Raw genomic sequence first — 72089 nt, forward strand, 5'->3', positions numbered from 1 at the left:
GATTTTTTAAAAATCATCAGCTTGCCAGCCGCGATCATTGGCTGGCAAGCTGATGACGCGACCCCCCTTGACGAAATGCCGGCCCGCATTGCGCATGCGCGGGCCGGCTAAGACGCGAGATGACGCGCCAATGCATGATTGTGCGCAGCGCTGCCGCCTCCGGACCGCGGATCTGCGTTAGGCGGTCCGGAGGCGGTTAATAAATTATTTTGAAATGGATAACCGTGTCTTATGTTTATTTTTCTATGTGATAAGGAGCCCAAATAAAAGTATCCTGCTGTTTTCCCCTATGTTTTGCGGATTCACAGTTTTTGGACCACTAAAACGGATATGGCTGTGTGCATGAGCCTATACATAAATATATATATATATATATATATATATATATATAAATATATATGTATATACAGTATATATAAATATAGATTTTTTTTAGATTTTTTTCACAAATCTGTGTTAGTGAGCACTTCTCCTTTGCCGAGATAATCCATCCCACCTCACAGGTGTGGCATATCAAGGTGCTGATTAGACAGCATAAATATTGCACAGGTGTGCCTTAGACAGTTTTGCCTTAGGCCTCTTTCACATGAACGTGTGCGCCCCGTGGCCGTGCTGCGGACGCAAATTGCGGGCCACAATGCATGAACACCAACCGTGAGGCAGCTGCAGTGGATCGTGGACCCATTCACTTTAATGGGTCCGCGATCCGCCCGTTCCCCAAAATAATAGGACATGTTCTATCTTTTTGCGGAATGGAAGTACGTAGTGCTTCCGTAGGGTTCCGTTCCATGCTTCCGTTCCGCACCATTCTGCATCTCCGGATTTGCGGACCCATTCAAGTGAATGGGTCCGCATCCACAATGCGGAATGCTCACGGAACGGCGCCCATGTATTGCGGATCTGCAAATGTGGTCCACAATATGGCCACGGAGCGCACATGTTCGTGTGAAAGAGGGGCGGGGGGTCAAAAAACCAGTCAGTATCTGGTGCGGCCACCATTTGCCTCACGCAGTGCAACACATCTCTGTCGCATAGAGTTGATCAGGTTGTTGATTGTGGCCTGTGGAATGTTGGTCCACTCCTCTTCAATAGTTGTGCGAAATTGCGGAACTGGAACACGCTGTCATATACACCGATCCAGAGCATCCCAAATATGCTCAATGGGTGACATGTCCGGTGAGTATGCTGGCCATGCAAGAACTGGGATGTTTTCAGCTTCCAGGAATTGTGTACAGATCCCTGCAATATGGGGCCATGCATTATCATGCTGCAACATGAGGTGATGGTCATGGATGAATGGCACAACAATGGGCCTCAGGATCTCGGCACGGTATCTCTGTGCATTCAAAATGCCATCAATGAAAAAGCACCTATGTTAGTTGTCCATAACATACGCCTGCCCATACCATAACCCCACCACCACCATGGCCACTCGATCCACAACGTTGACATAAGCAAACCGCCTACCCACACAACGCCACACACGCTGTCTGCCATCTGCCCTGAACAGTGAAAACTGGGACTCATCCGTGAACAGAATGCCTCTCAAACGTGCCAGATGCCATTGAATGTGAGCATTTCCCCACTCAAGTCGGTTACGACGACGAACTGCAGTCAGGTCCAGACCCCGATGAGGACGACGAGCATGCAGATGAGTATCCCTGAGACTGTTTCTGACAATTTGTGCAGAAATTATTTGGTTATGCAAACCGGTTGTTGCTGCAGCTGTCTGGGTGGCTGGTCTCAGACGATCATGGAGGGGAACATGCTGGATGTGGAGGTCCTGGGCTGGTGTGGTTACATGTAAAGGGGGAATATTAATCACCAATATTTATGCAAATATCAGTAATTAATATTCATAAATAGGAGGAGCCGTCTATAGATGACTCCGCCTATTTATACCTTGATATAATACAATACGATACTTTCACTATACTTTGCCTTATGCTAATCACTAAACTAGCTGCATGCGCCTTTCTGAACTAACTATCGCCAATAACCACACGTTACACAGATATTAGAAAATAAGATATTTATTAGCACCTAATACATTAAGCATGCAATACACTAATACAGCACTAAATATTAGCAATACTAAACTACACTACACGTTCCCAGATTCCACCCACAAACTAGCTATACCATACACACACAAATATTAGCAGCCCACCCACCTGGTTCTACTTACTGTCCCTATGGGGTACGACGAGGGTTAACGGTGGTCTTGCAGGGGTATATGCAGACCACTGACACAAATACGGTAATAGGGGTGAGGTACAGTGGGGGTGTGGGGTTACACAGCAATATAAGGGTAATCAGGGGTATCAATGTAAGGGTGATCAGGGACACAACAATGTAAGGGTGACCAATAATGAATCAGGGGCACAACGATGCAAGGATTAATCAGGGACCAGGGTACAGCAATGTAAGGGTTAATCAGGGGAAAAAAGGGAGTAGGGGTCTGGATGTAACAAGGGGAGAGATCGTTGGTGGGATAGTGGTGGGGGATCAGGGGTTACAGGGTTAACAAGGGGAGCAATCGTTGGTGGTATAGCGATAGGGGATCAGGGGTTACAGGGTTAACAGGGGGCTGATACTCCGGTTTAGCTGCTAGTTCGTCCAGGGGTTTGCTCGTTCGTCCAGGGATGGTCTCCTTGTGGGGGGCGGCACAGGTCTTCTCCCAAGTGCTGGGGCCGCCGGATATTTGTCCGGCGGCCCGCACTGCCGCACCGCCCATCAGAGACACGTGGGCCGGCGCAGTGAGATGACGTCACTGCGCCGGCCAGTGCATCTCCTGAACGAGCGCATCGGGGCCGCGCTACATGCCAACAGGCGGGAGAAACCTTTGATCTCCCGCCTGTAGCACTCTGCATTCCAGCCAGCGTGATGTTAATTTCGCTGCCGGAATGCGCATAATAGAAGGAGGGAAGGCTTCTCCCTTCCTTCTATCATGCATAATTATCTCCAGCAGCGTTGGAGATAATTACAACAAAGGACTCAGATTCTGTTGAATCTGAGTTCTTTGTAGTCTTCAGGATGACCGGACCTTAGTCCGGTCATTCTGATGCAATCAACCAGATTGCATCTGTGTGAATGCTTGGGGCACATTCACACCGATGCACCTGGTTTCAGGTATAGGGAGGGAGGAATACATATATATATGTATATATATATCATTATCAGGAGGACATATATTATAAGGGGCACAGAAGGGGGCACAGTTATATATATATTACAGACTGAGGGGGCACAGCTATATATATCTTCTAAGAGGGATTATAGATATATATTATCATAAGGGGCCACAGCCATGTATATATTCTAAGGGGGATTATAGATATATATATATTATCATAAGGGGCCACAGCCACATATTCTAAGGGGGCACAGTGTAAAGGAGGCACATATTTCCCACAGGGGCCACCATGAGCCCCTGTGGGTCACCATGGGCAGACATGCGCAGATGCTGGGCACATCTGCGCACATCATCCCATGATGCGGTGGTCAATGTATGCATATATACCATACATGCATGCACATGTTTGCATCCATGCATGGATATACAGTATATGCATTACACATGGTCTGCGGTTGTGAGGCCGGTTGAATGTACTGCCAAATTCTCTGAAACACCATTGGAGACAGCTTATGGTAGAGAAATGAACATTCATTGCACGGGCAACAGTTCTGGTAGACATCCCTGCAGTCAGCATGCCAATTGCACACTCCCTCAAACATTGCAACATCTGTGTCATTGTGCTGTGTGATCAAACTGCACATTTCCGAGTGGCCTATTATTGTGGGCAGTCTAAGGCACACCTGTGCAATATTCATGCTGTCTAATCAGCACCTTGATATGCCACAATATTTGAGAGTAATGGGTCTTTGTGGATGTAGAAAATGTTCAGCTCATGCAAAGTGTTGCGTTTTATATTTTTGTTCAGTATATATATATATATATATATATATTAGGAAATGGACAGCACTTCCAGTAGAAAAACGTGGTTTATTGACCCATGTGGGACAGTGAGGCAACGTTTCGGCTCGGACACAGCCTTTCTCAAGCATGCAACGTTGCCTCACTGTCCCACGTGGGTCAATAAACCAAGTTTTTCTACTGGAAGTGCTGTCCGTTTCCGACGTACCTTTTGTTAATTGGTGCTGCCATCCTTTCCTTTTGTATGTGTATATATATATATAGTCTGAAAAGTACCAAAGCGTTGGCTCGGCTATTCCTGAGAGTCTCATAGAGGTCATTGGAGAGGTGGTCACTCTTGCACAGCTTGCTCTCCATTCACCGATATGGGACGCTTAAACAGTGCATCCTCCATTTACCGCAGTGGGACTTCATATTTTAGCTGAGCGTGCTCGCTTGGTTATTTTTGGAATTCACCTAGCGATGAATGGAGAGCACGCCACAAACCTGTGGCGTGCTCTCCTTTACTTCAAGGGCCCTGTTCTCTAGATAGGAACAGGTCCCAGCCCCTACCTGACATTGATGGCACATCCTAGCGATATGCCATCAGTGTCCCAGATGGGCCAACCCCATTAAAGACCAAAAAATCACCGTACATATACAGCGGTTGTCACAAAGGGGTTGAAGCACATCTGTCACCAAAATATGGTCCTGTTTAAGGGCAGCATGTAGTAGTGATTGGTCTGCAGGGCTGGTAGACCAAATGTGATAATACAACAGCTTCAAAGTTACGAGAGCAAAATACTCATGAAGACAGCAGTCTCCCCATCTCCCCCACCATTTCTTCATCATTGATTGATGGCCGCTCTGTATCTGCCTGTATGCGCCATCACTGTAATCACTTGCATGGCTGACAGAAAGGAGCAGTAGAGTGACAATATTATGGGCGTATGCAGGGCCGTTTCTAGGGGCGGGCGGGACGGGCGGCCGCCCGGGGCGCTGTCAGCAGCAGGGGGCGCCCGTTGAGGTAAAAAAAAAAAAAAAAAAAAAAAAATTTGTTATGAAGGTAATGGATCGGGCGGCCGGCCGGCGGCGCCCCTCATGCTGAGCCTCCTGAGCGGCCGGCTCAGTGCTGCGCAGCCTGCCTGCGCTGCAGACTGCTGAGTTGTTAGTGTAGCGTGGCCGAGCTCTGTTCGGTCCGGCCCGGGGTACAGGAGCATTTGTTTCTTGTACCCGGCCGGACTGAAAGGAAGTGCACACTAAGTGAGCACTTCCTGTCAGCCGGGTACAGGAAACAAAAGCTCCTGTACCACGGAGCGAACAGAGCTCGGCCACGCTACATTAGAGGTGACATTGACAAGGGGGAGGAAATGAGAGTGAGGGGGGGGGGGGGAGTAGAATGAGAGTGACAAGGGGGGGGGAGTAGTAGAATGAGAGTGACAAGAGGGGGGGGGGAGTAGTAGAATGAGAGTGACAAGGGAGGGGGGGGGAGTAGTAGAATGAGAGTGACAAGGGGGGTGGGGGGAGTAGAATGAGAGTGACAAGGGGGGTGGGGGGAGTAGAATGAGAGTGACAAGGGGGGAGAAGAGAGTGACAAGGGAGGGGGGGGGGAGAAGAGAGTGACAAGGGAGGGGGGGGAGAAGAGAGTGACAAGGGAGGGGGGGGGAGAAGAGAGTGACAAGGGAGGGGGGGGAGAAGAGAGTGACAAGGGAGGGGGGGGAGAAGAGAGTGACAAGGGAGGGGGGGGGGGAGAAGAGAGTGACAAGGGAGGGGGGGGGGGAGAAGAGAGTGACAAGGGAGGGGGGGGAGAAGAGAGTGACAAGGGAGGGGGGGGGAGAAGAGAGTGACAAGGGAGGGGGGGGGAGAAGAGAGTGACAAGGGAGGGGGGGGAGAAGAGAGTGACAAAGGAGGGGGGGGGGGAAGAGTGACAAGGGAGGGGGGGGAGAAGAGAGTGACAAGGGAGTCCGCAGAGCCAGACTGCAGCCAGAGACCAGATCATCTAATTGTCCTGGTGGTAAGCAGACAATGCAATATGTGTATTATTTAATTGTTTAGTTATTAATACTACATTTTGCGGACCGCACATTGCCGGCACTAAGAGAATATGCCTATTCTTGTCCGTTATTGGGGACAAGAATAGGACATGTACTATTTTTTTTCAGGTTCGGAATTGCGGATCCGGGTCCGCAATTCCGGATCTGATAAGGGGGGGGGGGGCGGGGGTGCCAATTTTTATCTTGCCTAGGGCGGCAAAAATCCTTGCACCGGCCCTGGTCAGACTTACTGACGTCACGCGCCTGATCCTCCCACTAGGCGGCGCAGGCGCGTGACATACAGTGACTGAGTGAGCGCCGCACTGCCTGCCTGTTACCGCCCGCCCTGAGCCCCTGAGCAGTGCTGATGCCTGCTGTGAGGCGAGTGATGATCTGGGGGGGGCATTAATTACAATGGGGGGGGGGCATTAATTACAATGGGGGGGAATTAATTACAATGGGGGGAATTAATTACAATGGGGGGAATTAATTACAATGGGGGGGCCACTGTGGGAGACATGAAAATGGGGGCCACTGTCACTGTGGGGGACATTAAGTTTAATAAGGATCACTATGGACATTATTTAGAATGGAGGCTGCTGTTGGTGTCATTACTCATTATAACTGTATAATGTCTGACAGGCCTAGTCCTGAGTTATATTACCCTGCCCTGTATAATAATGTACCCATCCCTGATACCACTTAGTTATATTACCCCGCTGGAGTAATATAACTAAGGGGTATCAGGGTACATTATTATACAGGGCAGGGTAATATAACTCAGGACTAGGCCTGTCAGACATTATACAGTTATAATGACATCCACAGCAGCCTCCATTCTAAATAATGTCCATAGTGATCCTTATTAAAAATAATGTCCCCCCACAGGCAGGCAGTGCGGGCGGTCAGCACCGCCGCCCGCACTGCCTGCCTGTCTGTTACCGGGGGGGGGGGGGGAGTTTTTTTGACACTCACCCTGAGAGAAATTTTACCTAGAAACTGCACTGGGCGTATGTAATGGAATGATGTAAAGCTCTATGCACAACTGCCGGATCTGAAGTATAACAGATGGACTCCGTTGACTTACAGTGGGGTCCATGGAAGTTTCGATGTGGTATGCATCACTAAAATGTGAAAGAACCTTTAGCGGAGACCACGATGGAGCCTCTGAGAGCAGTGTAAACTGATTGTGTTAGAAACAGAAGCTACACATCTACAAATGAACTATTTGTTTTCATTTTTTTGCCAAATAGAACGGATATTCCTCACTCGTTCTCCACTAGAGAGCACTGTCACTCTATTCAGATTCACTGTGATGGCTGTTTCAGCAGAGATCATGCACTATGTATGTGTGTTTCGTGTCTTTTAGGCACTCGATACATCAAGAATAGGAAGAACCTCACTTACAGAAACTTCCTTAAAGTGTAATTTTGCTGACAATTTTCTGTTCACAAAAATGTTAACATTTTTTCCACAGATGAATACTACAAGATGGAAACGCACCGAAACTGGACCTGTTAGGCCTCATGCACACAACCGTTGTTTTGGTCTGCATCCAAGCCGCAGTTTTTGCGGCTTGGATGCGGACCCATTAATTTCAATGGGCCGCAAAAGAAGCTCCGTTCCGTGGTCCGCAAAAAAAATATAACCTGTCCTATTCTTGTCCGTGTTGCGGACAAGAATAGGCAGTTATATCAATGGCTGTCCGTGCCGTTCCGCAAGTGGCGGAACGCACACAGACGCCATCCGTGTTTTGCGGATCCGCAATTTGCGGACTGCAAAACACACAACAGTCGTGTGCATGAGGCCTCATACAAATGTCTTGATACCATAAGGCCTCGTGCACACGACCGTTGTGTGCATCCGCGTCCATTCCGTCATTTTTCACAGTTTAGCGGAGGTCCTATTCATTTCTATGGAGCTGTGAAAAAAAAATGATAGTCCTCCGTTTTTTCTCCGCGTCCGTGATCTGTGATTCCAGTCCGTCAAAAAAATATAACCTGTCCTATTCTTGTCAGTGGAAAACGGAGGACAGACCCATTCAAGTCAATGGGTTCGTCAAAAACAACAGATGCACAACTGGTATGTCGTCCGCTTACGTGTCAGTTTTTTTCTACAACCTTCCTTTTTTTTCCCCCTGTCAGATAAAAAAAAAAGAAGGCACAAGGAAACACAACTGAAGCAAAATCGGACACGGACCACTGAAGCCAAATCACTGACAAAAAAAAAAACACTGTCGTGTGCATGAGGCCTAAATGTGATGACATACGTGGAAATGTTTCCAATAAACAAAAAATCTTTTACACTGCACATGTGGTCTCACGTGACGTAATGTCGAAAGATTTAGGGACTAGGCAGTGCTGCACACATTTATTAATATAGTGCTCACCCTCGACATTTTAGAGGCAAATTCATACTGCTTTTAGTGTGAGCATTGTGTATGCACTGAAAATGCTCCTGATACAAACAGTCTATTCACATTATTATCACAACTTGCTACTTTAGACGTTGGCTCATGAAGGAGGTCACGTGTGGTGAGCTGGCTCGGTGAGTATATAAGGTGTGTGATAGTCTGTCTGCACACATGTTCCTCACTGCTGTCATGGGGAAAAGGGGCGATTTAGCAGTTGCAAAATGGGATGAATATTAGCTTCCAGGCAACGGGTGGCAGTATTTTTGAAACTGCGCAGTTTGTAAACTGTTCTCGCGCCTTTGTGGTAATAAAAGAGTGGACTAATGGCACCATTGCATATAAGCAATGAGGAAACGGCAACAACACGGGACATTGACGTGATAGGTGAACGTCGGCTATGGAAGTGCGCAAAGGGAGGACCGACATGCTACAGTCGAGCAACTCACTGCCAGAATGAACCAGGTGCTACCAGACTTGTGTCTAAAGGAACAGTTCAGTGAACCTGTATTGTAAGGATATTTTTTAAGTACTGATTGGTTCTGTCCCTTTAATTCTGTTCCCTTTTATTATTACCATTCTGTGTAATGATGTGCCTTGTAATGTAGTGGGTTAGAGATAGTACCCATCCCTCGTTATGCTAATAAGAACACATTCCTGAGTGATCTCAGAGACATGCGTGGGGTGTTGTCCATATGCACGAAATGGTGACCGGAGTGCCACCCCATATTGCATGTTGCATATTTATTCTGTATGTGATTTGCTTGTGTTATCTCCTATTTAATTACACTTAGTAAATGTATTTATTTACCTAGCCTGCGTAAGTTTATTCATTCTCAAATCTTTTGAATTCACGTTACCTTACAGAACCCTACTGAGTACAGGGTTCAGAAGCAGATAAATGGTCACTGGACCTCTGTTTATGAAGTTGCTTTGGCAGAAAAGGCTTACATTTTTGCGATAGTATCGGAATTGGACCTCTGCTGAATGGCAAAGGTTTCCAATCAGGTTACTCCCTGTAACCTTTGCTGGAAGAACACATGCTGGTGGTGGCAGCATTATGGTCTGGGAAATGTTTTTGTCCGACAAGTCACACGGCTACAAATGTCTGACACTTGATGAGGATGACCAAGACTTCTAAGTACTACCCTAGCTCCCTAATTCCCCAGACTTAAACCCAATTGAGCATCTCTGTGACCACCTTGATTATTGTGTTCTCTCTTTGGATCCTACACCACCACCCTCCAGCAGTTGTGGGGTATTCTGCAGTCAGCATCATCCTAGGTACCTGTGACTACCTACCAGGACCTTATTGAGTTACTCACAGCCCGTCTAGCTGCTATCTGTGCTGCACACGACTGTTACACTGGATATTAGCAGGTGGTTTTATATATACAGTCTTGATCAAAAGTTTAAGACCACTTGAAAAATGGCAAAAAATCATATTTTACATTGTTGGATCTTAACAAGGTTCCAAGTAGAGCTTCAACATGCAACAAGAAGAAATGGGAGTGAGACAAAACATTTTTTGAGCATTCAATTAATTGAAAATAACGATTAAACTGAAACAGGCTGTTTTTCAGCTGATCCAAATTTTAGGACCACATGACTTTAAAAGGCTAAATCTGTACAAAGATGTGGATTCATTGTCATTTTCTGTCAGGTAGTCACACGTTGTGATGGCAAAGGCAAAAAAACTCTCCCTTTTTGAACGTGGTCGGGTTGTTGAACTATATAAGCAGGGTCTCTCACAGCACGCCATCGCTGCTGAGGTGGGACGCAGTAAGACAGTCATTTGGAATTTCTTAAATGATTCTGAGGGTTATGGAACGAAAAAGTCAAGTGGAAGACCCCAAAAAAATGTAATCAGCACTGAGCCGGAGGATCCAATTGGCTGTCCGTCAAGACACTGGACGATCCTCGACCCAAATTAAGGCCCTTACTGGTGCTGACTGCATCCCCATAACCATCAGACGGCATCTAAGACTGAAGGGCTTCAAAAACAAAAAACTTCTTCAAAGACCTCGTCTCCTTGAACGCCACAGAACTGCTCGTTTGGACTTTGCAAGAGAGCACCAAACATGGCCTTTAAAAGGGGAAGAAAGTTTTATTCTCTGATGAGAAAAAATTTAACCTTGATGGTCCTGATGGTTTCCAACGTTTCTGGCATGACAAGCAGATCCCACCTGAGATGTTTTCTACGCGCCACAGTGGAGGGGGCGCCATAATGGTCTGGGGTGCTTTTTCCTTCAGTGGAACAATGGACCTTTAGGAAGTGCAGGGGCGTCAAACGGCCGCTGGCTATGTCCAGATGTTGCAGAGAGCATTCCTCATGACTGAGGGCCCTCGTCTGTGTGGTAACGACTGGGTTTTTCAACAGGACAACGCTACAGTACACAATGCCCGCAGGACAAGGGACTTCTTCCAGGAGAATAACATCACTCTTTTTTGGCCCATCCTGCGTGTTCCCCTGATCTAAATCCAATTGAGAACCTTTGGGGATGGATGGCAAGGGAAGTTTACAAAAATGGACAACAGTTCCAGGCAGTAGATGGCCTTCGTGCGGCCGTCTTCACCACTTGGAGAAATGTTCCCACTCACCTCATGGAAACGCTTGCATCAAGCATGCCGAAACTTTTTGAAGTGATAAACAATAACGGTGGAGCTACTTATTACTGAGTTCATGTTTGGAAGTTGGATTTCTGTTTTGGGAGGTTTTAGTTTTTTGTTTTTTTTTGGAGGTGTGGTCCTAAACTTTTGATCAGCTAAAAAACAGCCTGTTTCAGTTTACTCGTTGTTTTCATTAAATTGAATGCTCAAAAAATGTTTTGCCTCACTCCCATTTCTTCTTGTTGCATGTTGATGCTCTATTTGGAGCCTTGTTAAGATCCAGCCATGCTAAATATGATTTTTTGTCATTTTTCAAGTGGTCTTAAACTTTTGATCAGGACTGTATGTGTGTGTGTAGAAACATATATATATATATATATATATATACACAGTTGCAAGAAAAAGTATGTGAACCCTTTCGAATGATATGGTTTTCTGCACAAATAGGTCATAAAATGTGATCTGATTTTCAACTAAGTCACAACAATAGACAATCACAGTTTGCTTAAACTAAGCACAAATAATTAAATGTTACCATGTTTTTATTGAACACACCATGTAAACATTCACAGTGCAGGTGGAAAAAGTATGTGAACCCTTGGATTTAATAACTGGTTGAACCTCCTTTGGCAGCAATAACTTCAACCAAACGTTTCCTGTAGTTGCAGATCAGACGTGCACAACAGTCAGGAGTAATTCTTGACCATTCCTCTTTACAGAACTGTTTCAGTTCAGCAATATTCTTGGGATGTCTGGTGTGAATTGCTTTCTTGAGGTCATGCCACACCATCTCAATCGGGTTGAGGTCATTTTCTTCTGTTTATGCCATTCTGTTGTTTATTTACTTCTATGCTTTGGGTCGTTGTCCTGTTGCAACACCCATCTTCTGTTGAGCTTCAGCTAGTGGACAGATGGCCTTAAGTTCTCCTGCAAATGTCTTGATAAACTTGGGAATTCATTTTTCCTTCTATGATAGCAATCAGTCCAGGCCCTGACGCAGCAAAGCAGCCCCAAACCATGATGCCCCCACCACAATACTTCACAGTTTGGATGAGGTTTTGATGTTGGTGTGCTGTGCCTCTTTTTCTCCACACATAGTGTTGTGTGTTTCTTCCAAACAACTCAACTTTGGTTTCATCTGTCCACAGAATATATTGCCAGTACTTCTGTGGAACATCCTGGTGCTCTTGTGCAAACTGCAAACTGTAAACGTGCAGCAATGTTTTTTTTGGACAGCAGTGGCTTCCTCTGTGGTATCCTCCCATGAAATCCATTCTTATTTAGTGTTTTACGTATCGTAGATTCACTAACAGGGATGTTAGCATATGCCAGACTTTTGTAAGTCTTTAGCTGACACTCTAGGACACTTCTTCACCTCATTGAGCAATCTGCGCTGTATTCTTGCAGTCATCTTTACAGGACGGCCACTCCTAGGGAGAGTAGCAGCAGTGCTGAACTTTCTCCATTAATAGACAATTTGTCTTACCGTGGACTGATGAACAGCAAGGCTTTTGGAGATACTTTTATAACCCTTTCCAGCTTTATGCAAGTCAACAATTATTAATCATAGGTCTTTTGAGGGCTCTTTTGTGCAAGGCATCATTCACATCAGGCAATGCTTCTTGTGGAAAGCAAACCCAGAACTGGTGTGTGTTTTTTTTATAGGCCAGGGCAGCTGTAACCAACACCTCCAATCTCATCTCATTGATTGTGGACTCCAGAGGAGATTATTACCTCACTCCAATTAACTTTTGGAGATGTCATTAGTCTAGAGGTTCACATACTTTTTCCACCTGCACTGTGAATGTTTACATGGTGTGTTCAATAAAAACATGGTAACATGTAATTCTTTGTGTGTTATTAGTTTAAGCAGACTGTGATTGTCTATTGTTGTGACTTAGATGAAGATCAGATCACATTTTATGACCAATTTGTGCAGAAATCCATATCATTCCAAAGGGTTCACATACTTTTTCTTGCAACTGTATGTATGTGAAACTCGAAAAATTAGAATATCATGCAAAGTTCATTTATTTCAGTAATTCAACTTAAAAGGTGAAACTATATGAGATAGACTCATTACATGCAAAGCAAGATATTTCAAGCCTTTATTTGTTATAATTTGGATGATTATGGCTTACAGCTTATGAAACCCCAAAGTCTCAATTTGAAGGTACCCTTTGCTCAGGGGGTATGGATTAATTAGCTGACTAGAGTGTGACACTTTGAGCCTAGAATATTGAACCTTTTCACTAAATTTAAATTTTAACCCCTTTAGGACACAGCGTTATTTCACCTTAAGGACCAGGCCATTTTTTGCAAATCTGACCAGTGTCACTTTAAGTGGTGATAACTTTAAAACGCTTTGACTTATCCAGGCCATTCTGAGATAGTTTTTTCATCACATATTGTACTTCATGACACAGGTAAAATGAAGTAAAAAAAAAAAATCATTTTTATTTATAAAAAAATACCAAATCTACAAAAACTTTGTAAAAAATTGTATATTTGTAAATTTCCAAGTTTCAATTTTGCTACTTCTATAATACATAGTAATACCTCCAAAAATAGTTATTACTTTACATTCCCCATATGTCTACTTCATGTTTGGATCATTTTGGGAATTATATTTTATATTTTGGGGCTGTTACAAGGCTTAGAAGTTTAACCACCTCCGGACCGCCTAACGCAGATGTGCGGTCCGGAGGTGGCAGCCCTGCGCAGAGTCACGCATATATGCGTCATCTCGCGAGGGCCGGGATTTCCTTTGAACGCGCGCACACAGGCGCGCGCGCTCACAGGAACGGAAGGTAAGCGAGTGGATCTCCAGCCTGCCAGCGGCGATCGCTCGCTGGCAGGCTGGAGATCCGAATTTTTTAACCCCTAACAGGTATATTAGACGCTGTTTTGATAACAGCGTCTAATATACCTCCTACCTGGTCCTCTGGTGGTCCCTTTTGTTAGGATCGACCACCAGAGGACACAGGTAGGTCAGTAAAGTCGCACCAAACACTACACTACACTACACCCCCCCCCCCGTCACTTATTAACCCTTTATGAACCCCTGATCACCCATGAAATCCGAAAGGTGCACTTTGGAATATGTGCCCCTTTGCCCACCTTGGCTGCAAAAAAGTGTCACACATCTGGTATCGCCGTACTCAGGAGAAGTTGGGGAATGTGTTTTGGGGTGTCATTTTACATATACCCATGCTGGGTGAGAAAAATATCTTGGTCAAATGCCAACTTTGTATAAAAAAATTGGAAAAGTTGTCTTTTGCCAAGATATTTCTCTCACCCAGCATGGGTATATGTAAAATGACACCCCAAAACACATTCCCCAACTTCTCCTGAGTACGGCGATACCAGATGTGTGACACTTCTTTGCCGCCTAGGTGGGCAAAGGGGCACATATTCCAAAGTGCACCTTTCGGATTTCACCGGTCATTTTTTACACATTTCGATTGCAAAGTTCTTCTCACACATTTGGGCCCCTAAATTGCCAGGGCAGTATAACTACCCCACAAGTGACCCCATTTTGGAAAGAAGACACCCCAAGGTATTCCGTGAGGGGCATGGCGAGTTCCTAGAATTTTTTATTTTTTGTCGCAAGTTAGTGGAATATGTGACTTTGTAAGAAAAAAATAAAAATAAAAAATCATCATCATTTTCCGCTAACTTGTGACAAAAAATAAAAAGTTCTATGAACTCACTATGCCCATCAGCGAATACCTTAGGATGTCTACTTTCCGAAATGGGGTCATTTGTGGGGTTTTTCTACTGTCTGGGCATTGTAGAACCTCAGGAATCATGACAGGTGCTCAGAAAGTCAGAGCTGCTTCAAAAAGCGGAAATTCACATTTTTGTACCATAGTTTGTAAACGCTATAACTTTTACCCAAACATTTTTTTTTTATCAAAGACATGTAGAACTATAAATTTAGCGAAAAATTTATATATGGATGTCGTTTTTGTCGGATGTAACAAATCGTTACATTTCGATTAATAACAAAAAAAGTAAAAATGTCAGCAGCAATAAAATACCACCAAATGAAAGCTCTATTAGTGAGAAGAAAAGGAGGTAAACTTCATTTGGGTGGTAAGTTGCATGACCGAGCGATAAACGGTGAAAGTAGTGTAGTGCCGAAGTGTAAAAAGTGCTCTGGTCATGAAGGGGGTTTCAGCTAGCGGGGCTGAAGTGGTTAAATCTTGAATTTTTAAGAAATTTTCAAAAATCCAATTTTTAGGGGCCAGTTCAGGTCTGAAGTCACTTTGTGAGGCTTACATAATAGAAACCACACCCCTCAAGCTATTCAAAACTGATTTTACAAATGTCGTTTTGGGCAAATTTTCCATTTTTTCCAGTAACAAAGCAAGGGTTAACAGCCAAACAAAATGCTATATTTACTGCCCCGATTCTGTAGTTTGCAGAAACAACCCATATGTGGCCGTAAACTACTGTACGAGCACACAGTAGGGTGTACAGTGAAAGGTGCGCCATATGGTTTTTGGAAGGCAGATTTTGCTGGACTGGTTTATTTACACCAAGTCCCATTTAAAGCCCCCCTGATGCACCGCTAGAGTAGAAACTCCATAAAAGTGACTTCATCTAAAAAACTACACCCCTCAATGTATGTAAAACTGATTTTATGAACTTTGTTAACCCTTTAGGTGTTGCACAAGAGTTATTGGCAAATGGGGATGAAATTTGAGAATTTAATTTTTTTGCCAAATTTTCGTTTACAGAAACACCCCATATGTGGTCGTACACTACTGTACGGCCACACGGCGGGGTGTAGAGGGAAAGGAGCGTTGTGTGGTTTTTGGAGGGCTGGTTTTTATAGACCGGTTTATTTACACTGTGTCCTGTTTCAAGCCCCCCTGATGCACCCCTGGAGTAGAAACTCCCTAAAAGTGACCCCATCTAAAAAACTACACCCCTCAAGGTATTCAAAACTGATATTACAAGCTATGTTAACCCTTTAGGTGCTCCACAAGAGTTATTGGCAAATGGAGATGAAATTTCCGAATTAAATTTTTTTGCCAAATTTTCAATTTTAACCCATTTTTTCCATTAACAAAGCAAGGGTTAACAGCCAAACAAGACTGTATCTTTATTGCCCGGACTCTGCCGTTTACAGAAACACCCCATATGTGGTCGTACACTACTTCTTCTGTTTATGCTTTGCTACTGTACGGCCACACGGTGGGGTGTAGAGGGAAAGGAGCGCCGTGTGGTTTTTGGAGGGCTGATTTTTATGGACCGGTTTATTTACACTGTGTCCTGTTTCAAGCTCCCCTGATGCACCCCTGGAGTAGAAATTACCTAAAAGTGACCCCATTTTGGAAACTACGGGATAAGGTGGTGGTTTTGTTGGGACTATTTTTAGGGTACATATGATTTTTGGTTGCTCTATATTAAATTTTTTTGAGGTAAGGTTACCAAAAATTGAAATTCTGAAATGTAATCTTCATTTGCCATTAACTGTTGAGGAACACCTAAAGGGTTAATAAAGTTTGTGAAATCAGTATTGAATACCTTGAGGGGTGTAGTTTCTTAGATGGGGTCACTTTTAGGGAGTTTCTACTCTAGGGGTGCATCAGGGGGGCTTCAAAAGGGACATGGTGTCAATAAAAAAGGCCATCAGAATCAGCCTTCCAGAAACCATGTCGGTCCTTTCCTTTTGCGCCCTGCCTTTTAGTGATACAGCAGTTTACAACTACAAATGTGGCGTTTCTGTAAACTGCAGTATTAGGGTAATAAATATTAAGTTTTGTTTGGTTGTTAACCCTTGCTTTGTTACCGGAAAAAATGGATTGAAATGGAAAAGTGCCAAAAATAGCTGTTTTGGCACCATTTAAATATTTTTTTTTTACCGTGTCAATCTGGGGAGTTAGGTCATGGGGTATTTTTATAAAGGCGATTCTTACAGACGCGGCGATACCTAATAAGTCTACTTTTTTACAATTATTTAGGTTTTAGACTGTATTATCCTTTTTGATACCCCAACATTTTTTTGTATCTCTAAAGTCTAAGAGTCATTTTTTTGTTTGTTTTTAGCTGATTGTATAAGCTAGGGGCTCATTTTTTGCGGGATGAGGGGACGGTTTTAACGGCACCATTTTGGGGGCTATATCACTTTTTGATCGCTTCCTATTAAACTTTTTGTTTTTTGTCACCATCACCTCTCAGGATCGCAGGATGGTGATTGGTGGTGTAAAATCACACCACTGATCATCATCCTGTTCTGGGTTATCAGGTCCTCAGAGACCCCGAATAACCCGGAAACGCAGCAAACCGCAGGTCTGACTTGACCTGCGGTTTGCTGCGATCGCCGACATGGGGGGGTCACAGGACCTCCCGGAGCATCTAGCCAAGGTGCCTGCTCAATGATTTGACCAGGTACCAGGTTCCGATCACCGCCCGCCGGTGATCGGAACTATACATGACGTAACGGTACGTCATGTGTCCTTAAGTACCAGGACAACATGCAGTAACGGTACGCCATGTGTCCTGAAGAGGTTAAGCTGCATTAATGCAATTCCTTTAATTTGCATTACTTAAATAAATGGACTTTTGCACGATATTCAAATTTTTCTAGTTTCACCTGTGTGTGTGTGTAGTGTGTGTATCTACATATATATTTATATATATATATATATATATATATATATATATATAGGGGTTTTTTTCTGGCGGAACGCCCCGGAACGGCGTTCCGCCACCTTTTGACATCGCAGCCTGCCATGCTCCAGCATCGCAGGCTGCGATGTATCAGCGGGGAGGGACTGGGAGGAGGAGCTGGGGGCCGGTGCGTTCACTGTGCTCCGGCCCCGCCGCTCCAGTACAGTTATAAAATGTGTAATTCATATAAAAAAGATTCATGCTGCCCCCTCTGTAGTATAACATTCAATATATCCTACTCACAGGGCTACTGTTATATCGTAATGCAGGCCGGCCGGGCAGACGAGCGGCAGCGTGACTCACTGACGTCACGTGCCTGCCCGGCCTACTTTATGAATGAAGCAGGCGGCGCAGGCACGTGACATCAGTCAGTCACGCTGCCGCTCGTCTGCCCGGCCCGCCTGCATTACGGTATTTCAGTAGCCCTGTGAGTAGGATATATTGAATGTTATACTACAGAGGGGGCAGCATGAATCATTATTAATTGAATTACACATTTTATAACTGTACTGGAGCAACAATGGGGGGTCTGTGGATGACACTGTTAAGGGGTGGGGGTGGGGGGGGTCTGTGGGTGGCACTGTTATGGGGTGGGGGGGTCTGTGGATGGCACTGTTAAGGGGGGATCTGTGGGTGGCACTGTTATGGGGTGGGGGGGGGTCTGTAGATGGCACTGTTATAGGATGGGGGGGTCTGTGGATGGCACTGTTATAGGATGGGGGGTGTGTGGATGGCACTGTTATAGGATGGGGGATCTGTGGATGCCATCCCCAGATCCCCCATTAACAGTGCCATCCCCAGATCCCCCATTAACAGTGCCATCCCCAGATCCCCCATTAACAGTGCCATCCCCATCTGGGGGGTTTCTTTGCTGGGCTGGACTTTTATAGCCCCTCCAAATTTTACTTGCATCCCTGTTCTCTGAAGGGGCGGTTTTAGGGGGCGGTCCTAGGGGTGGGTAGGGGCGTGGCCAGGGGAGGGGGGGGGGGGTGAGTTCCACCACCTTTTCTCTGAGAAAAAAAGCCCTGTATGTGTGTGTGTGTATGTATATATATATATATATATATATATATATTGGTACCTGGGGTACTTTTGAGTTTGGACGTTTGTGGACATTTGCCCGTATTGCTGCTATGCAAAGCCATCAACTCGCTACTTAAACTTTTAAGGGTTATCATGCATTGTGATTTATACCGTTGTTTGCACTCGTACTGTTTTACATTGTTGAATTGTATATGATATATCCTGTTCATTTGCACTGTTACTGCACTGAATTGTGGAAAGGGTTAATGCACAGCCAGTTGATACTAAGAGACTTTTGGATTTCAGGATCCTGTAATAATAAAGGTGTTCTAGCCTTTCTTTTCATCAATGAAACTGCTTAATGGTAAAACCGCCAGCTGAAAAGTCAAGATGGTCTCAATAGAGATATTTTAGAAGTACATTAGTAAAATTGGAAGATAAGTCTAGGTTCACGTTTGTGTTCATATTTCCAGTTTTTTTTTCTGTCCTAGAGCACAAAACTGAAAATAAAGGAGCCCCTGATCAGTCACGTGACAGACACCAGTGATGCTTTTCGGACCCCATTGACTTGTAAAGGGGTCTGTAATTTTGTCATGGTGAACATAATTATGATGTCATGGTTTCTGGACAAAATGATGGACTATGCAACAGAGGTTCTGAATGGAGTACCCAATGCAGATTGAGCTGCTAGTGTAGATCAAGAGGGTCAAATATGGATAATGGCAGTGAAGAACTGGATAAACTTCAGATTCTAAATCCCATGTGTAACTATGGCAGGTAAGGAAGGGAACCTGTCATTAACATAATAAAGTGTTAGTGATAGACGTGTTAATTTCAGCAATCTGTCAGCAGGTTTGTACCTATGAAACTGGCTGAGCTGTTGTATGTGCACTTGGCAGCTGAAGGCTTCTGTATTCGTCCCATGTTCATATTTGCCTGCATTGCTGAAAAAAATGTTTTAACATATGCAAATGAGCCGCTAGGAGCAACGGGGGCGTTGCCGTTACAATTAGATGTTCTACTCTGTCTGCAACTGCCCCTGCCTCTGCACTTTTTTTTTTTTTTTTGGGGGGGGGGGGGGGGGGGTTTCAATTACTTTATTGAGCTAAATCTTCAATATAGATGTAGGAGGATCGAACTTTCCTCCTAAAGATAACATGTAAAGACCATATCAAGAACGAGAATTAAACATTGAGTCTCTGTTGTGGTTCTATGTATAGTTGCATCCCGAAAAGACATATGAACTTGGGTTGAGCGGGTCGGTGCAGGCCCACTTAGGTAGATGTTCTGGGAAGGGTGTTCTGGGGCGGGACGGGTGCAGTTCCTTGTTATAGGGGGTGGAATCGTGTTTCCATTAGTGTACTGCTCCGTTTTCGGGTAAATCATTGCTTTCCATTTGTGCCAGATTTTAGTTTGCGCACAGTTCCCATAAGGAGATTTCTTCAAATCTGTAGATCTAGTCTACTTTAAGAGCCCATTGTTCTAGTGATGGAGTGTCCACAGATAGCCAATGTTTCGGGATTAAGAACCTAGCTGCCATTATCAAGTATTTAAACAGTTGTAAATCGGGGTTGATGTAGGTAGATGGATAAAGGTTTAGAAGGGTGGAGAGGGTTGGAACGTGCTCCCGCAAATTTGGTTACTTTTTTGGAAAATTTGCGACCACCATTGGTTGATACTGGGGCATGACCACTAGATGTGGAGGAAGGTGCCTCTTTCTTTCAGGCATCTCCAACAAGTGTAGGAGGCAGACGCCGAGAACATGCAGGTGTTTTATACCATCTTGTGATAATTTTATAGCCATTTTCTTGTAACCTTACGCATCTGGAGGATTTGTGGAGGGAGGAGAGGATTGTCTATTTCTGGATTGTAGAAAGTAATGCCCAAATCTTTTTTCCATTGTCTAATAAAGGCCGGGGTAGTCTTAATTGGAGGAATTCTAAGTCTATTATATAATTGTGATATAGACTTCAGGGGGTTTTGGGGATTGCTAACTAGGCTCTTAAACCATACCTGAGGCCTATATAGGTCTCCTGAGTTATTGTTTTGAGAGATATAGGCTCTCAAAAAGTAAAGAAAGTAAAGGAAATTGGTATGGGGGTGGTTAATATCTAGATTTTGTTTCATGTCTCCCAATTTAAGAACTTGGGAGTCTTGGAAAAGTTCATGTATCTCCATAGTAAAGTGTCTTATTTTGAGGGGGAGGCTGTCGTACATTGCTTTTGGAGCCAAGTGCAGGATGTGCCTAATTTGTAAAAGTGGGGAGGGAAAGGGGGTTGAATATTGCATTTAAACCAGTCCCAAGCTGAGAGAGTGGCTTTAATAAGGGGGGTGGCATGTGTGAGGGCCAGTTGGGTAGTTTTGGAGCCCAGAAGTAAAGCTCTTAAAGAAGAACCTGGCATTGATTATTCTATGGGAACCCAGGATCTGCTTGGGGGCCCCCCAACCAATCAACCACTCTAGCGAGGAGAAGTTAGTTTTGGTAATACCAAGGATGTTAGGATGTTTTTCCTTCCAAACCACAAGAGAATTGGAAGGTCCAAGTTGCTTAATGTCTCTGTGATATTTTTCAGATGGGAGGTATAGTTTAGGGAGAAGAGCTGGTTCGGGTCAGGGCTGATTTTCACTCCCAGATATGTTAAGTATGGCGAGGACCAGTTCAAAGGGGAGCTCTGTTCCAGTTTTTTTCTATGAAGGGCAGAAATGCCTAGACTAATGATCAGGGACTTATTAAGGTTAACTCTAAAATTGGAAATTGAGCTGTAAGTCTCTAAGTGTTGGAAAATCTTAGGGAGAGCAATGTCTGGATTGCTAATTATAATATGCAAATCGTCCGCAAATGCGGCTGTTTTATGGTCTTGGTCTCCTAATATTATTAGTACTTATTCCATGAAGGACCATTTCACTCTATCGAAGGCCTTCTCAGCGAAATAGAGATTGTTTAGAACTCTGGCAGTATTGCCTCTTCCCTCCCTCCCCTTTACAAATCCTACTTGGTCTCTGTGTATCAGAGAGGGTAGGAGTTTTGCGAGTCTATAGGCTAATAATTTGGCCAGGAGTTTAAGGTCTACATTAAGGAGTGAAATGGGTCTATAGTTTTGGGATGAGTGTTTGTATGGGCTTTGGTCATTTCACTAGATAAGGAGTTGCCATCAAATGTGGAATTGAATACTTTGAGTAAAAGGGGAGTTAAGATATCTAGGAATGTGGAGTAGTAAGGGGTTGGGAGGCCATCTGGGCCTGGGCTTTGGGCCTGGGCCTAGGCTAGAGAAGCTAAGAAAATTGTGCTTGGTGGGTTGTGTTGTAAAAGTGAGAAGGGGATACTCATCCTCTTAAAGGTGTTGAAGAGGAACCTTGGACCTTCCTCAATAGCTCCCGGCCTGCTCCAGATGGTGTGCAAATGACCTAGGATAAGAGAGACAACAAAACAGAAACAAAAACAGAAACATAGACTGGGGGTGACCTGAGATGTAGGATACTGAAGAGGTCATTAGGGGGGAGTTTGGTCTAAAACTGTTGGTAGGCCCATCTCCTACCCTTTGTTTTTAAGTGGTGGGTGGGCCGGAGCCGCGGGCAGACACAAATAGGTATAGTCCACAGCTCCGGTCCCCCGGCTCCTTGGGGAAAATTGGAGAACAAGCATCAATATTGGGATAACAATTGTTCCAAGCCATAAGAGATAACTAGGGTCTGAATTGGGTGGGGGGGGGGGGGGGGAGACCTCCTAAAAGGGTTCAGAAAACAGATATGGTTAGGAGAGGGGGTATGGGGTGAGAAGGGAAGGGGAAAGGGGGGAGAGGATGGGCGGGTTTAGGATTGGGGGCTAGAGTGAAGAGGGGAGGCAGGGGGATATTATGAGGAGTAGGGATACTGGTGATTTCTTATCTGAACATTGCAACAATATAGTGGGGTACAACATTAAAAGACAGAAACATGCAATGCGACAATAAACTGCAATATAGAGTACAAAATTGCATAATAATAACAAGTGCTACACTATACGTGCGAGATACTTGGCAAATCGTTTTGTACAAAATTATTTGAGCCCGTCTGCCGAGCGTCAAGGCAATCTCTGTTAGACGGGTTCCTACGCTAAATTCTACCTGTTAGGTGCCATGACGGCTACCATACACTTCAGGGAGTGTAGGTTCCACGTTCCTGCATTGAATACTACCTGTTAGGTGCCATGATGGCTACCATACACTTCAGGGAGTGCAGGTTACACAGCAGGCCCACTCCACAACACCACCGGCGCCAAACAGCTACCAAGGATTGCAGTGAGAGTCCTCCTGACCATCCTGTCTGCCCTATAGGCTGATTTTAATTAGTGTTAGTACATAGTCAGGCCTGCTCCCCCTCACTCACTGAAGCCATGGCACCAGGACTGAGATAGTTTGTGGACTCTCACTGCAATCCTTGGTAGCCGTTTGGCGCCGGTGGTGTTGTGGAGTGGGCCTGCTGTGTAACCTGCACTCCCTGAAGTGTATGGTAGCCGTCATGGCACCTAACAGGTAGAATTTAGCGTAGGAACCCGTCTAACAGAGATCGCTCGGCAGACGGGCTCAAATAATTTTGTACAAAACGATTTGCCAAGTATCTCGCACTTATAGTGTAGCACTTGTTATTATTATGCAATTTTGTACTCTATATTGCAGTTTATTGTCGCATTGTATGTTTCTGTCTTTTAATGTTGTTCCCTGCCATAGCAATGTGCTACTGCGGTTTAGTATGTGCTGACTGACCCCCTTTTTTGGCTTTTCAATATAGTGGGGTAGTAAGGATCCCAGATACAGGAACATTTTAAAATGTCTTTTCAAGTGTGTTCTTTCTTTCTTTTAGGGTTCTTTTGATGAGATGTCATCTGGTTTGATGGTGAGCTTGAGGTGGTTGCTTCAGAAGGCATTTGTGGTGAGTCTTCTTGGAGCTAGAGGTGTGTTTTTCTTCTTGTGGTGCTGGGATTTCAGGGTCTGGTGGATTTCAAATGGGGTGATCTTCGGGACTTCCGGGAGGGAGTCCAAATCTTGGATGAAGTCCCAGTTTAAAATTTCCAAGGATAGAATCTCCAGGTCGGCGTATACTTGGCCCAGGTCTGCATGTGACCTGATAGTGATGCAGCGACCATTGTGGAAAAAGAGGCCAAATGGAAAAGTCCAGCGGTATGGCACATTGTGAGATCTGAGCCAGTCAGTGAAAGGTTTGACTGCTCTGCGCTTTTTTAGGGTCACTGGTGCTAAATCTTTGTATATACAGGGAGTGCAGAATTATTAGGCAAATGAGTATTTTGACCACATCATCCTCTTTATGCATGTTGTCTTACTCCAAGCTGTATAGGCTCGAAAGCCTACTACCAATTAAGCATATTAGGTGATGTGCATCTCTGTAATGAGAAGGGGTGTGGTCTAATGACATCAACACCCTATATCAGGTGTGCATAATTATTAGGCAACTTCCTTTCCGTTGGCAAAATGGGTCAAAAGAAGGACTTGACAGGCTCAGAAAAGTCAAAAATAGTGAGATATCTTGCAGAGGGATGCAGCACTCTTAAAATTGCAAAGCTTCTGAAGCGTGATCATCGAACAATCAAGCGTTTCCTTCAAAATAGTCAACAGGGTCGCAAGAAGCGTGTGGAAAAACCAAGGCGCAAAATAACTGCCCATGAACTGAGAAAAGTCAAGCGTGCAGCTGCCAAGATGCCACTTGCCACCAGTTTGGCCATATTTCAGAGCTGCAACATCACTGGAGTGCCCAAAAGCACAAGGTGTGCAATACTCAGAGACATGGCCAAGGTAAGAAAGGCTGAAAGACGACCACCACTGAACAAGACACACAAGCTGAAACGTCAAGACTGGGCCAAGAAATATCTCAAGACTGATTTTTCTAAGGTTTTATGGACTGATGAAATGAGAGTGAGTCTTGATGGGCTAGATGGATGGGCCCGTGGCTGGATTGGTAAAGGGCAGAGAGCTCCAGTCCGACTCAGACGCCAGCAAGGTGGAGGTGGAGTACTGGTTTGGGCTGGTATCATCAAAGATGAGCTTGTGGGGCCTTTTCGGGTTGAGGATAGAGTCAAGCTCAACTCCCAGTCCTACTGCCAGTTTCTGGAAGACACCTTCTTCAAGCAGTGGTACAGGAAGAAGTCTGCATCCTTCAAGAAAAACATGATTTTCATGCAGGACAATGCTCCATCACACGCGTCCAAGTACTCCACAGTGTGGCTGGCAAGAAAGGGTATAAAAGAAGAAAATCTAATGACATGGCCTCCTTGTTCACCTGATCTGAACCCCATTGAGAACCTGTGGTCCATCATCAAATGTGAGATTTACAAGGAGGGAAAACAGTACACCTCTCTGAACAGTGTCTGGGAGGCTGTGGTTGCTGCTGCACGCAATGTTGATGGTGAACAGATCAAAACACTGACAGAATCCATGGATGGCAGGCTTTTGAGTGTCCTTGCAAAGAAAGGTGGCTATATTGGTCACTGATTTGTTTTTGTTTTTGAATGTCAGAAATGTATATTTGTGAATGTTGAGATGTTATATTCGTTTCACTGGTAAAAATAAATAATTTAAATAGGTATATATTTGTTTTTTGTTAAGTTGCCTAATAATTATGCACAGTAATAGTCCCCTGCACACACAGATATCCCCCTAAAATAGCTAAAACTAAAAACAAACTAAAAACTACTTCCAAAAATATTCAGCTTTGATATTAATGAGTTTTTTGGGTTCATTGAGAACATGCTTGTTGTTCAATAATAAAATTAATCCTCAAAAATACAACTTGCCTAATAATTCTGCACTCCCTGTATTTATCTTGTTATTTGCAAAAAGCACTTCAGCTGCATCCTGCGCTTTAGATAATACTGCCTCTTTTTCTTGAAAGTTAAGAAAGCAACAGATAATGTCCCTAGGGGGCTCTGAGGGTTTAGGGCGCGGGCGGAGAGCACGGTGGGCCCTTTCTATTATAACAGGCAAGGGGTGTTCCGGGCCTAGAAGATCTTAACATATATTCTTTATATCCTCAGGTATATCAGAGGCTAGGACTGTCTCCGGGACTCCACAGAACCTTATATTGTTTCTCCTTCCATGGTTCTCCTGGTCTTCCAGTGCTGTGTGGACCATATTAAGGTAAATTTGGCACTTCTGCAGGCTGTTAGAGTGTCACGCCGGTGACAGGTTTGAGAAGGTCTGAAAGATTATCTGCACATTAGTTATCAGACAGCCTCTTTTGGTTTCACTTTGTCTGTGTGTTGCTGGTATGTCCACACCCCCTGTTCAGGTGTGGATCATGTGACCTTCACCTCCCCCTATTTAGTCTGACTTTACCCATCACTCCTTGGTCTGGATAGCTTCATTTGTTTTTTTGGAAGAGTTGGAGTGTGGTTCGTGGTGAAGTCCTGTTCGTCCATCATCCATCAGCCTCAGAAGTTAAGTGTTCCGCTTGTTGTGTTTTCTATCCCCCCCTACCTTTGCTGTTTACTAGGCCTCAGAGAGACGCTGGTTCCTTCACCAGGGAAGGAGCGGGTTGTCTCTGCCCTGTCATTACTATTAGGGCATCTGAGGGCCACCAGGGTTTTCTAGGTTCCTGTGTATGGGCATCTCTACCATCGAGAGGTGCCCATACGGATAGAAATTAGGGCCAGGAGCAGGGTTTTATAGTTGGTGACCCTTTTCCTTCCCTAGCGGTGAGGCCTAGTGTATTTTCCCTTCCTTCTTGTTGTCTTTTGGTGTTCTCCCCTACAACATCCGTGACATGGAGGTAGCGTGTTGAAAGTCCAATATGGCGGACTGTGTTGTCTCCAGGGTCTCCACTCTAGTCCCAACATGGATAATGTCTTGGCAGAGGGAGGAGAGCTCGTTAAGGACCAGCTCCATGGCTCTAGCTAGAGCCGTCTTTAGAAATTTCTGTCTGTCTGTCAGCCCTATGCTCTGGTGAAATCTCGCGCCTTTCAGTACTCGGCGCAGGCGCGGTGAGAATGCTGGCAGTCTGCGAGCATCTTTCCCTCACCTCGCCTGCGCTGAATGCTGAACGGCGCGAGATTTCACCAGAGCACAGGGCTGGCAGACAGATTAGGACTTGGAGAGAGGCGACAAAGGTGGGAGAACGGAGCCTCTAGGAGCAGGAACAACGCCCCCCCCCTGCTCCTAGAGTCTAATTAGCATATTATAAAAGTTAGATTTCTGGCGTAACGGGGGCATGGATAAAAGTAGGAATAGGCTAGTTAGGTTTTTGCTGACATTAGCACATCACTAATGTCAGCTAACTTAAAGGGATTCTGTCATCAGATTTTACCCCTATAACCTAAACATATGCTCATGTCCAGACTAATAAGAAGAATCCTAAGCTGGCCTTATTAAACCTCACCGTGGCTCTATTTGCCCAAAAAACTTTGTTTTTGGTGATTCATCCTGCCTCCTGGTGGCTTTCCCCTTCCTACCAACAATCTGTCGTTTTCATGTGGTGTGTAGAATAGGTATTTATAACGAGGTAATCATTACTTGAGGCTCTCCTTTGAAGCCTCTGATTGGAAAGACATTTCATTTTGAACATTTCTTTCATACAGTGTTGCCAAGCTAATCTAAAGGTCCCATCACGCCGAGGTGAGAAGACACTATGGCTTGTAAAGAGCTCAGGGTGACATGAACTGATCATACTCTACTTCTTTTTTTTTTCCCCCGAGAATAAATGGCAAGAAAAAAAAGACAAGAAATATGACTTTTGTATATTTGCAGATATAAGGGAGTAATCTATTATCCTGAAATACGCCTATATTAGGGGTATTTCTGGCAAGTATTGGCACCACAATCTGCGTCATTTCCCCGCTCACACCAGGTCTAAAAAAGTGGACGGGGAAGGGGACGGGCCATAGGTGCCCTCCTGAATTCAACTATATCGACGTCCTCAGGATGGAAATACAGCTGAATATAGAGGTGTGGCACTATTTTGTGCGGCACTGTGGTATTTGGTTCAGCAGGGGAGGTATATTGCTCTGCACTACAGTATTGCTGGTCCTGCCTACTTCTGTTGTCCCTGCCTAATTATGTTGCCCCGTCTTTTGTCAAATTGGACCCACCTGCAACATGGGTCCATTTTTACCTTTTTTTCCAGGGCCACTTTTAGTTCCCAGTCTGCCCCTGGGTTGGCGGGATAGATAGCTGTGGGCTGAATGCTGTTATGGGTATATGGGCACCTTAAAGGGGTTTTCTCATCTCGCCATTGCTAAGGCAAGATGAGACTAAACCCTGAACACTAGTCTTAAGTTAGGGAAACCTCATAGCTTGCTTTTCTGCGTTGTTTCCGCGTTGTTCCCGACCATCTGGTAGTCTGGGCTTAGTCTCATCTCACCTTAGTAATGTTTTTTTGTAGGACTGTGCCCTTCGGGATCCTCTTAGTACTGTTACATAAGTCCCATCACAAGGCCATATCTTCATGGGTACCTGATGCATCAAACATTTTGCATGGCCCCTTGTGCAATCCTTTGGAAAGTCTCAGCCTATATATCAGCCTGTGCTTAAGAACTGCTGCTTTTCCACAGCGTTTCCAAAATATTCTTTGTTTCAGCATCTGTTTCTCGGATTATTATAAAACAGGCTGTATGGGGGCTTTTATTCCACAGAAATAGATTAATAAATATTTCTTACAAAAAAATGATGATAAATGTATCCAGATGGTTTCTCAGAAACAGGGAATATTTTTGCTCAATGTCTGCTATTTGAGCACTTGGTGTCCTTATTAGAAAGTGTCTTGTGTTAATTTAACTTTTAACCCTTTCAGCCCGGAGTTTTTTTTGTTTTTGCATTTTCGTTTTGAGCTCCCTGCCTTCCCCGAGCTGTATGAGAGCTTGTTTTTTGCAGGAAAAGTTGTACTTTCCAATGCCACCATTTAATATTGCATATGATGTAGTGGGAAGCAGGAAAAAAATTCCAAATGGGGTGAAATTGCAAATCAAAAAGCAATTCTGCCACAGTTTTATGGGTTTTTTATTCACCACGTTCAATGTGCGATAAGTCTGACTAGTTACCTTCATTCTACAGGTCAGTATGAATCTGGCGATATCTTATATGTTTAGTTTTTCTTGCGTTTTGATAGTGATTAAATTATTAAAAAGTTGGAAAAAAATCAGTTTTATTTTTTTGTCGCTGTATTTTGACCCCTATAACTTTTTGGTATTTATGTGTACGGAGTTACATGGGAGCTCATTTTTTGCGGGCGATCTGAACTTTTCATTGATACCATTCTGGGGTGTGTATGATATTTTAAGCACTTTTTATAAAAAAAAATTGTAGAAAATTAAGCTACCAATAAACGAGAATCATCCATTTTGATGCTGTTTTCCGTTTCGCTGTTCGCCGTATGGTGAATTTATTTTTATATTTTTATACTATGGGTGTTTTCGCACATGGTGATACCCATGATGTGTATTTTTTTATTTTTTTTGTTCTTTTATTTTTATTTTGGGGAAAGGGGGGTGATTTGAACTTTTTATGTTTTTTTAAATTAAAAAATAAATAAAAAAATTACACTTTTTTATAGTTCTCATAGGAAACTATAACAAGCAATCATTAGATTCTATGAGAAAATTGCTAGTTTCCTATGGAGCCCTATTACAGGCAAGGGCTCCATAGGAAATATCTGCAGCAGCCTCCTGTCATTCACAAAGACGGGGGCTTCTGCATACACGCTCCGGCTCCTCCGATCGCCGCACAGGGGAGCCTAAACATCACCGGAAGCGTGCACTTCCGGAGTTTCACGCACTCAGATGTCAGGATTGATCACGGCATCTGAGGGGTTAAATGTCCGCGATCGGCATTACTGCTGGTTGCGGACATTAGCTGCAGGTGTCTGCTATGAGAAACAGCAGGCCACCCTCATCTTTAAAGACCCAGCCAACGCTGTAGGGTTAAAGATACATATCTGTTTGATCAACTTACTAGTTTACTTAGAGGGCCCTTTTCCTGGTAAAGCCATAGTTTAGGGTCTCAAACCTGATCTCAGACCCTCACCTATCAAAATCTTCGATATGTTGCCATGACATGTCAAAAGTGCTTGGAAAGTCCAGTGACTTTAACTTTTTGGAATTTTAACTTATTGATGTGTTTTTTTTATAGTATAAGGATATTAATCTAGCTCTGGCTCTGGGTTCTTAGGGTTAATTCACACATCCGTGTGTGTTTTGCGGATCCGCAAAACACGGACACCGGCAATGTACGTTCCGCATTTTGCGGACCGCACATCGCTGACACTTAATAGAAAATGCCTAATCTTGTCCGCAATTGCGGACAAGAATAGGACATGTTTTATTTTTTTCGGGAACGGAGTTGCGGACCCGGAAATGCGGATCCGCATTTCCGGATCCGGGCAGCACATCGTGTGGCCCCATAGAAATGAATGTGTCTGCTATTCCGTTCGCAAAATGCGGAACAGAATTGCGGACGTGTGAATGCACCCTAAGGCTAGGTTCACACGGGCGAGATTTCCGCGCGGGTGCAATGCGTGAAGTGAACGCATTGCACCCGCACTGAATCCGGACCAATTCACTTCTATGGGGCTGTGCACATGAGCGGTAATTTTCACGCATCACTTGTGCGTTGCGTGAAAATCGCAGCATGCTCTATATTGTGCGTTTATCACGCAACGCAGGCCTCATAGAAGTGAATGGGGCTGCGTTAAAATCGCAAGCATCCAAAAGCAAGTGCGGATGCGTTGTGATTTTCACGCATGGTTGCTAAGGTTACAGTCTATTCACTGTATTATTTTCCCTTATAACATGGTTATAAGGGGAAATAATAGCATTCTTTAATACAGAATGCTTAGTAGAAGGTCAATTGAGGGTTAAAAAATATATAAAAATTACCTCACCTCCTCCTCTTGATCGCGTATTTGCAGATTTTTTCTTACTTTTTTAATCATGAGCTGCCGGCTAAAGGACCTGTGGTGACGTCACATCACATGGTCCATCACCGTGGTGATGGACCATGTGATTGGACCATGTGATGAGCTCAGTCACGTCACCACAGGTCCTTTGACAGGTCCTGAAGAAAGAACAGGAGACCGGCAGCTACGCGATCAATTGGAGGAGGAGAGTTAATTTTTTATTTAAGAAAAATAATAATTTAACCCTCAATTGAACTTCTACTAAGCATTCTGTATTCAGAATGCTATTATTTTCCCTTATAACCATGTTATAAGGGAAAATAATTACATCTACACAACCTTGAATCCAAACCTGAACTTCAGTGAAGAAGTTCGGGTCTGGGTGCCACATTCAGTTTTTTATCCCGCAATTGGGTACCTACTCGTGCGGGTTTGCCGCAATGCACCCAGGACGCATCTTGAGCCAAAATGTGATGCCCTTGTGAACCCAGCCTTAGAGTGCTTCTGTCACCAGAATCATTGTAGTGAAACAGGCTGACCTGCGACGTGTGCACAGGTCAGCAGAAACTAGCAGTCATGGTCTCATCCCCATCTGTGGCTTTATTTCTGAGAAAACGGAACTTTTAATTTATGCAAATGAGCCTCTAGGAGCAACAGGGGTGTTTCCCTTACTCCTAGAGGTAAAGATGATTAAACCTGACTTTGACTTCTCCTAGTCTGGCACCTTTGCAGTGCGTTTCAGTAGCCAGCGCAGGCACAGTACAAGAGAGACACTCCATGCTGACAGTTCCCTGGGCCTCCTGGTGGTCTCTGTTCTAACAGCTCTAGAGATGTAGTGTCAACTCGACCTTTAATCAAGGCAGCCAATCACAGGCTGCAGTAGTGACCTCAGTGCTGTTGACCCGCCACTACTATGGCCAGGGATTGGCTGCAGTGGTCACATGTTTATGTCCACATCATTGCTGGGACACAAGGGAGACATTGGCAGGGGTGCAGCATGAGGTTAGTAAGGCGAGTATGACTACTTTCCTTATTTTATATGATTATCAGCTGTTTCTGGTGTTGGAAAACCCCTTTAGGCCGGTAGTATGTAGTGGCTGTGATGCAGCTGACCATCCTGCCCACTCATTGAGGGCAATGACTGTTTTTGAAGATACTACCTGCCTTAACCCACAAATTTATGCAACCTTTAGCTATGGCGGACAGGTGAGGTTTTTGCCGCATGTGGCAGCCCCATCACAGCTGCTATGTGGAAACCTATCCTGTGATGGTCTGAGGGTGCTTGGGACGGGGAGTATAAGGAATCGTAAGGAACCATAATCTCACGCACACAGCCTCTCAGACAGCCACATACATGTGCACGCATGAAGAACTGTGAGAAATGGCCTCATCACCAGTCATAGATAGGCAAGATGACAGCTAGCTAGATCAATGATGGAAATATAATGGAAATTCCCCGATCTTCTTAAAGGATCTACAAGATATAACAAAGAGTTATTAATAACCTAGAACTGTCAGAAATAACGCAGTAATATAATCAATGTATCCTTTTAAAATGAATAAGTAGAGATGAATCCTGATTATAATGATCATAAAAGCATTTTAGAGACCGCTGAGACCAATTTGGAGGAATAAAGATCTTTTAAAATACCAGCAGGGAAAGGAAAAGGCTGAAGACAGCTCTACAATCAAGAAAATAAGGACACACTAAGAGAACCAAAGTGCTGAAAATTACATAAGTGTACCAGAACGGACTGAACCTGACATGAGGTCAAAAGCGGCACAAAAAATGATCTTACATTTTTGCCATCTATAACTAGTAATAAGACGGTGGCTCAAAATCACTGACTGAACACTGACAGTGTGAATAAGGCATAACACATTAGCCAGTAGACCGTTCTGTATTTACAAAGTAATTTCCCGGAAATAAGATTATGTGGAAATACTAATTACAGAGTTGTCCTATGAAGAAGGTATGCTAATTAGCTCTTATCAGGCTCTGCCTTGGATGCCATCTGAAGCTACGTTATATCTGGTGACATCAGAGGCTAGGCTGGCTGAGAGCTCATTTGCATCCCTTTCTTCTCAGAACTCCAGAGGAGCACGACTGGCCTCTAAGCCTACTCATCCTGATTAGGGTGCTCTCTCAGTAAGGAGAAATAGTACCCTTCAAATCCTAACCTAGGCCTCTCAGCCAGTTAAGCCACTACCCTCTGCTCTGTACTGATGAGGGGCAATCAACCTGAAATAGCTATCTGGTGTGTTTTACAACCATCTTGCCTCGGAGTGGTCTCAGGTGGGGGCAGTACGGATACCACGGGAATCAATATCCTTATTAGGGGGAGTGCTTTCACGCTTGATTCTGTCCATGAGTTCATGTGCGGTAGGGTACTGGCTGGAGATGGCTCATGGGCAGGGGAACCGGTTGGGCTCATCCGTGTGTACGTGCCCCTGGTCAGGAGAAAACGCTTGGAGCTTCCTGTGGATCCAGCTTGTCACCACAGTGCTGTATATAGTCTAGGATCTGTGCCTATGCATTACATAGATAAGTGATAATTACATAGATAATAGATAATACAGAAGTTACTCAGTGTGCATTGCGTTTTCGTTTGTCCGCATGGCCGGGCCGCAAAAAAGTTGTGCATGTCCTATTATTGTCCGCAAATCACGGTCCAAGGTTGCATTCAAGTCAATGGGTCCTCAAAAAATACGTAACGCACATGGAACACATCCGTATGTCATCCGTATTTTGCAGCTCCATACTGTAGAAATGCAATGCCCAGCCCATATTGCTCATGTGTTTGGTGATTAATAAGTTACTGTTTCTGTATACTATCAACAAAAAACGGATCAAATACGAACAGAAGAGGACTTAAATCAGAGAGAAAAAAACCTCGGATCAGTGGAAAACGGACCGCAAAACAACAATGGTCGTGTGCATGAGCCCTAATGCTGAGTTCACATTTTGGTCAGTTATTTCCATCAGTTATTGTGAGCCAAAACCAGTAGTGAAGCCTCCTCAGAGGTAAGGTATAATGGAAAGTTTTGCACCTGTTCTGTGTTTTCGACCCGCACCTGGTTTTGGCTCACAATAACTGATGGAAATAACTGATCAAATAATTGAAGTGTGAACTCAGCCAATAAGATGAGCTGTTGTAGTTACACTACACCACCTCTACAAGTTAGGCCTCATGCACCCGACTGTGCCGCAAAAAATGGAAGACGCCCGTCTGCCTTCCGTAATTAACGGAACGGGCGGCCCATTGTAGACATGCCTATAGGACATGTTATTTTTTTTTCCGGGACACGGAACGGAGCAACGGATGCGGACAGCACTGTGGCTCAGATGCGGACCATAACTACAGTCATGTGCATTCGGCCTTAGACTGTTTGTAGCCTCTTCAAATAGCTGCTCAGTGGGGGACCCGGATGCCGGATCCCTACAGATCTAATGTTGATGACCTATCCTGAGGATAAGTTATCAGTATACTAGCACTGCATAACCTCTTTAGGCCTTATGCACACAAACTTTTTCCGTTCCGTTATTTTTTTTTTTCATTTTAACGGGTCTGCAAAAAAAATTGAATGTACTCCGTATGCATTCCGTTTCCATTTTTCTGTTTTTCTGTTTCGTTGAGAGATAGAACATGTCCTATTATTGCCCCCATAACGGACAAGGATAGTACTGCTTACTGTTCTATTAGGGGCCAGATGTTCAGTTCTGCAAAAAAAGGAATGCACACGGATGTATTCCGTATTTTTTGCGGATCAGTTTTTTGTGGACTGCAAAGCACTGAAAAAGCAATACGGTTGTGTGCAATAGGCCTTAAAGAGATGACATTGGAGGTGCAGGTTTTACAGTTGCTTTCTCTATTAAATAAAAGCACACAAATCCTGAATCGCAACTCGATGGAAATAACTTTTGGAAGATGCGTTATAGAGTCGTATGAAGCTGGAAAAGGCTATAAAAACATTGCTGTCAGTCTGTGGTTTAACGAATTATTTCAAAATGGCGAAATTTCTGGACTCTTTTTTTTTTTTTTTTTTCCTAGGATTGGGTGCCCAGTTAAGATCTCTCCAAGAGGACTAGTTTGTCCAAGGACACCTAGATGTCCCACAATGCTTCTGGGAAAACACTCTATCACAACCTTTGGCTTATTGCGCTAGGAATGGCATTTTCTTCTCCTACCTTCAGAATGGAGAACATGAGCAGCCCTGCATGTCAAATCTGACAGAACTGCTGACATAGACTCCACATTTTGTTAACATTTATAACTGCTTTCTTCGGGAGAACACGGCTGGAGCTTGGCTTGAAGAGGTTGGAAAACACTCATCTAAAGAAAGCAGGATCCACATATTTGCCGTTGGCTTGCAGTGTATTCTTAGACAGTGATGGTCAGTTCGCAGTGTTCGCCAGCGAACACATGCGGGCTGCCATCTTTAGCAAGGTAGACTCACCCGTCCGGCGATGCACAGGTAAGCCCTTACCTGTGCCGGGAGCCGGTCTGAAATCAAATGCAGTCACCGGGAGCAGGCAGTTCCGAGAAACACCCCGATGAAGGCCCCCGGCGGCTGTTCTCGGAACTGCCTGCTCCCGGTGACTGCATTTGGGCTTAAGGGCTTACCTGTAAATCGGCGGACGGATATGTCTACCTTACTAAAGATGGCAACCCGCATGTGTTCGCTGGCAAACACTGCGAACTGACCATCACTGGTCTTGGGTTGTTGCAGTGAACTGGTCTAAGAAAATTTTTATTTTATTTTTCAGAAACCTGTAGGAGACAGCAGTGTCACCACACATCAGGACTGCAAGTGAAAATTCACATGAGAAATTTTTGAAAACTAATGACACTCGTACAGAAAAGCAAGACAATGTTGACCTCTGAGATGAAGATAAACTATTTTGTTGCAGAAATTTTTGAGACTGAAAATCAGTTCCCTTCAATTCAATGGCGTTATTTTGGCGGCAAGCACATAGCAAGCCCCATTCAGATGAACAGAACAAAATCTGCCATGTGTGAAGGCACCCCTAGAGAAGTGACACACGCAGTTTTTTTGCGTAAGTTTTTGCGTCAGTTTTAGGTGCCAGAAGTGGATCCAGCAGGAAGGAAGGAGAAGTACAAGTCCTTACTTTAATATTTCTCATCCTCTCTCATTCCTCTTCTGGCTATGGTTCAAAAAACTGCCTAAAAAACTGTGAGTGATGCCCCCAGAGTGTATAAATGGAGCACACCCTGCAAGGATATGAGGGTGTATGGGAGGTTGAATGTCCAGACAGTTTTCAGCTGGAAGTTTAATAATCTTTCTGGGATCAGTTCTATTAGGCCTCATGCACACGAACGTATTTTTTAACGTCCCGCAAAACGTGGTTCCGTTGTACCGTGATCCGTGCCCGTTTTTTCTTCCGTGGGTCTGCCGTGATTTTTGGAGGATCCACGGACATGAAAAATGAAATAAAAATCTAAGTCAAGTTTGCCATTGAAATGATAGGAAAAAACGGACACGGATCACGGACACGGATCACGGACACGGATGACAATCTTGGGTGCATCCGTGATTTTCACGGACCCATTGACTTGAATGGGCCTGTGAACCGTTGGCCGTGAAAAAAATAGGACAGGTCATATTTTTTTCACGGCCTAGAAACACGGGTCACGGGCACGGTGTAAAAACGGTGCACAAGCCGAGTTTTCAACGGCCCCATTGAAAGTCAATGGAGCCGCAGAAAAAAACGTCTAACGGCACAACGGCCACGGGTGCACACAACGGTCGTGTGCATGAGGCCTAAAGGTCAGTATAATATTAGAATGTCAGCCAAGGATGGTTAATTAAGATTATAATACTGAAATCATACACACTATGGAGATGACAGAAAACAGCTGGCAGAAGTCAAGGCTGCTACACTATGTTATTATGTCTTCAGATGAAATCAGCGCTATGCAGAATCTGTTACATCAATTAGTATGCATCCAACGGAGGTTAAAAACTCACCCAACCACAGAAAGTTTGGTAATAAAGTACAAGATGATGCATCTCTAATTATGAGCTGACTTGGAAGCAAGATGAGAATCAAGCACCTGTATGCCACAAAACAGAATAACAGTTCATATACTGAGAAGTCAGGTGTATTACATACAAGTAGCAATTAAGGCCAGGTGCCAGTGATGGCTTGAAAATGTGTTTCATGTCAACTTTTCTTATCATTTTGTTATATTAGGCTACTTTCACACTGGCGTTTTAGCTTTCTGTTTGTGAGATCCGTTCAGGGCTCCCACAAGCGGCCCAAAACGGATCAGTTTTGCCCTAATGCATTCTGAATGGAAAAGGATCCGCTCATTGTATCAGTTTGCCTCCGTTCAGTCACCATTCTGCTCTGGAGGCTGCCTGCAGCGTTTTGCTGTCCGCCTGATGAAGCGGAGCCAAACTGCACACAATGTAAATCAATAGGGACGGATCCGTTTTCTCTGACACAATCTGGCACAATAGAAAACACATCCGTCCACCTTTGACTTTCAATGGTGTTCAAGACTGATCCGTCATGGCTATATAAGACATAATACAACCGGATCTGTTCATGCCGGATGCATGCGGTTGTATTATTGTAAGGGTACTTTCATATTAGCGGCAGAGGAGTCCGGCAGGCTGTTCCGGCAGGTCCACGTGTGCCCCCGGAGTGCCGCTCTGTCCACATTGACTATAATTGGGGTGGGGGCGAAGTTACGGCAGCGCACGGCGAGAGGCAGCCGGACAAAAAGTACGACATGCAGTTCTTTTAGTCCAGCCGCCTCTCGCCGTGCACTCCCAAGACCCATAACTTTTTTATTTTTCTTTCTATCAAGTTGTTGGATGGCTAATTTTTTTGCGGGACAACTTGTAGTTATCATTGGTATCATTTTGGAGTAAAGTATGCTTTTTGATAGCTTGTTATTACGTTTTTTCAGTGGCAACCAAGAATAAATGAGCAATTCTGTCATTTAATTTTTATCTATTTTTTTACAGCGTTCACCGTAGGGGATAATTTACATGATATTTACATAGTCTGGGTTGCTACAGATGCGGCTAAGTCTGCTCCCTCTGTCAGCACTTTACATGCGGTGGGTGCCATTGCCCAGCCTGGATCGGCACTCCTGTTGGTCTGGGCTGTTAGAGCAGGACCGCGGCTCTCATGTGAGAGCCAGGTCCCCGTTCCCTGCTGCATGCGGGACCCGTGCAGCGCTTAGACTGGGCTATCTCCAGACGGGCGTGATCCTTAAAAAACAAACTCTTATTAAAGATACCATTACAAATGTGTGTGAACACACTAAAGAAAGAAAAAAATATATATAATCATAAAGAAAAAGTCCTATGTGGTATAGGATGATAATAGATATCAAGTATAGGTCAGTGGAACCAATATAGGGAATGGAATAATCTCTCCCTGATAAACCCTATATAGTCCTCAGCCCAGGTATACCCCCTGTCCTTGTTCCTAACCTAAGGTACCACTTGGAACCGAACCCGAGTACGGGAAATGTTTTTTAACAGTACAAATTAATTTATGAAGTTATTACCCGAAGTCTCGCGAGACTTTGCAAAGTAAAAACTTTGGCTCATAGGAGCCAATACATTCTGATACTATAGACTGGATGGAACCGGCACTCAAAACAATCGGATTGCACGTGGAAATTGAATAAAAATGTATTAAACAATCAACACTATATACTAGATGCACCAAGGTAAAATTCATATAAAATATATAAAAAATATAATAAAAAGCATATATCTCAGTGTTAGCCAAGCGAGTGGAGTTTTCTTAGGGCACAGAGGTCTGAAGTGCTACGCACAGAGGGCTGCATCCGTGTCCCCCCAATTGGGTAGGCTATTGGATCACAGTCGTCCGTGACGGAGCTACACAGAGCTGATTGAATATTGTGCTTGAAATAGTCGCAGGTATTATTCACATATAAATTTCACATAAGCTTAAATGCATGTAGATAAAATCTTGTGCCACCGTATAGGGTAGAGAAAAGGTATTTGAAGGTGAACTGAGTTCAATTATCCATCACCTATAGTGGTCTCAATTTCTGAGTAAACTGGAGGTGAGAAAGTCACTAGTCCAGCACGTCTGATGTCACCGTGCATATGCCGCCTTGCGTACAGCGGTTCAGTATGGTTCCACTTGAGTTAATGTTACTCACTGTTTCCCGTGTGAATTCACTCGGTTAGGTCTGCGGGAGGTTTTCTGTCGTGGCGTCCCACGCTTCAGTCTTTCCCCGCTGTATTAGTGTCGGGTCCGGTTGTCTGTTTGGATCCCGTCTGTACTCTCGTGGGAGACCTATGTCAGCTGTTTCACTTACGTGAATTTCACAGCGCTTCTTGGTCTTACGTGAGTAAGTGGATGAACTTTTAGTACATGGCCATGTACCGCTGCGATAGTTCTTTCACAGGTAATACGCCCAGACGCGTTTCGAGATATCTTATCTCTTCCTCAGTGGGTATGACCTGTGAGCTCTGGTCTCGCTTTTTGTATGTTCTCATCTCAATTGGATAATTGATTTCACCTGTCCCAAAGCTTGTGTGGGAAAATGGAGCCTTGCTTTTCGTTGACCTTTACTTTTTCATATGTTGTTTCTACCTAAAACCCCTCTTTCGGTGGCAATTTAGCGATACCTTTCTGATAGTGTCCAGTCTCTCTGTATACATATACGCATACCTGTATCGGTTATACAATCGAATATGGGAGATATATATGACTACATAAAATACATACAACCAGATAAAATACATAAAATAGGGATGTGTCAAAAAAGAGACACTTCTTAGTTATATTAATATAGAAGGCAGTATCTTATAATGCAAGGGAATGTTATTATGTCAGCATTGTGTGGTAAATGGTTGTACATTTACGTGTCTTACTATACTGGTATCCACAGTATTATCAAAGAGGATTTTGATCCTGAGTGGTGAATATCGATCTATATCCTCTTGAGGGCTGATTAATTCGATATTAGAGTACTATTGTGATTTTAATTTATTTATAATTTTCAAGGAATGGTAAATCTGTTTCTCTTTCTTATATGTATCCTTCTCTATAATCTTTATTCCTCAGTTTTGATATAATTTCTTTTTGCTATTGCGTTATTTTTCTTTTTATATTGCGTTTTTTTATATTGCGTTTTTTTTTAAAAGTGTTCATGCGGTTTTTATTAGAATGCGTTTTTTTATAAAATTTTTTATTTTATTTATTTTTTTTATTTGTTTTTATATACAGAAGGTCCTATTTCCCTTCTAGTGGAGAAGTTTTTCAGCTCAATCGGAGATATAATATTTTCATTTTGCTATATATGGAGAATCATTACTCCCTTTTTAATAGTCAATTTTTATTTTCCGTCCATACTACTGTGGATGAATTTATATTTATGCTCACTTTTGTTTTCCTCCGGTATTTTATTTAAGACTTATAATTTAGATGAAGCCAAAAATTTCCAAATCAGAATTTAACCCTGCAGGGAGAAGGCTGCCCAAATCATAAATCCTTCTGGACTCAGCCCGTGACATTCTCATGATGTGGTTACCTCCTCTCCAGTGTATGTCCACCTTTTCCAGGGCCACAAAAGAGAAACCCTTGGGGTCACTGTTATGCACCATTTTAAAGTGCTTAGATAGAGAATGGTTTTCATATCCTTTTCTGATATTGTTTAGATGTTCTGTGATCCTCACTCGCAGGGGTCTCTTAGTTCTGCCAATATATTGTTTTTGGCAGGGGCACTGGAAAAGGTAGACAACACTGGAGGAGTCACAAGTCAAACAGCCCTTAATGTCTAACGTAAATTGGTTCTGAGTGGATTGTACCCTACTTATCTTTTTTGGGAATGTTGAGTGTTTACACCCCGAACACCTCCCACATCTGTAGAACCCATTCATCTTCAGCCATTTTTGAAGTGTAGGTGCATCTTTTTTCTTGTGATTGGTTATTGAAGGTGCTATTTTTAAACCTAAATTTGGTGCTTTAGTGAAGGTGATTAATGGGGAAGTGTGTAACATAGGTCCAATGACCTTGTCTCTTAATAGGAAGTGCCAGTGTTGGTTTATAATGTGTCGTATTTGTTTAGATTGTGAACTATAAGGTAGGATTAGTCTCAGTTCGCCTTCCTTATTTGTGTTTTTGTGCGTATTTGGCTGAAAAAAGGTTTCTCTCTCTGTTTCTCTTATTTTTTCCAGAGCATCTATCAGAACTTTTTCGGGGTAGTCCTTACATTCAAATTCTTGTTTCATTTTTAGGGCCTCCATTTCGAAATCCGCTTCCTCTGTACAGTTTCGCTTTATACGGCGGAACTGACCTGAGGGAATATTTAGCAGCCACTGGGGTAGGTGGCAGCTCATGAATGGTATAAAGCTATTTTTCGCTGTAGGTTTATAGTAAGTGTTACACCTATATTTGTTATCACATTGTGTAATCTGAATGTCCAAAAACTCTATAGATGTTTCCTTAATTTTGGACAGAAAGATCAAGTTTTTATCATTGTGATTCAGGGTCTCTAGGAATTCTTGCAATAGATGTTCATCTTTTCTCCATACAAACAGGACGTCGTCAATGTAGCGACGCCATAGGGCCAGGTCCGTCCCCAGTTTGGGGGTGATGTTTTCATGTTCCCACTGTGCCAAAAATAGATTTGCATAACTGGAGGCGAACCTGGTCCCCATGGCCGTCCCACACAGCTGCAAGTAATGATCGCCCTCAAAATAGAAATAATTATGATGGAGTATAAATTGGATCCCCATCATCAAAAATTCGATCTGTTTGGTGCATAGGGTACCATCCATTTCTAGTTGTAGTTTTACTGCTGCCATCCCTTGGTCATGTTTTATGCTGGTATAGAGGGATTGGACATCTAGTGTCCCAATAATCCAGCCTGGTTCTACGACAAGACCCTCTAACGTCCCAATAATATCTGTGGTGTCTCGAATATATGATTTGGTCCTCCTCACTACAGGCTGTAATAGTACATCAATGTACTGGGAGAGATTTGAGGTCATTGACCCTATCCCAGATATTATCGGACGTCCTGGTGGTTGTTCCAAGCATTTGTGAATTTTGGGCAGGCAGTAGAAGACTGGAAGTCTTCCCTGCGTGCCCAAAATAAAATTCCGTTCTTGGTCGGACAGTATATTGTCTCTTACACCTCTGTCACAATAGTTTGTGAGACTTTTATTAAATTCCTGTCCTGGGTCTGTCTTTAATTTTTTGTATGTAGTAGTGTCTCCCAGTTGTCTGAGACACTCATCAATATATTGTGTGGTGTTCATGACCACTATGGCCCCCCCCTTATCTGCGGGGCGTATTGTAATATTTTCTTGTTTCTGCAGTTCTTTAATAGCCCGGATTTCCCCCCCTGTTAGATTGTTCCTTTGGCTCTGTCTGTCCTTAATCCTTCTCAGATCACTCTCCACTGATCTTTGAAATGTTGCCATGTCATGGCCGATCTCATTTTTTGGGAATTTTCTTGATTTGTTCTTCAGATTGGTATGTTGAACTCCTCCCTTATTCTCATTATCATCACATATTTGAGGTTCTACTGTTATGGGGTTCTTTTGAAAGTACTTTTTTAGACATAATTTCCTCATAAATTTTTGCAGTCCTATGTATGTGTCAAATTTATTAAGTTTGGATGTGGGTGCAAATTTCAGTCCTTTATCTAGGAGTTTTATCTGTGTGTTCGTAAGTGTTGTGGAACTTATATTGACTATTGAATCTGGTACAGTTATTAATTTCTCCTTCTGTCTCTCCCCCTTCTTTCTCTGTCCTCTTATTGTTTTTCTATCTCTGGTTTTGTATATTGGTGTTGGTGGTGTTGTCTCCTGTAAGGTCGTTTGTATGGTTGTTGGTGATATACTGGAGACAGGTGCCGCTGTCTCAAATTGTACGGGTGACCTGGTGGGGTTTGTCGTGTCTGCTTCCTTACTGGTGTCTGTAAGTGTTGGTTTGGTCTTAGTGAAGGTGATCTGTGTCTTATCCGTGGTTTGTGGTGTGGTGGGGTCCTGTCTAAAAAATAGTTGTCTTGTAAAGTTTCATATCTATTGTGTGTTGATATGTTATAGCCTCCCTGACTATAGTTGTTAATTTGTCCCCCCTCCAATCCTCTCACTTGTGGATATGGTTCTCTCTCTGTGTTTAGTACCACCTCTTGCGTCTGTGGTAGGTTAACTTGAGGTTTAGAATAGTTCTTATATTTCTTTGTTTTTTTATTCATTATTTCTAATTCTGTCCTGTCTAGGCCTTTGCATAATTTTTCTTCCCATTCCTCGAATTCACTGTCTTTGGGGATTTTTTCGAGCAGCTGTTTATATTTGGCTATTTCAAGGTTTAGATTTTCTAGGATTTCCATTCTCCTTTTTATTATTACATGTATCAATGCAATAGATTGTGAGAATAACAGATTCTCCCATTCCTTGTTGAAAGATTCACAGCATAAATCTTGTGCTGGCGTTTTGTTGAGCATCAGCCCTCTAGGGATTTTCCCTTGTTCTATGAATTGTCTCAATGATCGTACCTCCCAATGCTGTCTTAGCTGTTTTTGTAGTAGGTGTTCTAATTCCTTAAATGTTTCCGATATTGTGGGTTTGACACATCCCTATTTTATGTATTTTATCTGGTTGTATGTATTTTATGTAGTCATATATATCTCCCATATTCGATTGTATAACCGATACAGGTATGCGTATATGTATACAGAGAGACTGGACACTATCAGAAAGGTATCGCTAAATTGCCACCGAAAGAGGGGTTTTAGGTAGAAACAACATATGAAAAAGTAAAGGTCAACGAAAAGCAAGGCTCCATTTTCCCACACAAGCTTTGGGACAGGTGAAATCAATTATCCAATTGAGATGAGAACATACAAAAAGCGAGACCAGAGCTCACAGGTCATACCCACTGAGGAAGAGATAAGATATCTCGAAACGCGTCTGGGCGTATTACCTGTGAAAGAACTATCGCAGCGGTACATGGCCATGTACTAAAAGTTCATCCACTTACTCACGTAAGACCAAGAAGCGCTGTGAAATTCACGTAAGTGAAACAGCTGACATAGGTCTCCCACGAGAGTACAGACGGGATCCAAACAGACAACCGGACCCGACACTAATACAGCGGGGAAAGACTGAAGCGTGGGACGCCACGACAGAAAACCTCCCGCAGACCTAACCGAGTGAATTCACACGGGAAACAGTGAGTAACATTAACTCAAGTGGAACCATACTGAACCGCTGTACGCAAGGCGGCATATGCACGGTGACATCAGACGTGCTGGACTAGTGACTTTCTCACCTCCAGTTTACTCAGAAATTGAGACCACTATAGGTGATGGATAATTGAACTCAGTTCACCTTCAAATACCTTTTCTCTACCCTATACGGTGGCACAAGATTTTATCTACATGCATTTAAGCTTATGTGAAATTTATATGTGAATAATACCTGCGACTATTTCAAGCACAATATTCAATCAGCTCTGTGTAGCTCCGTCACGGACGACTGTGATCCAATAGCCTACCCAATTGGGGGGACACGGATGCAGCCCTCTGTGCGTAGCACTTCAGACCTCTGTGCCCTAAGAAAACTCCACTCGCTTGGCTAACACTGAGATATATGCTTTTTATTATATTTTTTATATATTTTATATGAATTTTACCTTGGTGCATCTAGTATATAGTGTTGATTGTTTAATAAATTTTTATTCAATTTCCACGTGCAATCCGATTGTTTTGAGTGCAGGTTCCATCCAGTCTATACTACATTGATCAGAATCAGGGGGTTCTTCTTTGAACCTGTGCACCTGTCGTGTCGAATCACAGTGAGCCACCTGCACAGCACCCTTTGCAAACATTCTGATACTATACGGGGCGCTCACTCCGTACAGTATTAAAACGAAGTATTATGTAAATCGACTTTGGATGTTTCATCCGAAGTTGATTCACTTATCCTTACCTGTAACCTTTCTTTGCTGAGACTTAAGGAAAAATATAATCTCCCTGCTGGGGGACGAGAGAAGGAACTATTTTCAATTCTGTCATATTTTCCAGACTTTCTTTTAGAGTCCTTAAAAAATATTAATACTTCTGTTTACATCAATTTTAATGTAGTTTTTAGCTTTCTTTAATCCTAACTTGAGAAAGGTTTTAAACTGTAGACTGCTGAGATCCTTAAGTATCACCGCCATGCAGAGGAAATGTCATGTATTTTAATCTATGCAAAACAATACATATTAAACCGGCACAGCATTAGGAAATGTCTTCTGTCCCTGGTGTAGTTACTTATTTTTCAGCGGGATTCTGTATGACTTACGTCACTTGTCACTCTGAATTGTAATGTGAACTTAAATGATCCACAGTAAACTACAGGCACAGTTATCCGCCCGGAGAGAGGAATACATGAAACATCAATGTTTGTTCAATTTTTCTAAAACTACATAAGAAGAAAGAAAAGTGTTTTCCGTACAATTTGGAGTCTTTCTTATACCTGGACAACAAGAACACAAAATGCAATTTAGAAGATAACAATACAGAATGTTAAGGTATTTTGTCTAGATTGTGCAGTAAAGTACTGTCTATAGGACCCGGACTATGGGATTGTGAACATTACCTCCCAGCGGGACCATATATGTCACAAGATGATTCATGTATTCTTGTAAGAATAAAAAGATAATTTACAGCAAAGTGTCTGAATGGCTTCCTTTCAGGTAATGGACACAATTGTTAAATCTACCTAAGGAAGCAGACGTTTTGAAGATCTCACGCAAAGTTTCTAGCAGTAGGACACCAATTTAGGCACTAGTGTGATTGCATGTACCCAAGAAAAAAAAGAAAAAAAAAAGCATGTCACTAGCAGTGAAGTTCCATTGCACATGTTGGCTGTGACCAGTGTTTGGCCACAACGGTCATAGGACCAAGCCACTTTTGGTCCTGCGGGAACCAGGAGCGGAAGGGAACAGAGCAGAGGGGCGGGAAACGGAGGGACTGCCGTCTGGCAAATTTGTTTATGTAAGGACTCGTGAATGTCTGAAATGCGAAGACCTGCTGCAAGGTTCCTATAGGGTTTATTTCAAATTGGATTTAATAAACTGATGATATTTTTTTATTTGAATTGCTTTGGGAATCGATTCTAGTGCTGACCAGTGCTCCTAGGCTTGACAACCCCATTAAATTTGGTTTTCTGGTCTCCATACAGCAATGTGGTAATGTATCCTTTTGTTGGATCACATGGCCTTTCCTGTGAGTAAGGGCTCAAAAGATGCGGACAGCACAACATGTGTTGTCCGCATCCGTAGTTCTGTTCCGCGGCCCTGCAAGAAAGATAGAGCAAGTCCTATTTGTGCCTGCAATTGCAGACAAGAATAGTAATTTCTATCATAATGCTGGCCATGTGCAGACCAAAAAACACTACGGCCGTCTGAACGAGCCTTTATACTCAGTGGGAGACTGGCCCATTAGGGAGTCATCCAGTGGACCCAGGCTCTAACACAATTATAGACACAGGACACAACCCTATTTGGAGCCAATCGCTTGCCTCTGAGATCTATTTCTTATGGCATAATTCACAAATAACATGTTAGACATACTGTAAAAACATGGTCTACGGTACGGTATGTCCTGTGATAACAGCAAAGAAATCAGTGTGATTATTAGTGGACTATCAACGGAGGTAGGACCACCAGAATTATTTCCTTTTTATTACAAAAATTCACTACCATCTCCATTTCAATGGAAACAATACTCCATCATCCTGGTTTACAGGCAATAAGTATCATTTGCCATTTTGTAACTCCCATCCCTGATTTTAGGGCTAATTCACATACTTTACCTTTGTCAAACTCCTGTAGTAGTCTTCTGGTTGGATGGTACAGCTCTCATAAAGAGGAAAGTGGAGAGACTGTGAAGCAGCTCAATGTTTAGAGCGAAGAGCACTTCAGAGTGAAGCCCCTTCCCCTGGACACTTGATGTTGCAGGATCTGGCAGAAAAAAACTTGTTCACACTATGTACAGTCATGTACATAAATATTGGGACATCAACACAATTCTAACATTTCTGGCTCTATATACCACCACGATGGATTTGAAATGAAACAAACTAGATGTGCTTTGCCTGCAGACTGTCAGCTTTAATTTCGGGGTATTTACATCCAAATCAGGTGAACGGTGTAGGAATTACAACAGTTTGCATGTGTGCCTCCCACTTGTTAAGGGACCAAAAGTAATGGGACAGAATAATAATCATAGATCAAACTTTCACTTTTTAATACTTGGTTGCAAATCCTTTGCAGTCAATTACAGCCTGAAGTCTGGAACGCATAGACATCACCAGACGCTGGGTTTCATCCCTGGTGATGCTCTGCCAGGCCTCTACTGCAACTGTCTTCAGTTCCTATTAAGTTCTCCTGAGATTCTTACCATACAATATCGATTCGCAACAATATTCAAATTGAACATCGAGTGAGATACTAGTGCTGGCCTTAATTAAGCGGTCATATTGAATTTACTCTCCATCTGAAAATTTACCCTCCATCCGAAAGTATCGCTCTATTGGAGTTAGATTGTGAATAGCTGTAAGATCTTGCATTTATACTCCTCATCTGCATTTGTACCCCTCATCTGAAATATCCGCGAACTAAGCGGCCACATTGAATTTACTCTCCATTTGAATTATCGCTGCAATATGGTCTGATTGCGAATACATGTAAGAACTGGGGAACCATTCAGCCATTGTGTACTCATATACAGAATACATTTATTTTCTCATTCGAATATTTTTTTTCATCCAAAACATTTTTTCCATTCGATTTATCGCTCTATTAAGGTCTGTTTGCAAATTTTTGCAACAATTTAGCTTTCTTGTACCAGTACAAATTGATTCATTGTAACCAATCTGGATACTAGATCACACGCTTTCAGATTCAAGTGGCTTAGTATATTTTATTGTAATTTCTGTAGTATTGGCGAATACTTATATTTTATTATGTCTGTTATTAATTTGAATACATTTTAATCTGATACGAATATTCTGCGTGACCCATGTAAATCGTGAGTGCCGATCATAAATTTTTTTCCTGTCTTCAGTTCCTGCTTGTTCTTGGGGCATTTTGCCTTCAGTTTTGTCTTCAGCAAGTGAAATGCATGCTCAATCGGATTCAGGTGATTGACTTGGCTGTTGCATAACATTCCACTTCTTTCCCTTAAAAAACTCTTTGGTTGCTTTTGCAGTATGCTTTGGGTCATTGTCCATCTGCACTGTGAAGCGCCGTCCAATGAGTTCTGAAGCATTTGGCTGAATATGAACAGATAATATTGTCCAAAACACTTGAGAATTCATCCTGCTGCTTTTGTCAGCAGTCACATCATCAATAAATACAAGAGAACCAGTTCCATTGGCAGCCATACATGCCCACGCTATGACACCACCACCACCATGCTTCACTGATGAGGTGGTATGCTTAGGATCATGAGCAGTTCCTTTCCTTCTCCATACTCTTCTCTTCCCATCACTCTGGTACAAGTTGATCTTGGTCTCATCTGTCCATAGGATGTTGTTCCAGAACTGTGAAGGCTTTTTTAGATGTCGTTTGGCAAACTCTAATCTGGCATTCCTGTTTTTGAGGCTCACCAATGGTTTGCATCTTGTGGTGAACCCTCTGTATTCACTCTGGTGAAGCCTTCTCTTAATTGTTGACTTTGACACACATACACCTACCTCCTGGAGAGTGTTCTTGATCTGGCCAACTGTTGTGAAGGGCGTTTTCTTCACCAGGGAAAGAATTCTTCGGTCATCCACCACAGTCGTTTTCCGTGGTCTTCCGGGTCTTTTGGTGTTGCTGAGCTCACCGATGCGTTCCTTCTTTTTAAGAATGTTCCAAACAGTTGTTTTGGCCACGCCTAATGTTTTTGCTATCTCTCTGATGGGTTTGTTTTGTTTTTTTCAGCCTAATGATGGCTTGTTTCACTGATAGTGACAGCTCTTTGGATCACATCTTGAGAGTTGACAGCAACAGATTCCAAATGCAAATAGCACACTTGAAATAAACTCTGGACCTTTTATCTGCTCATTGTAATTGGGATAATGAGGGAATAACACACACCTGGCCATGGAACAGCTGAGAAGCCAATTGTCCCATTACTTTTGGTCCCTTAACAAGTGGGAGGCACATATGCAAACTGTTGTAATTCCTACACCGTTCACCTGATTTGGATGTAAATACCCTCAAATTAAAGCGGACAGTCTGCAGTTAACCCCTTAGGGACATAGCCTTATTTCACCTTAAGGACCAGGCCATTTTTTTGCAAATCTGACCAGCGTCACTTTAAGTGCTAATACCTTTAAAACGCTTTGACTTATCCAGGCCATTCAGAGATAGTTTTTTCGTCACATATTGTACTTCATGACACTGGTAAAATGAAGTCCCAAAAATTATTTTTTTTGCATAAAAAAATACCTAATTTACCAAACATTTGGAAAAATTTGCAAATTTCAAAGTTTCAGTTTCTCTACTTCTGTAATACATAGTAATACCCCCAAAAATTGTGATTACTTTACATTCTTCATATGTCTACTTCATGTTTGAATTATTTTGGGAATGATATTTCATTTTTTGGGGATGTTACAAGGCTTAGAAGTTTTGAAGCAAATCTTAAAAAATTTAAGAAATTTACAAAAACCCAATTTTTAGGGACCACTACAGGTCTTACATAATAGAAACCACCCACAAATGACCCCATCTAAGAAACTACACACCTCAAGGTATTCAAAACTGATTTTACATACATTGTTAACCCTTTAGGTGTTTCACAAGAGTTATTGGCAAATGGGGATGAAATTTGAGAATTTCATTTTTTTGTCTAATTTTCCATTTTAACCCATTTTTTCCACTAACAAAGCAAGGGTTAACAGCCAAACAAGACTGTATCTTTATTGCCCTGACTCTGCCGTTTACAGAAACACCCAATATGTGGCCGTAAACTACTGTACGGCCACACAGCGGGGCGTAGAGTGAAAGGTGCGCCGTTTGGTTTTTGGAAGGCAGATTTTGCGGGACTGGTTTATTTACACCATGTCCCATTTGAAGCCCCCCTGATGCACCCCTAAAGAAGAAACTCCCTAAAAGTGACCCCATCTAAGAAACTACACCCCTCAAGGTATTCAAAACAGATTTTACATACATCGTTAACCCTTTAGGTGTTGCACAAGAGTTATTGGCAAATGGGGATGAAATTTGAAAATTTCATTTTTTTGCCTAATTTTCCATTTTAACCAATTTTTTCCACTAACAAAGCAAGGGTTAACAGCAAAACAGGACTGTATCTTTATTGCCCTGACTTTGCAGTTTACAGAAACACCCAATATGTGGCCGTATACTACCGTTTGGTTTTTGGAGGGCTGATTTTTATGGACCGGTTTATTTACACCGTGTCCTGTTTTTAACCCCCCTGATGCACCCCTGGAGAAGAAACTCCCTAAAAGTGACCCTATTTTGGAAACTAAGGGATAAGGTGGAATTTTTTGGGGGACTATTTTTACAGTACATATGATTTTTGGTTGCTCTATATTACATTTTTGTAAGGCAAGGTTATCAAAAATTAAAATTCAGAAATTTCATCTCCATTTGCCGTTAACTGTTGAGGAACACCTAAAGGGTTAATAAACTTTGTATAATCAGTTTTGAATACCTTGAGGGGTGTAGTTTCTTAGATGGGGTCACTTTTAGGGAGATTTTACTCTAGGGGGGCATCAGGGCGGCTTCAAAAGGGACATGGTGTAAACAAAAAAGGCCATAAAAATCGGCCTTCCAGAAACCATGTCGGTCCTTTCCTTTTGCGGCCTCCCTTTTACTGATACAGCAGTTTACGACCACAAATGTGGCGTTTCTGTAAACTGCAGTATCAGGGTAATAAATAATAACTTTTGTTTGGTTGTTAACCCTTGTTTTGTTACCGGAAAAAACGGATTGAAATGGAAAAGTGCCAAAAATAGCGGTTTTGGCACAGTTTTTTTTTTTTTTACCATGTTAATCTGGGGGGTTAGGTCATGTGGGGGCTCATTTTTTGCGGGATGAGCGGACGGTTTTATTGGCACTATTTTGGGGGCTATATGACTTTTTGAGCGCTTGCTATTAAACTTTTTGTTATGTAAGGTGACCCAAAAATATTTTTTTGCACCTTTTTTTTTTTTTGACAGTGTTAATCTGGGGGGTTGGGTCATGGGGTATTTTTATAGAGGAGATTCTTACGGACGCGGCGATACCTAATAAGTCAATTTTTAATACATTTATTTAGGTTTCAGAGTATATTATCCTTTTTGATACAAAATGTTTTTTTTGTATCTCTAAAGTCTGAGTCATTTATTTGTTTTATTCAATTATCTTATGTGGGGGCTCATTTTTTGCGGGATGAGAGGACGGTTTTATTGGCACTATTTTGGGGGCTATATGACTTTTTGATCGCTTGCTATTAAACTTTTTATTATGTACGGTGACCCCCAAAAATCTTTTTTTGCACCTTTTTTTTTTTTCTGGACAGTGTTAATCTGGGGGGTTAGATCATGGGGTATTTTTATAGAGGAGATTATTACCGATGTGGCGATACCTAATATGTCTACTTTTAATAAATTATCTTAGTTTTTTTGGGTGTCTCAAGTCTGAGAACCAGTTTTTTTATCCGATGTCAGTGCTAAATTGGGATATAAATTTAGTACTCCATGGAAGTGTGATACTCCCTGAAGCAACCAATAATGCAGAGGCCCGGATGATCAGGGCACGTGTCACATTGAGTTGTGGTGTCCTTCCGTATCCCCCCCCCCCCCGTGACACACTCTGTGGCACCTTTTTTGGGTTCGTCCCTTCTTTCCAGTATGGGGGACCACACTTGGAAAGTGTTGGCCAGGGACGATCCGGGCGCCTACAGTTCCCGAGGATCTCTGGCCTGCTCTTTCCCCGGTCCGAAAAGATCAGGGCCTTGAGGACTGCCTCATAGAACTGGAGGAATGTCCCTGTGTTGCCAGCGCTCCGAGACAGCACAAAAGAGTTGTACATGGCAACCTGTACCAAGTGGACCGCAACATTTTGTACCATGCCCGGGTTTTGCGCATGGCGTTATATGGCTTGAGGACTTGATCAGAGAGATCAACTCCTCCCATATACCGATTGTAGTCGATGATACAATCAGGCTTGTGGACCGTTGCCGCGGTACCTCGCACAGGGACATGGGTGATGCCGTTACCATGAATTGTGGACAGCATAAGGACATCCCTCTTGTCCTTATACCTGACCAGCAACAGGTTTCCAGTGGTAAGGGCACGGGTCTCACCCCTGGGGATAGGTACCTGGAGGGGGAGGGCAGGGAGGTCGCGTTGATTTTTTTGCATGGTCCCATAAGTGGACGTGGATCTGGCGGCAAGGGACTGGAACAAGGGGATACTGGTATAAAAGTTATCCACGTACCAGCAGTGGGTGCATAAGGTCCCACACAAGTTTCCCGGTAACACCCAGAGTGGGGGGACATTCTGGGGGTTTAATCCGGGGTACTCACAAATTTTGTATAGCTTCACGCCATACCTCACCCGCTTGGAGGGCACATACTGGCGGAAAATGAGTCTCCCCTTGAACGCAATGAGAGACTCATCAACCGCGACCTCCCTTCCAGGCACATAGGTTTCCATGAATTTGGCCCCAAAGTGATCGATGACCAGCCGTATCTTATACAGACGGTCATGGGCAGGATCACCTGGGGGGGGGGGGACATGCTGCATTATCTGAATAATGCAGACAATTCCGCATGGCCTCAAACTGGGAGCGTCTCTTGGCCGTACTGTAAAGTGGGGTCTGGTATAGGACGTCCCCACTCCAGTACAGCCTGACACTGGGTTTCTTGACCAGGCCCATATGCAGCACGAGGCCCCAAAATGTCCTCATTTCGGCTACACTGACCGGCGTCCAGCCACTGGGCCTGGCCAAAAAGGAGCCCGGGTGTTGAGTGACGAACTGTTGGGCGTACAGGTTCGTCTGCTCCACCATCAGATTTACCAGTGGGTCACTGAAAAAATGACAAAAAAAGTCATATTCAGTGTAGCCCACTGTGGAAATCTGGATTCCTGATTGGCCTACAAAATCAGGAATCACGGGCTCGTATCGCTCTGGGATACACCAGACTAGTTCACCGGCAGGGTGCTCCGGTGGATTTAACTGGTGGGCCGGGAAACCAGTATGAGCCCCAGAGCTGCTTGTACTAGGCTGGGCCACAGGGTCCCTAACATGGCGGTCCCCTTGCTCCGCCGCCTTGGGGGCTCATCATCATCGCAAGATGATGAGGAGGACGCGGATGACAACAGGAATGTGGGGTCATCATCGTCCTCACTGGGACTCTCGGAGTCGGAGGCAAGCTGGGCGTATGCTTCCTCGGCCGAGAACGTCCGGCGGGCCATAGGGGAGTGTGTTTCTGCGCGTGTATGTGCGTGCGTGTAAATATTTGGTGTGCGTGTGTGTGGGGGCACGGGTGTTCACGAACTCACCCTAAAACTAACAGAAAAAAAAAACACAAACTAAAAAAAGTGAAAAAAAAGTGAAAAAAAATAATTCAAAACCGCTGATCAACCGTCCGAAGTTGATCAGCGGTTGGGTGTGTGATTCGCTAACAGTGGCCGGACGCTAAGAGTGCCGGCCACAGTCAGTGTACACAAAAACCCTCAAAAAACTGCACCCCAAAAAAGTGGGGGGGCAAGCGGCAGCACCCCTGGGGGGGGGGTCTAGGGTCTGTGGACCCCAGACACCCTAACTTAGGGTGATGCAATAAAAAATGTATCCAACTAACTTTCCCTTTATTTTCCCTGCCTAACCCAAACTTTCCCTATGCTTTCCCTATGTACCTGAAGTTCAGATGGGAGGTCCTGGGGGCACAGATCGGGTCCTGGGGGGCACAGATGGGGTGATGCTTGCAGCAATGGACGACGTGCAGGCAGCTTCTCTCTCCTCCGGCTCCGGAACACAAAAGGAGGAGGAGAGGAGCGCTTGCATCATTTGAATCTCGCGCTGTCCCGCCCACCAACCAATTCAGAGGCGATGCTGAGAGGTGATGTCACCATCACCTCTCAGGATCGCTGGATGGTGATTGGTGGGGTGAAATCACACCACCATCACCATCCTGTTCCGGGTTATCGGGTCTTCAGAGACCCGAATAACCCGGAAATGGAGAAAACCGCAGGTCTGAATTGACCTGCAGTTTTCTGCGATCGCCGACATGGGGGGGTCACAGGACCCCCTGGCGCATTTAGCCTAGGTGCCTGCTCAATGGTTTGAGCAGGCACCGGGTTCCGGTTACCACCCGCCGCGTGGCGGTGATCGGAACCGTACATGACGTACCGGTACGTCATGTGTCTTTAAGTACCAGGACATCATGACGTAACGGTACGTCATGTGTCCTTAAGAGGTTAAAGCACATCTAGTTTGTTTTATTTCAAATCCATTGTGGTGGTGTATAGAACCAAAAATTTTACCATTGTGTCGATGTCCCAATATTTATGGACCTGACTGTATGTAGTATTTCATGGCGACCATTCAGATGAATGGTAGTCCATGTAATAATGGATGCCTAATGCCACCAAAGGGTAAGAATTCTCACAGAGCAGCCTCCATACTAGCTCATGGATTCTAATAATTTTGTAATAAAAGCATTTAGGCCTTATTTATCGAAGCCGATTATAATATAATCTAGCTTTGTTGTATAACAACCGATCTCAGTGCATCTTTTATCTTCTCAAAAAAGAAATTGGTTTCTAAAAGGAACAAGAACAATTTTATAAATGGATCCTTATGTTTTTGTGGGCTGACCTTCCTGCAGTTTTGTATTACAGATTGGTGGCCAAAATGACTTCATCAGGACTGATATGCACACATACACCAACATCTTTATCTTTAAATCTGATCATCTGCTGCAGGAATACTGTTATTCTGTTACCCATGGTGAATACCAGTATTCCTGCAGCAGATGATCAGATTTCAAGCTGAATATGTTGGTGTATGTGTTCATTTCAGTCCTGATTGGCCACCAATCTGTAATACAAAACTGCAATCAGCTTATCTTTCACAGAGTATATGAAATTTTTTGATTTTAAATCCATGCTAATAATAATACAGAAAAAAATGTATCTTTGTTAATTGTAGATCCTGTACCACCCTGATGCACTCAAACATGAGCATAAGAATATTTGTATGTGCGACGTCTGATAGCGGCAAAGGGTCCCTATAAGAAATATTTGTGTATATATGGTGGTGGTGGTGGTACCCAGGTGTAGGAATGTCTAAGTGGTATAGGGTGGCTTACAATGGCCCTTACTGTTTTGTATGTGTCACGGTGCTCCTATCTGGATATGCTGGACCCCAGGCATTGTCTTCCGAAGCAGCAGGATAAGGGGGGTAGACCTTGTGATGAAGTTCAATAACAGCTTTACTTGGCATAAACGTTTCTCCAAATGGGTTACAGACTTTGCAAGTGGGGGGAGTCCTAACTGATGTGTCCATCTGCATTGGTCCCAATGCTTCAGATCCCCAAGCAAGCAGCACCTCCAACTACAGTACATTATATCCATGCCATTTTTTCCCCCACTTTTCTAGGAATACACATTGATGGCTTTAGGGTAGGCCATCATTTAAAATGGTTTTCCGAGATCTTTTCTACTGGTGACCTATCCTCATGATAGGTCATCAGTATCTGATCAGTAGGGGGTGGGGGGGGGGGGGTCAACATCGCCGATCAGCTGCTTGAGAAGGCACAGGTGAGCGCCGTGGCCTTTTCGCAGCTTAGAAAGCACAGTGCCGTCCATTTAAAAGTGGCTTAGCAGAATTCACTTCTATGGGACTGAGCTGCGCCTAGACCATGTGACCGATGAACTTAACGTAACATGGCCCACGGAAAGCTGTGAGAAGGCTGTGGCACAACTGTGATTGCCGGTACCTTCTAAAACAGCTGATCGGCAGGGGGTCCCGGGTGTCGGACCCCCACTGATCAGATACTGATGACCCAGAGGATACAGATGTAGCAGGTATAACACACAAACTCTTAACTCAAATTTCTTAACTCATCGCGTTCTCTTTAAATAAAAGCCATTGAGAAGCAATTGAAGGTGTTTGCGTAACGCATTTAGTTTAGATAACACGTCTCATAAAGCATGTGTGTTAACTCTACTACATCTGTAGGTCACCAGTAAAGAGATGTCGGAAAATCCCTCTAAGCTTAGGGACTGCACCACTGCCCCTTCATTCTGCTCACTGGTAGTGGTCACGGGCCCCCATCAATGGATGGACTGTCGATATATAGTGTCAGGAACCCCATTTAAAGAGGATTTCCACCCAAAGTTGAAGATTTGCTATCTATACATCAGACTCACACATGTTTTTTTCACTTAAAGATGTTTTTTGTGTGTGTTAACACAGTGGATTAGTCTGGATGATAAATGTAATGCAGGGATAGACAGTTGTTTTCTGTCTCTATACTAACTATTGGTTGGTTTAGTTTTAGACAGAATTTTATACAATACCTTTTACTAAGCCTCACCGCTTTTTCAAGCAAGTGTAAAAACCATAGTTGCTCCAAATTGCACCAAAATTGCATCCCTTTGTGACACTTTTTTTTAGACATTCTAGGCACAAGCATATTAGTAAATCTAGGATACAGATTTTTGGTCAGTTGAAGATAACTTCAAGACAATTCTTTATTAGAAGGAAATGAATATACATATTTTAAACAGTTCAAAAACACAGAAAAAGAAAAAAAAAGAGAAAAGATAAACACACGAGGATGTCTTATTTTATTCGTCGTAAATGTGTATAAATTCAGAAAAAATGATTTATGTTTTTTAATGCCCCAGAAATGGCTTTTCAGTTTACCTTCCTGTAATTGCAGTACCACAAATCACCAGCAGAGTGTGCTCTTAATCTTTGCAGTTGTGATCATTACACAATACAGTTAACATGGTGTTGTCTAATGTGAATTGCTTATCTTCAGCCACAAATGTTTTTGTTAAAGGGTCAAACAAAAAACTGTAGAAGATCAGTAAAAAAGTAAAGTAGAAGAAGGACAAAGGTGGCAGTACAGAAGTGAGTAATAGTGGGGAAGGAAAGAATAATTCATACAGTACTGAGATAGCGTACAGTATATTTGACAAGAGTTTATTTCTCATTATAGGTCAATCGCTCAGTATTTGTGGCATTTTGGTAAAAACGCTGCCGTCAAATGTATACTTTAACTCAATAGGTATTTGCTACACCCATTTTTTGTGGCTTTTTTTATACTTTTTTGGGGTTCTTTGGGTGCATGGTGTTTTTCTTAAAACTTAGCATGCTCTACGCATGGCATTTTTTCTGCCGTTTTCCAATAGACTTTCCCATAGTCCTGAAATATGGACGCTTCTCAGACACTGATCTCATACAGAAGGAAGTACATTGTTAGGCTCCATTCACACGTTCGTAACGTATTTTGCGGATCCACGGATCCGCAAAACACAGACAGCAGCAATGTGCGTTCCGCATTTTGCCGGTACTAATAGAATATGCCTATTCTTGTCCGCAATTGCGGATAAGAATAGAGCATGTTCTATTTTTTTCGGGAACGGAAATGCGGACCCGGTGTGCGGCCCCATAGAAATTAATGGGTCCACAATTCCGTTCCACATTTTGCGGACGCGTGAATGGACCCTAAAGGCCACATTCACACGGTGTTTAATCAATTATTTCTATCTGTCATCCTGAGCTAAAACCAGGTGCAGGTCCAAAACACAGAACAGGTGCAAATCTTTCCATTATATCTTATTTCTGCGTAGGTTTATGTGCTGGTTTGGCTCACAATCTCTGATGGAAATCACTGATCAAACACTGAGGGCTCATGCACACAAAAGTATTTTTGGTCCGCATCCGATCTGCATTTCTTGAGGGTCAGATGCAGACCCATTCACTTCAATGGGGTTGCAAAAGATGTGGACAGCACAAAGTGTGCTGTCTGCATCCATTTGTCCATTCCGTGGCACCCGCAAAAATATAGAACAGGTTCTATTCTTGTCCTCATTACGGACAAGGGTAGGACTGTTCTATTATAGCTGGATGTTCCATTCCGTGTGCATGAGCCCTGACTGTGTGAAAGCGTCCGTAGGCAGTGCTGGGTGAAGCTTCTCCAAGGCGGTGGTTACTGCCATTCACCCAGCGCTGCCGTACAACATACTTACATTGTACGTATGCAATCCGGATCGAGAAAGGTCCATATTTCAGAACTGAAGCGTTACATGTACAAGTTCATGGATCTTGGTGGATTGCCATGAAATAAACTCACAAGCAACTAATATTATGTTTGAGAACCAAGTTTTATTCTTGCTATATGAAATAAGATCCGATTTGAGCTCTGCTACTATTAGTGCCATATATTCTTTCCTATGTACAAGACTCTGTGACTAAATGAGAGCTCCATAGCTGCTCAACATGGCTTCTGTAATTAGCTACTTGGGGCATAACTAGCTGGCATAGGAAGAAAAGCACAGCACTTAGGGATAATTCATAATAATAATAATAATCTCTATTAATATAGTACCAACGTATTCTACAGCACTTTACAATCAGAGGGTACATGTACAAAATTCATCTAAGTTTACTTTAATTAAAGAGGTTAAAGAGGTTATTTGAGATAAATCTTGAAAAAGCCCTATAATGACTTAAAAAAATAATATACTCCCCTGCCCCCCCCCGTCCCCCCGTCCATCCAGTTTTCCAGTACATGTGCGTCAATTGCTCCCTGGCAATGCAGAATGCAAAGTGCAACTCCCTAGATTTCTAAAGAATAAAAAAAAAAAATTTTTTTAAAGGGAACCTGTCACCGGGATTTTGTGTATAGAGCTGAGGACATGGGTTGCTAGATCGCCGCTAGCACATCCACAATACCCAGTCCCCATAGCTCTGTGTGCTTTTATTGTGTAAAAAAACCGATTTGATACATATGCAAATTAACCTGAGATGAGTCCTGTCCCTGACATATGTATCCAATCGTTTTTTTTTTTACACAATAAAAGCACACAGAGCTATGGGGATTGGTTATTGAGGATGTGCTAGCAGCCATCTAGCAACCCATGTCCTCAGCTCTATATACAGAATCCCAATGACAGTTTCCCATTAAGTTGACAACATTTTAATAAAGAAACAAAAAATCACCCTTGGCCTCACCCACTTGCTTTCTAAATAAGGTACTCATTCTGAACACCACGTTTCTCAATGTATTCATGCTAGACCACTGGCATAAATACAGTGAAAAATGTACTGCTTCCCAACTATTACAAAGTTGGCTGCCTGCAGCCACCACTAGGGGGAGCTCAGTGCATAGCAATTCATGCAGTTACAATTGACTAAAATAAAAGCTGTAATCATCCGTTTGCACTGTGGTGGCATGAAAATACATTGGGGGAGAGTTATCAAACTGGTGTAAAGTAAGAACTGGCTTAGTTGCCCATAGCAACCAATCCGATTCCACCTTTCATTTTCCAAAGGAGCTGTCCAAAATGAAAGGTGGAATCTGATTGGTTGCTATGGGCAACTAAGCCAGTTCTACTTTACACTAGTTTGATAAATGACCCCCACTGTTTTCACACCAGAAAGAGAACAAGACGTTTATTGCCAGGGCCCCCTTTCCCATGGCCCCCCTAGCAGTAGTGTAGTCTTCTTCCATTGAGGGTATGCCACATTGTGCCAGGATATGCCACATGACTGCTGCAACCAATCGCTGCCCTCAGCAGTCTACTTGCTGCACTCACCAGAATCCTTCGCAGTTCTTTTTATTCATTCCTTAAAACATGGTCACTGGTGCAGCAGTCACCCAGTGTCAGGCGACCCCGAGACTGGGTGATTGCCGGCACCAGTGACCTTCTTCTAAGGAACGGAAAAAAAAGAACCGCGAAGGAATCTGGTGAGTGCCGCAAGTTTATTCTTCTACACTTCACATGTGAATGGGTTGTGAATTGCTGAGCACCACCTGAGCCACACACGGGGCGATATTTGAACTCCATATAATCCCATACATGAGCGGTAGTGCCGATCCCAGATTGCCTTCTATGCTGGAGTCTACAGCTATCAGTTGCTACATTGTAACATTTGAAATGTGAAATTGCTAATTGTATAATTGCTGTGCCATTCTCTGCTCTTACATGTTCTCCTTCCTGTTGCCTTCTCCTGGTCACTGGTGGGGAATCCGGGTGCCGCCTCTGACTCACATGATCCATGGCTCTAAGCCACTGAAGGTAGAAACAAAAACCTATCATCCCGGCCAAGGAGTGGTATGCAAATATAAAGCAGGTGAGGCAACCATGGCTTTATTAAGTGTTATGCACGATATGTAATTGTTTTTCTAGGCCCCGTACCAAATTAAATAGAAAATTTCTAAATTATTTCAGTTGCCCTTTTTCTTGTAAACTATCTGATCAGTGGCTCACACAGTAACTTAAAGGGGTTGTCCGCTTTTTACTATTGAAGACCTATCCTCAGGATAAGTTATCGATATCAGATCCGCCGAGGTCCAACTCTTGGCACCCCCGTTAATCAGCTGTTTGAAGAGAGAGCAGCTCTCGTACCCGAGGATAGGTCATCAATATAAATAAAGCGGACAACTCCAATAATTAGGAATTTGGAAAGGTATTTTCGCTGTTATTTCTAGTGCAGTTTAACAACAAATTAAAAGACATCTGGATGATTATGGTATTTACTCATCTAGTTCTTACATCTATTAAAGGGGTATTCCCATTTGGGACATTTATGACATGTTGATAGGATATGACATAAATATCTGATAGGCGGGTGTTCTCATCTCTGGGACCAGCTTCTATCTCATGAACGGGGAACCAAAGTGAATTCAGGGCAAACCATACATGCTCAGTCCCCCTTCTATTCACTGCTAGTAGAAGTCCCATAGCAAAGAATGGAAGGGTGTCCGGTCATGTGGGGCCTGCTCTGCGTTCATTGCTATGGGACTTGAACACTGGCTCAGCTATTTCAGGGAATCCCAAAGCAGTGAATGGAACGGTGGCTGTGCATGTGCAGTTTGCTCTCCGTTCATAGCAGGGCCCTGTTCTTGAGATAAGAGCAGGTTCTAGAGGTGGGACCACCATCAGACATTTATGGTAAATACTTTGAATATGGCATATCTCTTAAAGGGGTTATCCCATGAGTAATGTAAAATATATCATATAGTACACGACAATCTCTTTCTAACAAACTTAGGACCAGCCCCGAACCTCACATGGATCCAGAGATCTCCCCATTCATTGCACAATTGCTCTGCTAGATTTATATCAAGCTGGCAGCTCAGAGGTTGTGTCCTTTCTGATGCAGCAAGTGCAAGTTAAAGGATGGAGATGAGCATGTATGCCAACCGCAGCGACATGGATAGAGGATTTAGAAAAATGGTAACCAGCAGGTGGAGCTATACAGATAGATTTCAGTGAATAACTCAGCAGCTATAATACAATTGTATTTACATGCAATTACAAAAGTATTCAGATCCAGGCACTGGTTTGAAAAATGTAGAATATATTTCATGGGACAACCCCTTAAAGTATCTCCAGAGCCACATTTCCTTTGTATTACTTTTCTGTGCCATGGGAAAAGAATGCCAATGCATTGCCCTCTTGCAACCTGGCATGGCAGCACCACTATTTAGGTGCCCATCTATGTTTGTTGGACAAATCTTACAGAAAGGCAGTGGACTTTTCTTCATTTTATGTTTTAAATACACGGTTGTGTTGGCTCCAGTTCTCGGATGCACACTGTATACGTATGCCCCTGTAAACACGCAGTGATGTCACTGCACAGGAATAATTCTCACACAACAAGGATAATGCACAATGCAGGCATACTAAACAAGAGTGATGTCACAATGCAGAAATAATAAACAGTTTTATTTCTGCAGCGGGGCACCAATAATAGTGATGTCACAGCAAATGGATGATTCAGGCTACTTTCACATCTGCGTTTTAAATTCAGGTTTTGAGATCAGGCAGAGGAGAGAAAATCTTCTGGATATGCAGACCGGACTATATGTTTAAAGCAGTTTTTCGGGAGTAAAATATTGATGACTTATTCTCAGGATAGGTCATCATTATCTTATCTGTGGGGTTCTGGCCAATACGCTGGTTGAAGAGGCCTTGACACTCTGGAGAGCCCCGCACATTGCATAGCAGCTGTCTTGGTATTGCAGCCCCGGCCTATTCTCTGAAATGAGCCTAAACTGCGCCTAGGCCATTTGACCAATCAACGGGACATCACTTGCCTAGGACGAGGCACAGCACTCATCAGAGCTGACTGAAGGGGGTGCCCACAGTTGGACCCCCTCTAATTTGATATTGATGATCTATCGCTGGTGTTATATACTGTATATTTTACCCTCTTAATGCGTCTGATTCTTTAAGTTGGGTGTAATAAATGAGACACAAGAGTGAAATTATAAAATATGTAAATTGTACAGTGAGGAAATGTAATAATTATGATTATTGTTACAGATGAGTAAATATGGAAGTATAAAGGAACAAAAATAAATATATATATCACATACAGAGAGACTTGTACACAATAATAGTTATTGCTTAAACTACAAAATTACAATATAAAGATACCCCCAAGACCATTTGGTAACTAAACAACTAAATCACTCTTACTGTACAGTAATTACCATACATGGGTCTGTCTAGGTGTCTCAATCAGTCCTTCTTTTGCCCCTTCCAGTTTCTACATCCTCCTTCTCTGTCTGTGCTTTCTTCTTTTCTTCTCTCTTCCTTTCTTGCTGTCCAGTCCCCGTCCTTCCTTGCTGTCCAGTCCCCGTCCTTCCTTGCTGTCCAGTCCCTTTCCTCCTTTGGGTCTTACACTCTGGCCTTTTATATGATTAACAGCCAGTTCTAGAATATTCTAGAACAGTGGTACCCAATCATTTCTCATCTGAGGGCCGCACTAGACATGGTATAAATTTTGCAGGCCAGAACATGGTAGCTTTGCCAGAAAGAAATGCAAACACTGTAAGGGGTCAAATATGAGAATTACTACTGTAAAGGGGCAACTATCTGGGCATTACCCCTGTGAAGGGGACACATCTGGACATTACCACTGTAAAGAGGGCACATCTGGGCATTACTACTGTGAAGGGATCATATCTGGGTATTACCACTGTGAATGGGGAACATCTGGGCATTACCACTGTGAAGGAGGCACATCTGGGTATTACCACTGTGAATGGGGCACATCTGGGCATTACCACTGTGAAGGGGGCACATCTGGGCATTACCACTGTGAAGGGGGCACATCTGGGCATTACCACTGTGAAGGGGGCACATCTGGGCATTACCACTGTGAAGGGGGCACATCTGTCCGTTTTGTAGTAGTAATGCCCTCTGTGCCCCCTTCACAGTAATAATGCCCATTGTGCCCCCTCCATAGTAATAATGCCCATTGTGCCCCCTTAATAGTAATAATGCCCTCTGTGTCCCTTTGTAGTAGTTATGCCCTTTGTGCCCCCTTCACAGTAATAATGCCCTGACACACACACCACAGTGGGTGCTTTTTTTATTATTATTTTTTAACTAAAGCAGCAGCAGGTTCAGCTGGGCTACGGTCAGGGGCTTAGCTAAAGGCTCATGGGCCCCGGTGCAAGAGTTCAGCTTGGGCCCCCTTCCCTCAGTGCTTTGTGGCCACGGACAGGGAAGTACATAGCGTTTCTGCTGCCTGAGGCAAAAATTGAAACGGCACACTACCCCCCTTGCCATAACACATTTTTGACCTTATCCCTTCCCTCAAGCCAGAGGTGTAACTTGACCAGCATTCACTTTCTATAATACCGGTGTCTTCTTATGCACCTCAAGGGTCTTTGGGCCCCGCAGTTCCTGGGCCCGGTAGCGACTGCTACCTCTACACCCCCTATAGCTACGCCCCTGGCTACGGTGTATATTTGCACACACACTGTCTGTGACACACAACACTGGTGGTCACTTCAATTTAGGGCTGCAACGATTAATCGATGTAATCGATTATAATCGATAACTGGATTCGTTGTCGACGAATCCAGTTATCGAATAATCGCCGATTCGTTGCTATGCGGGCGGTCGGTCACTGCATCTTTATTTTACCTTTTACAATGACGCTCCTGTAACAGGCAGAGCGGACGGCGGCGTAACGTCACTTACTCATGTGACACGCCTGCTCCGCCTCCTTCATTCATAAAGTGGGTGGAGCAGGTGCGTCACGTGAGTGAGTGACGTTACGCCGCTGTCCGCTCTGCCTGGTACTGGAGCGTCATTGTAAAAGGTAAAATAAAGATGCAGTGATTAGTCCGACTATGCAGCGGGGCCGGGGCTGTTATGAGGAGGGGGGAGGATCTGTCTATGGCATTGCTATGGGGAGGAGGGTCTGTGTATGGCACTGCTATGGGGAGGGGGGGTCTGTGTATGGCACTGCTATGGGGAGGGGAATCTGTGCACTGTTATGGGGAAAGGGATCTGTGCACTGTTATGCCCATAACAGTGCACATATCCCCCTCTCCATAACAGCGCCACCCACAGATCCCCCTCTCCATAACAGCGCCACCCACAGATCCCCCTCTCCATAACAGCACCACCCACAGATCCCCCTCTCCATAACTGCGCCACCCACAGATCCCCCTCTCCATAACTGCGCCACCCACAGATCCCCCTCTCCATAACTGCGCCACCCACAGATCCCCCTCTCCATAACTGCGCCACCCACAGATCCCCCTCTCCATAACTGCGCCACCCACAGATCCCCCTCTCCATAACAGCGCCACCCACAGATCCCCCTCTCCATAACAGTGCCACCCACAAATCCCCCTCTCCATAACAGCGCCACCCACAGATCCCCCTCTCCATAACAGCGCCACCCACAGATCCCCCTCTCCATAACAGCGCCACCCACAAATCCCGCTCTCCATAACAGCGCCACCCACAGATCCCCCTCTCCATAACAGCGCCACCCACAGATCCCCCTCTCCATAACAGCGCCACCCACAGATCCCCCTCTCCATAACAGCGCCACCCACATATCCCCCTCTCCATAACAGCGCCACCCACAGATCCCCCTCTCCATAACAGCGCCACCCACAGATCCCCCTCTCCATAACAGTGCCTCCCACAGATCCCCCTCTCCATAACAGCACCACCCAAAGATCCCCCTCTCCATAACAGCGCCACCCACAGATCCCCTTCTCCATAACAGCGCCATCCACAGATCCTCCCTATAACAGCGTCGTCCACAGATCCTCCCCATAACAGCGTCGTCCACAGATCCTCCCCATAACAGCGTCGTCCACAGATCCCCCATAATAGTGTCGTCCACAGATCCCCCATAAGTGTTGTCCACAGATCCCCCATAATAGTGTTGTCCACAATTTTTTTAATATGGCCTTTGAACATAATTTTTAAAGTAAGATCATATAAACCTCTTTGTTTTGTAATTATGTCGTTTTTCCCGATTAATCGATTAATCGTAGAAATTAATCGGCAACTAATTGATTATTCAAATAATCGTTAGCTGCAGCCCTACTTCAATTCACTACAAGGCACACAGCCGTTCTCAGGAGGACTAGAGAGGAGCACTGGATCGAGCGAGCGGCTGTAAAGATGGAACGTTTTTTCCTACCTGGAGTAGGGTGATCTGTGGCCGGCGGCGAGCATACAAGTCAGTGACATAGGTGCGCGCACACTCCCTGACTCAGAGCACATACGCTGCTTCATAGGCTGGTCCCTCTGCTGCGCTGCGGCTCTGCCCACGTGACCTCCCCTCCTCTGTCTCTGTCACTGCTGGCTACGCTCGTCCCGCCTGAGCCATTCAGTTAATGATTCATGGCCGAGATGCGCTCTCACTCATAGTTCGCTGCCCGATGCCGGCGGCACTGCACCTCCTGTATAGCTGACAGCACCGCAAGCTCTTCCTTCGGTCACTGCACGGGCCGCATGACACAGCTTTACGGGCCGGATTTGGCCCGCGGGCTGTAGTTTGGGCATCACTGTTCTAGAATATGGCCTGGACACATCTGATTAGTTGCTCCCTATGATTTTCTAGCACTTTCTGGTTAAATCTGGTTAAGATTGATAGAAGTAGCTGGAATGTCCAGCATTTTCCTTCCCCACCATCCACTGTACCACCTACAGGACAACTATCACACATTCCTTAGGCAGTTGACAACTACAGGTATTTGCTGCCTTTGAATGTTAATGTTCATTTTTCCAGATAGACAGTACCTGCTCATACTGGCTTGAGAGGACACTAATTAACAGAAAGTTGCTGAAAACCTTACATACCAATACAATATATGGCTTACATTATTTTCCTAAAAATTAATAAAAGTCTGTATTTCTTACATCTGGAATGAGACTAAACTGCGCCTAGGCCATTTGACCAATCAACGTGACATAACTAGCCTAGGACAAGGCGCAGCACTCATCAGAGCTGACTGATGGGGGTGCCCGGAGTTGGACGCCTCCAATTAGATATTGATGATCTATCGGTGGTGTTGCCGGTGGAATTAAAAAAAGAGTAGGGGGCGGACTGGGAGACGCAAGGGGAGATACTGGGAACAAGTGAAGAAGCAGACTTGGGCACTTGGGAAAGGTGGTATTGGGCTCCTTGAACCGTTGTTGACGCCCCACTGGGCACTTTGAGCCTCATTAGCATAACAATCAAAGTGCATTTTCTGGCATTCAGAAAGAATAGGTATAGTGATAGTAGACAGAGCCACATTGCGTTGATTAACTACAGTGCAAGTAGGAGTCAGGATAAGACGAGTTTGGTATAATTTGGATAATACCCGCACCTATATGATGGACTACTAATACCATTATAGCCTCCAGTAATCCTTTGGAAGCGTTTCCAATCTATATGCACAGTCCCTTATGCAAAATTCGCATTTTGCATATCAACTACCCGACTACCATTGCAATACCTACTGTATTTGATTATCATTATTGCGATTTTTGAGGAGAAATATATGGGAATAATAGCTGATAGACTACCTTAATATCGATCCACTTCACCAGTTTCAGCCATTCTTGTGATATATATTTAACCAAACATTGCCATACCCCTATTATATGGCTTATAACCCTATTTTATGAGTAATACACTGTTGCAGTCTTTTTCTTCTACCTTATACCTTATCGCAGGATTTGCTTGATGTTTTATGCTTTTTTTTTGCTTGCCTCTTTGGTTCTATAATAGTATATATCAATAGATGTAAATTTATCAGGTGTTTATTCCATTTTTGGATTTCCGAATATAGAGTGCCTGTCCTTTCACATTACATATGACATAGACACGTCTCTTCATTTCCATGATGCTCTTATGTAAAAGACTTAAATAAAACCGGTAACCTTGACAGTACGAGGCACAAATCAGGAATTCTCTGAATAATGTCCGTGTTTTCTTTTCTTTTTTGACAATGTGATGTACAGTAATTGACAGAAATTTCCTCATCGTGTGAATGCATAATATGCAGTCAATGGAACCAGTCAACCTGAAAGAATAGACAAGATAGAAAAAAAAAAAAAAAGTACAGACATTGTAAGGGTAGGTTCAGATCTGCGCTAGTGAACTCTGGTAGGCTTTTCTGGTAGAGGAGACCGCTGGACTCCCATTAATTATAATGGGATCTGACTGCATGCAGCGTTTTTTTCAAGCAGAATGCAAGCAATGCCAGAAACTATAGTGAATGGGGATCTGGCGGTGCCCGGTGGTGTCCAGCTATGCCAGATACAATAACTCCCGTAGTCTGTTCCTCTGCCGGAAAAGACTACTGGATAACCGTAATAGAGATGTGAAAATAGCCTAATCTATTTAAGGTTCTGTTCACACCATGCTTATGTCTTCCATTATATAGGAAGATATATCTGACGGGAAGGCTCCAACATTTGTCACTGTATATGACTACAGTGGCATACATCACCTATAGGCTTCAAATTAGGAAAAGTTTACCCCACGGTATATATATTTCTTTTGTGGGATGACTTTGTATAGAAAATCAAAGCTAAATAGTATACGAACATATATAGCGTATGCATTGGATCCATTCACAGCGCATATCATGAACATAGGGCACAAATATAATGTGAACAGAGCCAAATATGTAACCGGAGGCATCTTCTCACAACTCTACAGTTTATTTTAATCCAGAAGTCAACTAGTTGTATGCAAAGACTCACGCACAATAGTGTTAAAAAAGTAGTAGTCCAACATCATTTGGGTCCAGTCACACGTCCGCAACTGTTTTGCGGTCCGCAAATTGCGGATCTGCAAAACACAAACCTCGGCAATGTGAATTCCACATTTTGCATACCCCACATGGCCGGCACTATAATAGAAATGCTGTGTCTGTGGAAAAAGAATAGGACATTGTAACGGATCACCTGGCACCCCGACTGAGTACCTCCGTTGCTGGATGCTCCTAGCGTTTCCTGAGATCTCCAAGCACTCTGGCAGACACCACAATCACCGAACCGAAGCAGCATAGAAATCCTCTTCAAGCCTGAATGCTGTAGACAGTTGAATAGGAAACCATACGAATAGGTTTACACTCCTAGCAGTCAAACTAGGACAGCATGCAATAAATCCTCCCCCAAGAATGACACGACACTTCACCTTGAGGGTAAAAACAGGAACTGACTTTATTTGGACATAGCACACCTACTTTAAACCCAACAGCCTCATTTGCATACAATAGGGCACATGGAGGGCTATGGTACAAGGAAGGGTGGGGCCCGACAATAGCAAGGGCTGATGGGAGATGGAGGAGGGACAGGAAAAGGGGGAGGAGAAGAGGCACAGAACAGCAATGCCTTTAACATCACAGCAAGAGCAAGATACACACAGCCCACAATACATCGCAATCCAATCCAACTGAACCCATAACAACATACACAATATTCAAGACAGCCTGGTTGCAATCTGCTACACAGTCTCAAAGGCCATTGTTCCCAAAAGTCACATGTCCACAGATGGTCCCCTGTTGTATAGTTTAAAACTACTGCCCGATGTCTTTGTGCACCAAATACCGGCGAGATGGCACCGTGTAGAAAAGTCCAAACAGTGTCTGTGAGTTAAAAATGGCCGCCATCCATTGTTCTCACCATGTGCTTCTGATACATGAAATGGTGGCCATCCAGTAACTCCACAGTATGTCCCCAGATGGTTCTTAAAGGGCCATAAACCAGGGACAGGAGGCGGGCAAACAGCCCCCTCCAAAACACCGTGGTGAAGTGGCTTTTGCCACAGACATGTTCTATTTTTTTGCGGGGCCGCGGAACGAAAGTGCTGCCCAATTGAAAAAGAATGGGTCCCAACCTGTTCCGCAAAATTGTGGAACGGATGCGGACCAATTTTGCAGGGACGTGTAAATCGACCTGTAACCTGATAAATCACAGTTTTTGATAGAAATGGTATTTCTACATAGCAAGTGTAGTACTTGTAACTGTAGTAGAGTAATAGAAAAAAAATGACCTAACAATTAGCTCCTCATTCTAGTAATTAATTGAATGGGACATGCTCAAAATAATAGCAGTGAGGCATCAATTTTGGTCCTTATTTAATGTAGGAAGGTGAAAAATTTTGCAAATGTTGGTTAGAAAAATTAGATTCGTCCAATTCACTAGTGTCACTCGTGAGTCTGTCAGCACTTTTAACCATACTAAACTGCTAGCAGCACTAAGTAGGGTCTGAGGAGAGTAGAACAAACATACTTTCTATGAAGCTTTTATTTTCAGGAGTAGTGTGAATATGAAGTTTAATTCTGCCAGATTCTGATTTACAGGGCTTTACTGTGAAATTCTCTCTGCATTGAGCTGCTCTGAGTGACAGCTGTAGTAGTCTTCTGCTTGGATGCTACAGCTGTCATTCAGAGTAGAGTTGCCGTGAAGCAGTTCAATCCAGAGAACACTTCACAGTGAAGACCTGGCAGGGCAGTTGGCATAATAAAACCTAATATTCTTACTATTCCTGATAAAAAAATGTATTTTTGTCTTTCTCTCCCCAGCCCTCACGAATGCTGTTTAGCATGGTCAAAACTACTAACAGACTCTGTCTTAGGCACAATACAATGTGTGATGCATATATATTATTTGTGTGACTTTCCAGAATAATATAAAGCATAACAGAAGCACAGCTCCAGCTGGAACGTATTCTAGTAATTTTTTTAAATGTTAACATATCTGTAGTGCTATGTTATGTCAGACACTTTTCACACTGAACATGTATCTAAGTGAGATGTCTTCTAAATATATGTGCAGATGTTAACTGATATAAAATATACAGCAACAGCAACAGCTTTCTATCTGTCCTTTTTAGGATAGAGGATATACCCTAAATATTGGACATCCCTTGGGCCAGTTCGTACCAGTGCATCTATTGGTGACCATTGGAGCAGTTGTAGTAGGAAGTGCTCCTCCTGTGCTGCCTAATAGAAAGTATTAGACCTGCTTTGCCTCATGGTTTGAGGACGCAGATATGCTATTGCTCTATTGGTTTCCAGATGATGGGCAAAGGAAAATAGCATTTTTATGACATGTTTACATGTTCAGGTTTCCTGATCCCAATATGTAATGAGCTTTGAGATAGGGTTTATATAGCCTTAAGTTATTTGTCAATCGTCATTCCTTCACTTATTTTCTGACCCTCTGATATTCATTGCATAACCTGCTTCTACTTTTAAACTTTTCATGTGGTTGTGTCCGTCACAGTATCGGAGGCTGGTTGTAAGGGGTGTGTGTCCAGGATGCTGCCTTCACTAGCTCTCACATATCAGCACAGTTTCATTCCCTAACTGATTTTTCCTTCTATATCTCATCAGGGATGTCCTCTTTCTTGTTCTGACAGTAATTGATGCCTCTGCAGAGTTTGCTTTGGGGGCTCCACTTTCTCTCTACACTTGTACACAGTCTATGTGACTCTCCCTCTGCAAACAGCCTCGTATCTGCTTTTCTCCTAATCTATAATCTGTGTGTGACGTCCTCCTTGGATGCTTTTCTTCCTCTACACACTCTGATTTGCTGTGTACAACTCCGCCCCCCCTCCCTGCTGCCATATCTAACACAGCTGTTAGAAATGGATTTATGTCACCAGTCCCACCAGCTAGGTGAAGGACTTATCTATACTTTACAAAAACAAAAAAGTAGGACATGTTTAATGAAGACTAACTAGGCAGCAATCATAGCCTGTAACTAATATAAAACATGTATTCAATGATACATTTCATTTATTAAAGCTAACTTAAAACTTGTAAGTAACTTCAAAGATACCATGGCAATATATCATATACTTCATCTATCGATCAATATAAAAATAAGAAATTCCACAGCACTTCCAAAAATAAATGATGTGTTTATTACACCAGGTGCAACGTTTCGGTCCTCTGTATGGAACTTTTTTCAAGCAAGGTTCCATAGAAAGAACTGAAACGTTGCACCTGGTGTAATAAACACTTCATTTATTTTTGGAAGTGCCAGGGAATTTCTTATTTTTATATTGATCTGGATGTTGGATCGCTTCCGCAGCCGCTGGCACTCCTTGTCTGCAGTGCTGCCCAGCATATTGATTTTTATCTATCTATCTATCTATCTATCTATCTATCTATCTATCTATCTATTGTGTGTCTATCTGCAATGTTATCATCCTTTGCTAGAGTTAAATAATGGTTACTATATTATAAAACAGTATAATAGACTGTGACATGTGTAGGACCCTTTCCTTCTCCTTTTTTTCAGTAGACTTCTTAGAAATTAAAGAAATAAAATAGAGCACGGATGCTCTAAAGCACAGGTCAGCTATTTTGGCCTAAGGTCTTTGTTGAGAACAAAAAGATTGCTAGTAACCACAAAGTAAAACTCTATAATAATAATAATAATAATCACATATCACAAGAAATCAAAAAATTTGACATTCTGGAATGACGTGCAATAACCGTGCAGCAAAACAACTGGATATTGTAGCTGAAAAACACTGTATTTATGTGAACGTGAAACAACCACACATGGGCTAACCAGAACTTCACTGATCCATCGTGTATGAAATGTATTTTACAATAATGTAAAGGACACAATTGGGACTCCATAGTAGTAGAATATAATAGAGGCCATTGCAGCAATGATACCTCCATAGTTTAAGAGTTCCGGTCTATTAGTTTCAGAATAACATTGAGGTTAATGTAAAATGATGTATAGAATGACCTGGTTATCTCTAGAGATAAGCGGATTTCATATTTTGAAATTCGTTCACGCTTCGTTTGGTGGTAAAAGCATAATTGCGTTATGTATTCCGTTACCACGGACTATAATGAAATTCTATGACGGGATGCATATTAATTCCATCATAATATAAGTCTATGGGCTGCAAAACTGATCCGTCCTGTTTACATTATGCAGGAGAGTCCTCTCTGCATATCCGTTATGCAGGCCATAGACTTCTATTATGATGGAATAAATAGCAGAATGCCTCTAAGGCATTCCATTATGCATTCTGTCA

The 72089-nt window shown here is 43.3% G+C and overlaps 1 long non-coding RNA gene across 2 annotated transcripts; it reads left to right on the top strand.

Annotated features, from left to right (window-relative positions):
* Positions 1–5900: 5900 nt before the first annotated feature.
* LOC122935862 lies at positions 5901–35928 on the top strand. 2 transcript variants are annotated; one of them, XR_006388841.1, is made up of 6 exons: positions 5901–5930; positions 19168–19453; positions 23516–23584; positions 25701–25803; positions 34603–34868; positions 35319–35928. It is a non-coding gene; the product is annotated as an uncharacterized LOC122935862 (long non-coding RNA). The 2 variants fall into 2 exon arrangements; XR_006388842.1 differs by lacking the exons at positions 34603–34868; positions 35319–35928 and adding an exon at positions 27240–27356.
* Positions 35929–72089: the final 36161 nt, after the last annotated feature.

The sequence above is a fragment of the Bufo gargarizans genome, chromosome 4 (assembly GCF_014858855.1).
Source record: "Bufo gargarizans isolate SCDJY-AF-19 chromosome 4, ASM1485885v1, whole genome shotgun sequence".
Taxonomy (NCBI): domain Eukaryota; kingdom Metazoa; phylum Chordata; class Amphibia; order Anura; family Bufonidae; genus Bufo; species Bufo gargarizans.